This window comes from Thunnus maccoyii, chromosome 7, assembly GCF_910596095.1.
Source record: "Thunnus maccoyii chromosome 7, fThuMac1.1, whole genome shotgun sequence".
In the NCBI taxonomy this organism is placed as follows: domain Eukaryota; kingdom Metazoa; phylum Chordata; class Actinopteri; order Scombriformes; family Scombridae; genus Thunnus; species Thunnus maccoyii.
In genome coordinates this window covers 11,547,280-11,614,759 of record NC_056539.1, presented here as the reverse complement: position 1 = coordinate 11,614,759, position 67,480 = coordinate 11,547,280, and the positions used below count along the sequence as shown (strand labels likewise).

At 43.0% G+C, this 67,480-nt stretch overlaps 1 protein-coding gene across 1 annotated transcript; it reads left to right on the top strand.

Moving 5' to 3' along the window:
• The first annotated feature begins 16,121 nt into the window (after positions 1-16,121).
• midn (midnolin) lies at positions 16,122-44,768 on the top strand. Its single transcript, XM_042417587.1, has 8 exons — positions 16,122-16,684; positions 19,036-19,264; positions 20,967-21,054; positions 21,202-21,264; positions 31,516-32,067; positions 33,425-33,557; positions 33,764-34,087; positions 41,092-44,768. The coding sequence occupies exons 1-8, from the start codon at positions 16,609-16,611 to the stop codon at positions 41,352-41,354; spliced, it is 1,728 nt and encodes a 575-aa protein (XP_042273521.1). The 5' UTR covers positions 16,122-16,608; the 3' UTR covers positions 41,355-44,768.
• Positions 44,769-67,480: the final 22,712 nt, after the last annotated feature.

The following is a 67,480-nucleotide window of genomic DNA, read 5'->3' as shown; positions in this document are numbered from 1 at the left end:
TGTTGTCATATCATGCTGTAAACTAAATATTTATTACATCACATTTACATTTCAAGCGGATCATTTCAAGGTTTGACATAGTAAACTTTGCAACGGAAACAACAAGAAACCAAAACCCAGAAATCAAATTACACATGGCATGCTTTGCAAGATGACTGCTGCAAATGTGCTCCCCTTTAACCTTCACCGGCCCAGCTAATCCTTCTGTGCTGTGCGACGCTCTCTCCTTCTCCCCAGAGTGACTGACAACTCATTGTGGCTTCATAGTCACAAGCCCCTCACTGAAGCACTGTAGGAAAATATGCCAACAAGCTAGTTTCCACCTAGGACACCCAAAGCAGGCAGAAATAACTTCCCTTAACACGCACAGGCCAGCTCTGACATGGATCTGGATTCCAGTGCTGAGGCCTCATGGTGGTTGACCCTTAACAGCACTAATGGGTGGAGTAAGTTAAAACAAAAGAGCTTTTTCCTCTTTGTTTTTTTTACATATCTAAATGACAGATACAATGCTGCAAGCTACCTATTTTAGTCTTGTCTATATCTGTATAATTAGAGAATGCCCATGCAGATCCCCAATGACCCCCTGCTAGATCCCTCTTTATGCTCCACTTTCCTCCACCATCTTCCCCCTTGATTCCTCTGTCTCTTCCAACTTGGATTTTCCAGTCTAAGTCAAGTCAAGTCAAATCAATTTTATTTGTATAGCCCAATATCACAAATCACAGATTTGCCTCAGAGAGCTTTACAATCTGTACAGCAATACATAACATCCTCTATCTTTAAAACCCTCAGTTTGAATAAGGAAAAACTACCTAAATAAAAAAACCAGCATCTTGGACAGCACAGTGATGACACTGACTGCAAACAAAATGTCCACAGATATCATTATACACAGGGTCATTTACACTGCAGAAGTCCAAAATTCAACTTTACCCCATTTCACGGAGAACCCACGTAACCCTGCTCTTAATGGCTGTGTTGTAACATGTCCATGTCTTTAGCACAAGGTCAGACCAGGCCACACATCCTCTGAATGCAGCTACTGACTGATTCCACACGTGGAGGCTTGGGAGGTGGGGTTGTTCCATGACTCCAAATAGAAGGCCGATGTACTTTTCAAACAGCCCCGAGAAGGTCAGATAGATGGATTCCTGTATAGAAGCACCTCTACATACAATAGCCTAACTATTTATGGTCCCATTGTTTAACCAACATACAGCCTTCAAAGATTCAGTAAATTTGCCATTAAATTAGAGACTTCAGCTTGATATCAGGCATGAGCACAAGAAGAATTTAGTCCTAAATTTGTAATGTCCAGTTTAATATTGATTTTGACATACATTTTTGTCCAGTTTAATATTGATTTTGACATACATTTTTGAATGCAGTTTCTCTAAGAAATGTGTCTGTGTTATGTGTTACATGCACACAAAGACACTACTAAACTACAAAGACGCTACTAAACTACATTTTTAACTGTTAATGAGAAATTATGAAGAATTGTAATAAAGAGCAAGAGTAAGGCAAGAGTAATGAGTAAGAGCCTACAGCCATGCTAGTGGCTCTGTGAGGCTGTACTCAGGCCACGGCTGTGTTTTGAGCTAAATGCTAACATCAGCATGCTAACATGCTCACAATGAAAGTGCTAACATGCGGATGTTAAGCAGGTATAATGTTTACAGTGTTCAACATCTTAGTTTACCATGTTCACACACTAACATTTGCTAATTGGAATTAAACAAAATGTAGGAGAGAATGGGGTAACATGAGCCACTTTTTACATTTGATGATTTTACAGGTAAATGAAAGTTTGTTTCAAATAATAGTTACTATATATACCTCAGGTTGCTGTGTACACATGGAAATTAAAACAAGTTATCTAATTATTATGGTTTTAGAACAATGACCCATCAAAAAAAGTTAGTCCTATGGCACAACTTGCCCCAAGGTAGGGGTAAAATAAGCATGGGGATGAGGTAAATTGAGCACTCTAGGTGTAAATTGTGCCACTGTTAAAGATTGAACTGTGATCTTTGTGTGTTCGCTACAGAAAGAATGTGTGTGTAAATGTACTTTTGTGAATACAGATGGATGACAAATTAAAAAACCGGTACACGTTTGAATGCTTGACCCCTACAGTAAGGGGATCTGGTGGCTCTGTTATGCTGTGGGGGGCATTTTGCTGGCATGGTTTGGGTCCACTTGTCCCCTTAGAGGAAAGGGTCACTGAAAATCAACACAAAGTTGTTCTGAGACATCACCTTTATCCTGTTATGAAACATTTCTATCCTGATGGGAGTGGTCTCTTCCAGGATAACAATTCCCCATTTGACAGGGCACGAGGAGTCACTGAATGGTTTGATGACTATGAAAATGATGTGAATCATATGCTATGGCCTTCACAGTCACAGTCACCTATGGGAGATTTTGGACCGACGTGTCAGACAGTGCTTTCCATCACCATCATCAAAACACCAAATAAGGGAATATCTTCTGGAAGAATGGTGTTCATCCCTCCAGTAGAGTTCAGAAAATTGTAGAAGCAATGCCAAGGCACATTGAAGCTGTTCTGGCGGTGGGTGGTGGCCCAACACCTTACTAAGATACTTAACGTTGTTTTTTCTTTTAATCTGTCACCCATCTGTATGTACAGCATGTTTGTGTGTGGCTTAAACTTAACATTAGTCAACAATTAGGTATTTATTCATCAATGTTGTAACACCTGTAACAGTGATCAAACATTAACATGAACAGTGTCTGTAGTCTCTAGAATATCAGAAAATAATACTTAAATACACAGGTTACTCTGTACATATGTAACCTATTTAAACTTTTTAGGGTAAAGTGAGCCAATGACTCAACTTGCCCCAACATCACTGGCACGTTTTACCCCACAACCTCCATTTTCAAAAAACTGTTTCACACAGTGACTCAGATCCACAATTAAGCTAAGTTTATGACCTTGTTTTGTATCTTATACTGACTTAAATGAACATAATACATACAGGGGGTGGCTCATTTTACCCACTGGCTCAACTTACCCCGTTCCCTTACCCCCAATAGCTGTGAATTGGAATGGCATTCGTTTTTCAGGAATTTGGTCATTAACCAGAATAGCCTACTGGACAAATTTTGACCTGATGATGTGCTAGATGGAAAGTGAAGGTGTCTCCAAAGTCGTTGTTCAGAGGGGCAAGAACATCTTTACCAAATTTCATGACAATCCATTCTTAACTACAAATGTGAACTTCATGGTTGTGCTAGAGGAAAAGTCAAGGGATCACCAAAGTCTATAGGATACATCCCCTGGGAACCATGAATATCTGCACAAAATTTCATGACAATCCATTGCGTTGACGTTGAGATATTTCAGTCTGGACTGAAGTGGTTGAAAGTGGTGGACCAACTGACCAACACTGCCATTCCTAGAGCCACATTGCAAACATGGCTAAATATGCCCTTTCTGCAGGCCCCGAAATATAAATAAGAAGCATGTTTGAAAACATGCCATACAGTCGATGCAAAATTATATGTGTAACGGACTGCCAACAATTCTGAAGTCAAGAATCATCTTGATTGTTGTTGACATAATGGTGAGCAATAATAATAAAAGTCATTTGGTGGGTAGTTGGATTGGAGCAAGCCACCAAATGTGTACTTTCAGTGGCAAATAGTCACTTGTGAAATATGAATGATCTTAGTCATGATGTCAATAAGCAAAAAATCTTAATGGCCCTCATTAGCGATGCCTTTTCCAAAATGGTAATAATGACCATTTTCGTATCTGGGCTGAGACAGGCTTGATAATTATTTTCCAACACTTTTTCAACTGTAATACACGACAGACCTTCCACATCCACAAAGATCAGAGACCCTTGTGGTACCTTATTTTGCTGATGATTTGCTGAATTAACATAATCTACTGATTTTATCGTCTAACAAAACATTTTATTTTTGATGACACACCAGTGTATTGCTTCAACCCCCATGTGTAGTTTCAAATTACCCTTTAAACTGTTTCTAAACTTGGTACATTCCAGCCAACCCACCAAGAATGTGCCTGATTGTATACATTTTTCATCCACAATCTAACTTTCATGTGATAAACACTGGTGAATGCATGATAAACACATCCTTAACAAGCAGTCAACACCAGATACGTCAGCTGGTACAGTATAAATAGACACAACTGACTAATTAAATGTGAATTCATAGTTGGCTGACGGGCTGTATCAAGTAACATCAAACAGAAAGAACAGACATGACTAAACATAGACAAGGCCAAAGCCTGGTGGAGCGAGGTGAGGTTAGTTATCATCTGGTTTACACTTCAGCACCTCAGGCATGTTGATGAAGGTTAAGACCAGCACGATGCTGAGAGACAGGATGGAGATGACAAGCAACTGGAGTCAGTCGAATATGAGCTGATGAGTGTGTCTGTTGTCGTGACTATTCTAGGTTCTGAACAGCTATTTTTAAATGCCCCTGGCTCCAAACATCATATAGTGTCTGTTGACCAATACAGAAGGAAGTGCAGATAAAGCAAATAAAGGGGTGATGATGATTAAGTGTCTCATTGTTTAGATAATTCTCCTCTTACACATTGTTGCTATTAGTGCTATTAGTGTTATTATCTCAATGAGTAGGACTTGTACTTGGACACTTAATTCGTAACACTAACATATAGTTTCTTCTTATGGTTTAAACTACTTTAGATATGTTTTAACTAGCTAAAACCACGCTAATGTTTCTGTGAGGGTGTACTTAGGCACAGTGGTGCCTTGAGGTAAATGCTAATGTCAGCATGCTAACATGATTATGTTTAGCAGGTAAACATAGTTAGCACTAAACACAAAGTACAGCTGATGCTGATGGGAATGTCATTAGTTTTGCATTTAGTCATGAACCAAAGTACTGGACAGAATAAAAATGTTGACCTGGTGTTGGCACTTGATGAAATGTTAAGGGATCACCCAAGTTATTACGATTCATCCTGAGGAATGCCTGTACAAATTTTTGTCCCAATGCATCTGGTAGATGTTGAGATAGTTCACTGAATAAATAGAAATACTGACACTAGACATAGAGTTGGGTGATCACCAAAGTCATTGGATTCATCCTCTGTGCACCATGAAGGTCTCTGCAAAATGTCATAGTAATCCATCTAATAGATGTTAAGATATTTTAGTCCGGACTAAAGTGGTGGACTGAACAAATATGGCTTCATTGGGAGTGGCAAAGGCTATGATTATGATTATGAATGACTCTGCTGTATTTTAAAGTCTTAAAATAATAATAAGAAAATAAACAAAAAAAACCCAGTGCTTCAAAAACTATTCATAATCATGTCATGTGGTTAAAAGTCATCTTTTTGTGACATGCATGAAACATGCATTTGGCTGTTTGAATGAGACTCTCCACAAACATGAGTTGTTGTGATTTAGGGATTACTTCCTGGTTTTATGCCTATATATGATAATGGCCATTTCTGATTCAAGTGAAAGAGCAACAGGACACCCGAGCTGTGGGCGGTAGAGCTGTCACGACAGAACAAACGCTGCCTTGCTTCTGGACAGGGTTAAATTGAAGCCTCGCCTTTGATCATTGGTTATATAGATACAGAGGGTCACTGCAGCCTTCCCTGTGTGACTCACTTTTGCTTAATTCCGCCCATACACAGTAAATATTTAACTACACGTCATTGGTGACATCCTGTTTTCGGTATCCAAATGCTCCTCTTCTCTGAAATGACTGTGGCATCTCACTCGTTTCAACAGTAATGAATGTTGTTCAAGTGCAGGGAAAGTGGCTGGTCGGGGAAGGCCGTTTTCATTTGCATGTTATTATTATTATCATAGAAACCCTAAATGGAGGTTTCCCTGATTGAAACTGTCATGGAACATGTTTTAAATTTAAGGCCTACAGTGAGGGATAGCAGTGTGGTAGAGAGCAATCAGCATAAAGTACAATGAACTCTCTTTTATGGAATTGCTGCTGTTATCGAGAAGCACAAACAGAGAGATGGCAATGAGAAAGAAAAAGCGGGGGAGAAGGGGGCAGGCAAAGCCTGGAAAGTTAGAGGAGGAGGAGTGGGTGGAAAAAAGTGAGTGAAGAGGGAGAGTGGGGAAGAGGGGAGGGAGAGAAAGAGTGAGATAGCAGAGGGAAGGGGGCGGCAGAGCCAGAGGGAGACGGGAATGGATGACGTTGCCAGTGGGGACAGAAGGCTATTTTAAGAATGTGATAGGGAGAAGGCCGCTGCGCACTCCTCTGGGCTGACGTCACAGATGAGATATATCAGTGATATCAGTGATTAGATTACTGCATGTCAACTGCAGAGCAAAGGCCTGCTGTATGTAGATACTTCTGCTGCAAAGAAAACAACTGAAGAAAGTAAAGAAGTGAAAAATAGAAAGAAGAATCGAGAGAGTGTGCTCACTTCTCCTGAGAAAAGGAGTGGGGGGTAAAAGCAGAAGGAGAGATAGAAAAAAAACTAATTAAGCAAGAGTGTGAGTGCACAGACCAAGGGTGGAGAACAGAAGGACAACAGGAGAGATATAAAACAGAGGAGCACCAGCCAAGATTGAATTAGCCTGCAGCCTCAGCTACCCCTAAGCCTAGGATGGAGGAGGATTAGTGGGCAGGGATTCTGGAGTGTGTGTGGGTGTGTGTGGAAGTATTCAACCGTGTGGGAGGAGAGCAGGGCGATTTGGCAAGCTCTGAACTTGCTTGCACCAACAAAGGAAATGCCTGCATCTGGTATTCATCACTGTGTACTGTACACACACACACACACGCGCGCGCGCACACACACACACACACACACACACACACACACACACACACACACACACACACACACACATTCACTGCTGTTATCTCCTATCTGTTTTCTTTCAGTGCAAAAGTGCTGGGAGTACTGGTGCACATCATGACATGTTGCTCTTAAACTGATTTGGTGTCCCCTATGCACACGCTGACCCCAAAGAGCAAAATTTTACAACTGATACTACTCAGTGAATGAGTAAAGCCATTGCAAAAGTCATATCTTTGTTTTACCAGAAGTAATACGCAAGAAGTCCATTCTGCAGTGCCAAAACCACCTACCCAGCCACCCACACTTCTTGCCCTCTCTCACTCTCTCTCTCACTTTTCTCCAATCCCTCTCTCTCACTTGTTATGCTCTATTCTATTTTATACACTCCATGCTGACACCTAACCTTTGTCGGACCACCAGTCCCTCTGGCGCTACGCCGTGGGCTGTCAAATAGACAAATAAACAAAGAGATAGACCTAACACCCTCCCAGCTTGGCTGAGTTTCACAGCTATAAAGGTTCTTATCGTGCCCGGCTTGTGTCCTGTGGGTGGATTTCATTAGCTTATTTAGCACATTCAGCCCAGTTCCAGGCTGAGTCCTATTGTGGGCCTTTTAGTGTGAGCAGACCGGCTCTGTAAAAGGCAGCAATTATCAAGTCCACTTTGTGGGGGTGTTGAATTTACACCATTTGGATTAGGCTGTGCAGTAAGTGGTTGACAGGCCTGATTCTGGGGTTTGGCGTACAGTGCAGCACCGCTAGTGTCCTATGAGTCGTATAGCATCACGACACAAGAGACTGTGAACAAGACAAATGGTTCGCAGGACAAGCACAGAATCTGGAGAGCAGTGTGAAGTATCTTGTTACAAATGTGATAGGCTAAGCCATAACAGTACATTGTATTCTCACAGGATCCATGTGGAGGCGCAGATAACAGTGATGTGCTGATGACACATTACTATGCTACTACAATCCAATGGTCTTCATAATAAACACTACTTAAAGGAATAGTTTGACATTTTAGGGAATACACTTATTCACTTTCTTGACAAGAATTAGATGAGCAGATTGATATTGCTCTTATGTTTGGATGCTAAATGTGAGGTTACAGCCAGGACACGGTTAGCTTAGCTTAGCTTAACTTGGCATAAATACTGTAAACAGGAAAAAACAGCTAGCCTGGCTCTCTTTACTTTGGATCTCTATTACTTGGAAGATCACTAATTAACACGACAACAAGACTACGGGTAGTCACTGAGCTTGGTCAGTAACCTCCTCTAAAGCTGAGCTCAGTCTACAGGAGTTTTAAAATCCTAATTGATTTTGAAATCGGGTCACACACAAGGAGAAACTTACAAACACTAAATTTGAAAATTACAGTGCATGATGCACTATAGTATTTTATTAAGATTATCGTGCCAGAGGGAGCAATGCACCACCTCAGGTGATCCTACATGATCTCATGTGGAAGCAGATGTAAACAAAATGGAGAATGACGGTGCAACAACTTAATGCTTCGCAGTGAGAAAAAACAAAAGCAGAGGGTTAAATGCGTCTGGATGAAAAAATGGTCGGGGAGACAAGGTCAACATGGGTTGTCTGTTCTTTAGCGAGAACTGGAGGTGAGATTTTAACTGTCAGTTTTAATATCTGTCAACAGTAGCTTAGCTAACATTAGCCTAAAGCGGTGTTGACAACTATTTTCAGTGGAAAGTAACTAAAGGAGAAGAGTCTATCTGCAGTCTTGCAGACCTACACAACAAACCCACTTTACTACATGACATGTCCACTTTACTACATAACACCCCGCTGGTTGATGATTGGTCGACTGAATGTGTTGCTGCTCTGTCCCACCCACTGAACAGTCAATCCAGAGAGCCACATTAGCGCTCATTCACTGAGAAATACTGGCGACTCTCTTCAAGGAGAGGAGTTAGGTTCTATCCAAAAGTCGCTAGATATGTTGCTAGCTGCTTTTTTGAGAAAAACTCATTAAAGGGGTCCGAAAAGTCACAAAATCTAGTAACAAAGTGGCTGAATTGGCAACACTGGCCTCAAGGGCTAGAATGTTTACTGTTGCTTGGCAACACTGTCAGCTCTCTCTCATTGGCTATTGTGGTCCCACTCGGAAAGTAGTGACGTAATCATCCAGATTTCAAATCCTAAATATCAAACGTTTGAAATTATCAGGGCGATCTGTGAGCAGTTCTGGAGATTTAAGATTGGATGGATCTGTAAACCCCTCACATTACTCTGGGCTGAACATCTGTAACGACCAAGGTCCCAGACCAGATTTCTCCTCTGATTGTGGGGAGCGGTGAATTGGGGATAAATTAGCCCAAAACTTCCTGCTGTCTGAGCCTAGCTTAAAATGTCAACTTGTTGTTTTTACACTTTGGAGTTTGTAGGGATTAAACAAACAAGATATAATGTGTTAATTAGTGGGCTTTAATATTTTGTTACTTTTGGACAAAGCCGGGCTAGCTGTTTCCCCCTGCTTCCACTCTTTAATGGATAGATATAAGAGTGGTAACTGTCTTCTCATCTAGCTCTCCACAAGAAAAAATGAAATAAGTGTAATTTCCAAAATCTTGACTTCCTTTAATCAAAGAAACAGATCAGTGAATAACTAATGAAAGTGCAGCTATGCTTAAGTAAAGAGTCAGCCAACACACTTATTACATAATGTGTTCACTATGAGAGGTAATAAAATTTATGGAGTCACGCTGATTAACACACCGTAGTATAAAAACAGTCACATGCCAAGAAGTGAGAAATGACATTGTGATTACACAAAGAACGTCTCATTAACTATAGCTGCCACTTGGGAATGTGTTGACTAAGGCTAGAGTGACTAAAATGTTCTAAATGTCATATAGAAAAAAACCCAAACAAAACAGTACCCATCACTGAGCACACACACACACACAGCCATATGATGAATGTGCTATCTGTGGAGACTGAGTACAGTGAGCTTGATTGTGAAATGTTTGGATTGTGCGCAGCATGCCTTTGGGCGCTGTTCAATCTACAGAAGTTTTCGTGTTTAGTCATCCCTTTCTCAGCAGAGACTGAAAAACATAAGCTTTACAATATGTATCCAAGTTTATGCTGTGATTCATTAGTCAGTCATTTACTCCTACATGTGGAAACTATAAGGTTAAGTTCTGCTTCACAAAAAGTTTTTATGATAAAATTCAAGGGAATGTCGTGACTCACAATAATGGAAACGGGGGTCTGGTTGAAATGTCCCTGGCTTGGATGTTCAGAACTTACTGTAAACTGTGACTATATTATAGTCTGAAATGACACTTTCTTTTTTTGGCCCATGCTGTTGCACATTTTCTCTCTTTCTCAGACTGGGGCTCTGACACTCTCTCTGGCACATTGTCTACTTTAGTGTGTGAAGCCGTAGAGCTCGAGATGTGTCATCAATCATCTGTGCTGTGAGCCGGGAGGACGAGCGAGCAGCACTTCAAACAGGGCTCCTTCCGCAGGTGTGGGATCAGAGGCCCTGCCCACACTGAAAAGCCTTCCCACTCACACCCAGCTCCTCAGCCCTCTGCTCCCTGATGACTCTTTTTCACTACTACACTGTATCTTGGGTCCTTTTGAACTCCATCCCAAAATTTAACCACTTACCCACACCACATTTGACCAGGTTTCTTCAAGCCATGGGTTATGTTTGCAGTAAAATCCCCTGACACTAATTCGTATTTGTAGCAAAACATCAAGGAATATAAAGAAATCTGTATTTACAGAAAGGTAACAGAGAGGTAACGCCAGATTCAAGGTTACAAAATGTCCTGCTTGAATCTCTATTTTGTGAGACTATTCTTTATCAAATTTATCACATTGCTTTTACATATTGTGCTGCACATGGGCGGATCCTGTCTGTAACTTCACATTTCTTTGTCTGTATGATTGACACATCATACATGCAATGTGTCATTACATGAATGATAACATCATATTTGTAATGAGCAATACAGGAGGCTCTGTGATTGGTTGGTTGCTTGAACTGAAAACAATGATGTACTGTGACTGGCTTTGTCCTGTTTGTTGATTAAAGACTTGTGATTAAATTGAATGAGTAAATGATGATGGCATTGGGATGGTATCATTCGGAAGATCAGCATTGTGAAATAAGAGCAGACTTAAAAGGATATTTTGAAATACAATTTTGAAATTGATTGAAACAACAACAATCATAATGAGCTGCATCTTGAAAATGTATTGGATAATGGATTACGATTTCGTAGTTATGTGTTTGTCTGCATTCAGAAATAATTAATTTAATAGTTAATCTCACACTATATTATGTATTTCTTTAAAGGGGATCTATTATGCTTTTTGTGGTTTTCTGTTATTTAGATACTGTTATGATGTCAGATATCTATGCTAAACATTGGGCAAAGTTCCAAAACTTGAGATTAACGTGTAGAAATGCTCCCTGCCGGCTTCAACCTGCTCTGACCGCTTTGCTTGCAACATTTTTTTCCACCTTGACAACAAGCTGAAGTAGGCTCCTCTCACATCCCCATAAACCGCCGTCTGTTCTGTAGCCTTGGTTGCTGAGGTTTTTCCATGTGTTGTTTGTGTGCATCTGATTTCGGCTCGAACATGCACAGATGCATTTGAGTAGTTTCAATTTTGAGTAAAGAAGGAGAAAAAGTGGAATCCTACTACTGTAGTTTGTTGCATGGTTTGTTGATGTTGCCGAGGGGCAGCTTCCTAGAGCTGGCCAATCAAGACAGAGCGAGCTCCTCGGGTAGCCTTAGAGACAGGAGGTAAAACGGCCTGTTTCATACAGAGGCTGAACTAAGGGGCTGCGTAAAGGGTCAGTATGAGTTGAATAAGGAGTTTTTTGTACTGCAAATCATGCGAACATATTCCAGTAGAGCCCCAGATCTACTTAAATGTTTCATAGTTTGAAAATGACTCATCACAATTCAACCTCTCCCACCAATCTGCCTGTACAGACCACTCTAATAGCTGAAAGTCCATGTAATTCAGAGACTTTATCCACTTACAATAACAGGCACTTAAGCTGTAGTCAATACCATTTCAAGGACAACATGTTAATCAAATGAGAGATGTACATTATAACGGTCTGAGCCTCATTTAGTCAAAACCAAGAATAAAGTAAGCAGGGGTAAGAGCGGGTCAGTCCAAATCAATACCAACAATCCGAGAAGAACGAATAAAACATTTCAGATATTTGCATCATTCTTTGAGATTACTCCAGAATTTCGATAGGACAAAAGCCACTTGTATCCAAAGTCCAACACAGGCCTTTCAAACAGCAGTAAGCCAAGACTTATTTACTTATTGTTCTTTTTCTTCATGATCATACGTCAAATACGTGGCATTTCTGGTCAAATAATCTTTTTGGTTATCAAGATAGATAGCCTGAAATGATTTTGTACCTTGCGTCAAACATGTGGAATGTTGACTGAACTTGTGCCTCACACACTTCACCTTTGTCTGTTGTTTATGTTTGTGTGTGTTTGTATGAGTTTATGTGTCCATTTATTTTAGAGCCACCCTCACAACTCATCCTGCGGATCTGTCAGAGAGAGAGGAGACACTCCTTGTAGAATCAATTTCAAAAGTATCAATCCACGCCGTTTGTGTCAGCATGCGAGGTATGCAGGCATCCATATGTGTCAGCTTCCTGTGGTAACGCTCTGAATGTATCCTGGCAATGGTTGGCGAGGTGTGTCTGTCCCACTCACAGCCACTCGGGGTGAATCAGGAGGAAACGGTGGCAGAAGAACAAGAGCAGCAGGCTGTGTATGTCGGACATGGTTCATTTTTCTCCTGAGGCAGAGGGCGGCCCACTGGTGACTTTGATGGATAGGAATGCTGCTCACCCACACACACACACACACACACACACACGCCCACACATGTCCCACACACTCACAGTCTCTCACACAACAGCTCACGCGTTGTTGTTCGCACACGGATGTACACACACACACAATCACACACAGGCTGCTCTGTCCCACCAGATCTGATATCCAATGTGAAATGTTTATGACCCGCCCACACTGCCTTCCTCCCTTGTCAATAAACTCTTCCCAGAAGTATGTGTGATGCATTATCATGTAGATGTCTACATATGGGAGGGTTGCTCTTGCATCCTCCATCACAGGCTTACCCATGTGTATCCTACTGTGCCATGCAGCGTATAGTGAAAAACATTTGGCTTTTAGGCTGCATGATGATAAATTTATGCATTAACACAATTCTTTTACTTAATCACACTGTGATTTGTCACATTAACACAGATAGGCTAAGGGGACACACTGTACCAGCTACTGTAGATTAAAACAAATGACATACTGAAAAGAGGTCTCTACTCGAAATACCAAAAGCTATATCCTTTACTGAAGAATGAGAAACTGCAAACTGTCAAAAGACAATGTCAAGAATATGATTACACGTAGCAAGTGTTGCACCGTTGTCACAAAACATATCAAAATGTCAGCTCAACTATAGTACAAGGTCTAATTTGGGCAAACTAGGTCAGAGTGTTCTGTATGACCTGAGCTGTCTATGTCTTCTATTTGTTTATTTATTTATTTATTTCTTCTTAAAGTTACTCCAAGGAACTTTTAACTGCTTATGAAACAGTTTCATGATGCCACTATATGACCTACAGCGAGAAGATTGGCTATTTCTATGTAGTTATTCTAAATGCCTGCCGGGTCTGATTCCCCGCAAAATCAGACAAAATGATTTACGGCACGCCTATGTGCTTCCTATGGACGGCCTATGTTTACATTACAAGAAGCACTGTAGCATGAGGGAGTAGAAGGACGTTACTAGGATGAGGAGGACATTTCTTTTCGTTTGATAACGCTAAAAGTAAAGTTAGACTTGTCGGCTTCTCGACTCATTTTAAAAAAGAGGAGAGAAAAAGAGAGAATGAGCGAGCTGAGAACACGAACGAGAGGGAACGGCGGTGGTTGAGCGAGCTAGAGACTGAATGAAGAGAGCGAGCGGTAGTGTAGCAAGAACAAAGGAGTGAATCTGAGAAAACGTTATTTTCTGATTGTTTCACAGTGGTTACGTTATAAAGCACAAATAAACACACCCACGCCTCCGCACAACCCTGCAGGAAGGTGCTGCATTGCTGGATTTGGTGTGAATGCAGCATTACATGTCACCTCGGTGTATGAACAATACTCAAACAAAGTTTACTTTGCTTCACCGTCATCATATTACAATTATTAATATATTATTATATTATATAGACACAAATAGATACATTACCTCATCCCTATGCATCCTGCAAACAGCTGTGTTTAAAAAAGAAAAATAGTATTAAAAATAAGTAGCTCTTTCTTTTACTTGCTTCCAAAACAAATACCCGTGCAAGCCAAGATCTTACAACACAAGGCGGTGGTCGTCATGGGAAATACGGCCTGCATTCCGGGAAAACACTACTGCTTTTGTCCACAGGGGCTGCTAAAATCACCACAAAATGAGTAATAATAATAATAATAATAACAATGAATATAAATGTTCCTTGTAGTAACTTTAATATTTGTGCCTAAAATACTTCTTCCTGTTGTTCAACTGTATGTTTCACTGTGAAAGCCCCAATAAAAAGAGTTGCAAAACTGCACGTCTTGAGCTGTGTTGACAACCAGACCTGCTGACGCGCCACGCCAAGCCGTCTCATGGCTGAAAGAAGAACTTGACTCTCAAGCGGGTTGGGGTGACAAACATCAATGCACATTAGTTTCCTCTCTGCACCAAAGTCTCATATACACAGACCTCGTAATGCGCTCCTCCCTGCATGACAGGCGTCAAAACAAGCTACGAAGCGAGCAAATTCAAAAGCGTGGCGTTTGACTCAAACAAAGGGTTGTGTTTCATGTAAAAGGAAGGAGTTTCACCAACTCCTTTCACTTTGTTCCACTGAGTCAGCATCTCCCAGAGAGAAAGAAAGAGATGGAGACAGATAAAGAGAAAGAGGGAGCTGTTGGGGCTTGGCAAAGACAGGCACCTTTGTCTGCCTGTGGAGTCTCTGGGAGATAACGCCAATGTTTCTTTTGAACACAAACACACACACACACATATGAACACACACACACACACACAGGCCTGAGGGTGATTCAGTTCTCAGACAGTGTGATAATATGCTGGTGGGGCACAGCGTCCCCTGCACAGTAGGGAGGAGTGTGTCTCTGTAATCAGACAGACATTCTGTGCTGGTCCTGAGGCTGGAGGGAAGGACAGTTCTTGCCTCGTGCATGTTAGTGTTGTCTGAGGCAGAGTCTGTTCTTTTTTTTTTCTTTCTTTGACACATTGCACAACATATCTCTTGTCCTTGAGGTGAACCTCATTGTGATTATTATCACATATCTCAGCTAGATAGACATAATCACTGCAAAGGCATATTACAATAGGCAGCCCGAACAGACAGTATGTCTGCTTTCAAAGGTGAGAAGTAGATTTACTCAAGTACTGTACTTAAACAGGAATTTGGAGCTACTTTATACTTGTTCTGCAATAACTTTCAGAGGGAAATACTGTGTTTTTATGCCCCTACATACACCTATCACACCTATAGTTACTAAATTTTTTGAGGATTATATGATAAGCTTATCTAAATAAACAGAAATATGATGCATTTTTATAAATTAAATGACTGGGAAGTACTTAAAAGGGTTAAAATCAGTTCCCCTTTTGCCAGCTGCAACTCCAATATGCTGCTTACATATTAATGCATCAGAAATATTAAAACAATATACTTAATAATTCTTCATTATGAGTACTTTTACTGCCAATACTTTAAGTACACATAACTGCCAGTGCTTTGACAATTTGAATGCATAACTTTTGCTTGTAATGGAGTACATGTTATGACGTGGTATCTCTACTTAAGTGAGGATAAGGATCAGTAAGTAAGGATAAATAAGGATCTGAATACTTCCTCCACCACTGTCTTCATTTGAATAATACAAAAACTAACCGTGTAATAGCATATAAAGTTGTACAAAGGCAGTGCTGTGTGAAAATGGAAGTTGCTATTTTACTTAGTCTACGTTATTACAAATGCCCTTAACATTCTCTAGCATGTAGATATATTTCCTGAAACGCAGAAGGGAGTCGTGCCCATTAAGTTTTTGTTTATCGGTGTGCGATCCCTCGTTTCCAGGCAGCGTGTTTACCTTCTCTGTTGCCCGGTGACATTTTTCTCTGTGTCGTCAAAGACTAGCAACACCCCTGATATCGCCAAAGCATTAATTTCATTGACTTTTTGTTAAGGTGGCAGACCACGGACGGGTGGTTTTTTTTGTTTCTATTTACGTATCTACCGCCATTAAAAGCCTCCTCTGCTGTCCAGGCAGCCACGCCATTGACACAGTTGGATATCTTTATCTGTTACAGCTTTTGCGTAGGCACATTCTTTCCCACAGACGAGAACACGTCGGACATAGAGGCGGTTACAGCGAAGCAAAGCCACCTTAAATGACATGCTGACATAACAAGAACGCAACTCTCCACCCATATCTGAGAAGAGTCAGTTAAGAGGTGTCTCACCTTCCCGATTATTATTACTAAGAAAGACGCCTGTGTGTTGACAACACGCGGAGGCATCTTAGGACATTTCTGCAGCTCCTTATTGGTCAGGAGTGCCGAGGTCTGGTGCGTAACGTCGCGCGCAGGACACGCACGGGTCCGGTAGAGAATTTACTGAGAAAAAATCCTGTGGATATTCAAGTGTTTGGATTTATCTGAGAGTTTTATCACTGTCTGGTTACACTTTACATGCCAAAACTGGGGGAACAGACTGGAACACGACAGACTTCTGCGCGAAGCTTTAGAGTTTTCGCCACAATAATTGGTAAGTACACATTAATATTACCTTCAAGTAGTAGCTGTAACATTGAAACAGCATTTAAACGTGGTATGTTAAGATTTATTTAAAAAAAAAGTTTGACATAGGGCTATATTGTGTTGGTGGGTAAGAAATTGATTGGAGACAATTGGATCGATAAAAGCATGTTGTCAAGTGATTGGATGAATCAGCTTCCATGTAAATTCTGTGGACATGATTAACTTACTAAGGTCTGTATCGATGTCACGAGAATGTCAAGCTGTTACTGTAAATTATAATTAGTAGCTGACAGTAAGTCGTTGCTGATATTGTCTGTTTAGAAACATAATAACAACCTTATTAAATGACACTGTTATAGTGACAACCAAGAAAATAACAAGCACATTTTATGACTGAGCCTAAAAGTAAAAGAAAGAAGAGTTTTTGCCAGATGATTCTTGCTATATAGTCCGAACTGATACCATTGTTAGACACAAGTAAACTATGAATCAATTGCAGGTTTTGATCGTGAAAGTTCCCTCCTTGGCCACTGGGTGGCGACCGAGTATCTTCTTTTTTTATATTGAAGCACCTACTTGAGTTGGAGGAATGTGTAGAGCTAAATGATTCCGTGCGGGCCATAATGTATGTTTCAAATGTCTTAATCTGTCCCTTTCTGTGTGTAAGCTCCTCATGTTTCTCATCTGATCTGACGTGAATTGTTCACCTCAGATTGAAAAACATGAACTTATTGTGCAGCAACAGTTACTATTTCCACTTTTTGCATGTAGAAAAATCATATAAAGTCATTTTTCATATTCCCCTCTGCATGGCTTCTCTGTATCTTTTACCGGCACATGTTTGCATACATGCGAGTTATCCGGGATCCTTCTTCCTGAGGAGAATACCCCGGTCATTGCGTAATTTGCATACTACTCGCGAACACTTTAATGGTTTCTGCATGTTGCTGAGGTCAGGGGAAAGAGGATGGCGTCAGCACTATTAATGCCATTATAGCCCATCTGATAACTCAGATTTACCAGGGTAGAGTTTTACCACTGGTCTTTATAAGTCTTTGTAATAGCTGCATCTACACTGGCGCTGGTGATTATAACAGAAAAAAAGTGAAACCTAATCCAAAATCGAATACCTTCTCAGATTTGGTTTGATGTTTATCGTCAGTGATTCAGAAGTGAAAGACACAGTCACGCATCAAACAAGACATCACTTGTTTGATGTGTGACTGAATGCTGATGATGAATGTTATTTTGAGTCTGTGGCACAGCTAGTTCCCATTTAAAAGACCCTCAAATGTAAAGTTTTTGTTAAGAGAAATCTGAACTGGCACAGTCTTCTATCTCTGGGTCACCTAAGAGAAACAGCTGATTGTTTTCTTACCGACTTACTTCGTAAAATAAAGTAATCACCACCGAGTTAGTTAGTAATAATGAAAAGTAAACAATTAGTCATTTTATGGGGATCCTCCTCACACTCATCAGTGACCTCTAAAGGACCACGGACCTCAGTTTAAGTACCGCTGCAGCAGGCTAATGTGGAATGGACACATATTTTGTTCTATGCTGTAATTTATTATGAATGGCCTTAACTCGCTTGCCCTCCACGTGGGTGTGGATCTTGTCTTTCTATTGGCTGAGATCAGCGGCGTCCTGAAGGAGCTCTCCCGTGATTGGTTGGGCTGCTTCGGAGCTGTGGGCGTATTTTATCGATGGTGGAAGTGGGATACTTTGTGACAATGTTCATTGTCGATATTTCAGTGGAGCTGCCGTGGGTATGAGTGCGCAGCGGAGAGCCTCTCACTGTAGCTGTGTGAGGCTTTGCAGCTTACGGACCGTATGTTATCTCCTCTAAAGCTTGCACAAGCTTACAAAACAGCAAGAGGAATTTATTTTGTTTTTTGAATTAGACCTCGCCGTTTTTCTTTTAAAGGTATCCGCCTGCGTAAAAGAGCGCCCATGGCATTTTTTGCTGACAACATACTTGCGTGTCTGCTTGGCATTTACCCATCGATGTAGCATTTAGGAAGACTTTTGCTTGCTTGGGAAAGGTAACAAAGCGAGAGATCAAACAAAGAGAAAACCGAGCCTAATGTAGTTGACTTTCCTGGGGGAATATTCTCATGATATCGACCGGAGAGAAGACGGACTGGGCTTTATTCTGACTCTCGGAGAGCGAGAGAAAGGAGGCACCAAGAGCTACAGAGAGAGAGAGAGAAAGAGAGAAAGCTCTCTGAATGCTGTCTTTGATTTGCAAGCAGAACAAGGGACGGTAGCCGAAGCGACGGATCTGCTTCTCCATCCTCCTCAACCTTCTTCATCCCCCGGCTTTGCTCGTCTTGTCTCCCCCTCCTCTGACCACAGGTTATCGGATGGACCAGCATCCCAGCGCCCGGAGCTGCACCAGTCGCGGGGCTTCGTCTTGCGAGGCCGTCCCGACTGAGCCCTCCATGAACCTGTACATCCACTCCACCACCGGCACACGCTTCGAGCTCTCCCTGCCCCTGGAGGAGACCGTGGAAGGACTGAAGAGGAGGCTGTCGCAAAGACTTAAAGTACCAAAAGAGAGACTCGCACTGCTACACAAAGAAACGTGAGTAAACCTGACAATACATCTTACTGAAATGTGTTTACTGGAAGTGTTGTAGCCTTTCTAAACATACAAATATCAATTTCCTCTATTGTCTGGAAAAGGACAACCTCTGTTTGATTCTCTGTACTGTATACTGACATCATAAGCCGTAATGTCTAGGCTACTCCGCAGTTTAAAACGCGAATAAGCATAGTTTAGGTGCATTCACCCCCGGGCTGCAGTGATGTTTTAATCTATACGTTTGGATTTATGCTTGCTTGAGCTCTCAGGAGCTTCAGAGACAACCTTGGCTGCTTTGGTCATCAATACATTCAAGGAAACCACTGACCATCCGGACGCACGGTATTGGAATTACGCATAGGGGACGCACCGGTCACCGGTCACAGTATCGACGAGGCGATCTGCAGACTTGCATTGATTCATCCCTCCTTCATTATAAATACCGAAGCCTGACTGAATTGCTAATGCTGCGCGAATCAAACACGTGAATCATTGATGAGTAAAGTCACACGCACTCGGTAGCCTGTGATTTATTTACTCTGCTACAGCACAGGCATATATATTGTTCATCTTTGACCTGTTACTGTATAATGCAAAGCAGATGTATCCTGTAGTTAGATGAGTAATGTAAGTGTGGTGATTTCCTGTAGTTACATGTTAATAGCCAGTATGGCTTTTGGAAGCAGAATAACTCCTTCTTGGTTTCAGTGGATTTCTTGTTGTGAGGTGTCGGCTGGCCGGTTTCTTTAGCACCCAGGGCATGCCTCTTTAATAGCACAGCAGGGCAGCACTGCATGGATGATGAGAGTAGTTAACACCTTTATTATTTAAAACTAGCTCGAAACTATGAGCCTACAGTATTATGCAGTTCCCAAATGAATCAAGCCCAGATTAAATGAGCTAGCAATAGTGCAGGTGGTGTTAGGTGAAAAAAAGAGAGGGGGGGGGGGCGTTAGTACATGCAAACAGTCAGCATTGTTTTTCAGTCTCCATCCCCTCCCACCCATTGTAATCACCCAATAAATCACATCATCCTTTAAAACCTGAAACCCCCTTTTTTTTTTTAATCCCCTCCTGCTCCTCAGACTGTAGACCCACAGCAAGTTAGTGCTGAGGGCCTTTGTTCAGCTGCATGGGGTGAGATTTGGGTCATGCCTGTACAGCAGGTTGTCCTAAACATCCTTCACGTGCCTATAGCAGGCAAAGGTTCAAACATTTGGATGTGAGTAGTTATAATGCAATATGACCTGCAAGGAAAAAAAAAAACTCTCCAGAATTGCAAAGACAGTTGTCATAATGTTTTACGTTTCAGCTAAGAATAGACTTGAAATGTTAGTACTAGCTAATTGCCATACTGTTTAAATTTCCTTTAGCTATTGAAAAAAAATACGGTTTAGGTTTCAGTGTGGAGTTTCTGCTCCTCAGTTGTACAACTCAAAATGCCAAAAGAAAATACTACCTCCACTTAGTCAAGTGGCAGTGGTGCCAAATATCTACTGCGAGCACTTGTCAAGCTCCACTATACTTGAAATTGAAATATGACAGCCCAATCAATACTTCTCTTTCATGGAGCTTTTCACCCACGGCTCTTTTCCAAACTAGTTTTGAAGTCTGTCTGCCCCCCTGGCTGAAGGGTGTTTGTGTGTCTGAAGAGAGATATTGTCAGCACAGTCTCATTATCTTGTTCTCTCTAACCCTGCAGGCGACTAAGTTCAGGCAAACTCCAGGATCTAGGCATCTCTGATGGGAGCAAGTTAACACTTGTACCAACAGTTGAAGCAGGATTAATGGTAAGGCTCACCTGACTGTGATTTAGTTTTGTTTGGAGTTGGTAATTCTAATAAATATATTTGCATATTTTTTCATTTGATGTCATTATTGTCAGTTATTTTTTATTCATTTTTTTTAAAAACAAAATTGTTTTTCTTTCTGTGCAGTCTCAAGCATCAAGACCTGAGCAGTCCGTCATGCAAGCCTTGGAGAGCTTAACAGAAACTCAGGTAAGAGTCTGTTTCTCTGTTGACACTGAAATAATATAAATGTAACACTGTCAGTATTGTAATATGGCTACAGTGTAAGCTGAGCTTTGGACCTTTTGTTTGTGTTTGCATGGGGGGTATGGGTGGTTTTAGCTTTGGATAAGTACAGAGCCACACATGTATGCAAGAGACAGGGAAAGAGATGAGATGAGATGAGCAGGCTGCACAAGCACAAGCCTCTTTGCTTGTCTAATCTCAGCCTCTTAAACAAGCCAAGCCAAGCTAGACATCTAGTGTGAGCTGTTAGGATATAATAAGCAGCAACACCCTCCTGTATCCTAGTAACATCTGTGATAGTGTGCATGTGTGTGTGCGCGTACACAACTGCAGGAAGCCAGGGCGAACACCCCACAAAAAAAGGCTTATTTGTGAAGTACTGAGAGGACCAGCACATAACATTCACTTCCACCTCTCTGTTTATACCTTTATCTATAATCTCTCTCCACTCCTTCTGTATTTCACGCTCTAACACACACACACACACACACACACACACACACACACACACACACACACACACACACACACACACATGCACCGGCAAGTTTCCAGGAAGTGTGCTGTGGCTGCATGGAGATTGAGTCTTGTCTCACTCACTCATAAACAGAGTGCTGGATCATCAGATGACAGCCTTCTCACTCAGTATTAGCATAGGGTTCCTGGAAGCATAGCTTGCATACACAGTCAGAGTGGGGCCCACATTCTGTACTTACAGTGAAACGGCTTTATAAGGCTGTCGAAATACAGTATGCTTTTGAGTCACTGTGGCATGACTCACCAAAATGATCAATGCGAGAGTAAAGTGAAAAAGGCAAAGAGTTCTCTTCGCTGGCCGCAGAGAGAGCGCGAGCGAGAAGACAGGCGATAAGGCTGAATGCACACAGACAACAGTGTGACGTATGAAACACTCTGCAGCTGACTGACTCAGATCAACTTCCTTTTGTAGCGTTGTGTAACACTGACATGTACGTAACTGCATCAGTGATGCGCCGCTGACTGATGTCAAAACAGTACAAGATGGTGAAATTGGTCCCTAATTTACCAAGTTAAGTGTGTCAGCAATACAGTGGTTACATTCTGGTGAACTTGTCACAAAACCGATACTGTACATTCAGTAGAATTTTTATCAGAGGATGTGGGTTGTCCAGAGATAGCGGAATGCGGTCGGGTATGGCTTCATTCCCTGCTGATAATTTTATGGTGGAAATCCTGGCCTTGTCGTGTGTGTGAACTCAGCATGCGTCTCGTAGCACTGACAGTAGATGACTGCATGTGTGTAGGTGTGTGTAAGCGTCCGTTTGTGTGTGTGTCTGTTACTGGATGGGAGTGTGTATTTCAGAATTATAGTGAGCTGGAAGCAAGCCTTTACCCATCATGTGGTACGCCGCCTTTGCTGGGCAGCCATGAGTGACTGTCATTCTCATCAGAGCCAGATGATAATTCAACCGTCGACCTAGAAGAGCATATTTCTCAATCTGTGTGAATCTCTAGCTACTTCACCCCTTCATTCTTAGATTCGTTATGAGTCATATGGTTTTGTTTTTTTTTCTCCGGAATTATTTAACATATTACTGTTGCACTCATATTTGTTGCAATATTAATCATAATCCTACAGCTGGAATAAAGGGCAGAGAAAGCATGATAACAGGGTAAAAGGTCAAAATTAAAACATAAAGCTGCTTTCCTGTGTTTTTATTCACAGAAATTGATTCCACTTTATAATTCATGAAGCAGAGTGGGATGATATAGATTGTGGAGAGATTACGGATCTGAGTAAGATTAGAAAATAGGAATACAAAAGCTTTCCCTCATTTCCTTCCTCCCCCCCCCCCCCACCTCTACTCAGGGGCTATCAAAAATCAATCAATGCACTTAGCTCTTAAAAGTGTCTGACACGATAACTGATATGCCCATACACCCAAAAATAGCCTCAGGGAAATGTGGGTGGTTGTTAGCTGTGGTAGCCTGAGAAGTAGCGGGTATTAACCCCGCACGTCTTATAACCCCTCACCCCTGCACCCACCTGTATTTTGGTCATGTGAGGTCTCATTACCAGATCGGGTGTTTTGCCAAGAAGCGCGTGAATTCATGGAAGACTGGGCTGAGTGCATCGCCTTACGTCTGCTTCTTTATCAGGATCCTGGAGGAGTCCGCAACTAGCGGCTAGCTAGCCAACCAATCAGGCAGGACATGACAGCTTCCAGTGCTGTTGTAGACTTTTTGTAGAGGAAGTTAGATAGAAAATGTTTTATGGAAATGGAACCCCGGCAATTATCGGAATGGGATTTTTTTTCTTTCCTCCGTCTCCCTCTCTTGTTTCTGCTTAACAGCCCTCCCAGGGCCCTGTAATTTAAATGTGCTGTGGTTTGCAAGTCCAGCTAGCTGCCTCAGTTTGACCGTGATGGCTGGCTTCTTTAGCAAGGACAATCCTGGCTGCCTTAATTCCTCCTCTGGCATCTCACTAGACTGCATGACATCTAAGCTGTATTAAGCCACTGCCTCCTGACAGTCCATCAAAATACAGTTGCCTGCACTACTCTCTTCTCATTCTGTCCGCTAAATAGAGGTTGCGTGTACAGCTTACATATGCAGTCATGCACGGACACACACACACACACACAGACACACACACCAGCATTGAAAGGATATATTTAAGAGGATTTCTGATCCTGCTCAGAGAATGAGAAAATGTCTGATCCTAGTAGTAAAATGAATGTATACTTACTTACTATACTTGAAATGAAAGCAATATTCATTATTTCTGGGCATATGTAGGCAGTGACATCAGCTCTCCATCTATTGATCTTGGTATTTGACAGAAAGTGAAGGATTATGTGTCCCTCTCAGCACACAGGGACTATTTGCTCATTGATGCACATTGATGTTAGAATAAAAGCCAACCAGGCAGGCAGGCATCACCCTTACCATCCCCCCATTGCCCTTCCCCCATGCAGCCACCTCTTTGTTCCTGTCTTAAAGCATGAGCACCAAACCTGCCCAGCTGACAAACCCTCTAACGCACAACAATGATTGAGGGTCACTCTTTAAGTTTGGCTCTCCCCCCACAATCTCTTTTCATCCTACTTACATCTATAGGCATCAGCTATACCCAACTTACTGCAGCTACAGCGGTGCATACTGGTTTCAAAATCAATGCACGGCCCAGCTGGAGCGAGGCTCAGTGGGCTGCAGATTGACAAATTTCGCCTTGAACACTAACACAGATTGCTTTGGGAGGAGGCTGTGTTTTGCCATTCCAAATGTCCCCGCGGAATACGCTGTTACATATCTGCTCTACTTTTCCCCTGCTCCTGTCGAGAAGCACCTCTTGTCCTCATGCAGTTCTCTCTTTTCCTCCTCCACCTCCTCCTACTGGCACAGTTTTGTCATTGTGTCTAGAAGCGGACAGATGCAAACTAGTAGGATCTGACAATCTGTGGGGAGTGACCTCTGGGTCACCCTCACCTCATTTCCTCCGCTCTGACTCCCTCAGGGGGTGCTACGGTGGGCCAGACAGGTGGAAGAGAAAAAAGAAAGAGGAAGCTTTGCACAAGTCATTCTGTAACATGTCAAGTTGTGTGTGTGTGTGTGTGTGTGTGTGTGTGTGTGCAGGTTCTGTAGGTAGGAGGTAATGGGCAGGTTGAGCATGCATGCTTGGGTAACTCACAGATGAAGAGATACAGGGGAGGGTCTAAAGAAAGGAAGACAAAAGAGAATCATCCAAAAAAAGAAAATTAGCTAACTACTAGAAAAGGCAGATTTTGGAGAACGGTGTATGTTTAGGGACAATTAACTTTGTACCTGTGCATGTCTGTGTCTCTGTACATGGCTGTGTGTAAAACAGCTCAATGCAAATGGTCAATATGTTTCTTTTTCCAGTCATGCACCCTGTACCCACCTTATCTAGATGCTAGTTAATCAGCAGGATTGACACTACTGGAAATCATTATAATTGTACTGAGGATTTGGGAGTGCAAGGAATTGAAAAATGACTTAAGTCAATGTGTTGGTCAATATGAGAAGATCCTCCCCTTTTTATAGCATGCGGCTCCCTCTGTCCTTCCCACTGCCATTGAAATGATGGCTTTTTATATGCATGCAGCTTAAGAGAGGGAGTCTTTACTCTTTAGAATGTTAATTTGCTTTTTTGTTACCTAAATGAAAGCTACAGAAATTAATTTGTTGCTGAATGTGTAAATCAAATTGTGTATGGAATAAAAGACAATGCTGATCTAAAGGCCTATTCAGTCCCTGCTCATATAAATCCTGGCCTTGAAAATTGCATTAATAAGCTGATCACGCAGTATTTTTGCACCTGTGTAATCCCCTTTGTGATGCTTAAACACACAGTGGGAGGGGGATGCTGGGATGGATGGAGGGAATCAAGGTGTGTTGTGGGGCAATCAAGGGAGAGATGGATTTTGCAGGGGATTTCATTGTCCTATTGTGTATGCATCTGCCTGCATATGTGTGTGAGTGTGTGTGTGTGCATGTGCCAACATCCATTTTTAATGTCTGCGTCTTTGTGTGTGCCCTCATTCAGCGGCCAGGGGAGTCTTATTTCTCTATATTTGAGTCGTGACCGTCATTGTTTTCCATTCCCTGGCGACACGGAGCTTTTGTGATTCAAGTAGCAGGCATCGTGACTAGTGGGGCTACTGTGTGGGAGGATGGAGGCCAGGAATATCATGTCTGATAGCCACCACCAAGTCTAATGAAGTCAATTAGGCATATGCTACTGGTGAAACAAAGAGGCAGGGGTCAAAAGACCCGGGGTAATTCACAACTTACAAAAACACGCTTAAGAAAGAGCAAGTTCTTTTGAAGAAAGACAGCATTTTCTGCACCTTTGCACACACCATTTCTTAATGGGTCTCTGCTGGTCATCATTTCTCACACTCCCCCTCCTCCTCTCCTTCCTCTTCTACCATTTACCTGTACCCGCTTACTTTACCTAAAACAGATGAGATCTATTCTCTCCGCCTTCTTTTCTTGCTACGAATAATGATGTCTTTCGTAAGCATCCACAAATCAGATTAGCTGATTGCGGATGCTCCCCTCCTGTATCCCCACCAACACAGGACAGAGGGAGGATTTCTTTGCTGTTACTTAACTTGAATTGAATCTAATGCAACAGGGCCGGGGGTTGAGAGGCTCCTGTGTGCATGTGAATCGGCTCAATGTAGCTGGCCAGTTGTTGGCACAGTTGGAGTGTGAGGACTGGCTTTAGCAGGAACCTGATCATCCTGAACTTTGCCATTCTGATCTCTCTTTTCACTCAGCCGATCAAATTCAGTGATGGCCAGCTGGTCCTCTCTTGCGCCTCTCAGCCCCCTCTGTTTCTTATCAGGCAGTATTACAGGCGCCTATCTTTCTAATGGGGCCTTTGAAGAGCCCCCTGGCTGCTTTTAGGATTTGGGGCATGATGCAAGTCATTGATTTTTTTTTTCTTTCTCTCTTTTGAGAGCCTGTTATTGCATCTTTAGCTGGTGTGTGTCTGCACAAAGACTATCAATAGTGTCCTGGTGCGATCAAAACATCGAGGTCGATAGGCGGGTTAATAAGCAGGCTTTTGAACACTACCTTTCACCTAGCAGTTCGACAGGTGAGCAGCTGCATTGGAACCAGAATATGGCTGGAGGAGACTGCTTCCTCCTCTCAAGGCTTCCCTCTCTCCACCCTCCTGTCCCGCCCTCCAATCCTCTATCCTCTTTTCTCCGGCACAAAGCTGCTCAGTTGTTCATGAATGTCAGCTCAGTGCTGCCAACACGCTCTATCTTTCCCTCCCTCTCCCTCTCACCCTCCCTTAGTCTCTCAGCCTCTCTCGTCCTCCCTCACTCCTTATCTCCCTCCCTTAGTTCGCTTAGTGTGCAAAGGAAGAACGACTGCAAATGAGTTCCTTGAACCACAGGGACCCCAATAAATAAAACTGTCAGCCAGAGATGTCGAAAGAAAAAAAAGAGGGAAGGAGCCAGAGGCACACTCTCACTGAATATTTCATCACCCACCACCAACACCACCACTCTGACACCCTACCCCCATCGCCCGCATCCCCCATCCCCCCTCGCCATCCTTGCTCCCTTCCTCTTTCCTGCCATCCCCCCTTTTTTTTTTTTTCCTCCATCTTTTCTCCACCCCTCCTCCTCCTCCGGCTGCCCCTTATCATATTCTCCCCCATCACTGCATAGCAACCAAAGCTGGCTGCTAAACAAAATACCACATCCTGGAACCTGACAACTAAAACAAAATGGTTGATGCCACTGGCTCTGGGGTCAGTTGTTAAAGAGGAACGGCAATTCAGTGGAGCAGCTCTTCATAAACACCTGTATGTTGCCGAATGGACTCTGTCATGACATTGTCCGTGCAATCTCTGTTGAGGATAATCACCTATATATGTTGTTTTTAGCAAACACACACCTTGTTCTTCAGGCATGACCTCCTCCTGCCTTTGCATACCACTGCTGCTGCATCAGAAAGAGAACAATGAAGGGCTGGTTTCTCTCTCTGTCTGCCTTAACACAACCAAAGCGGGGCCCTCCACTCTCCTTGTCTTGCGTCTCTCATAACAAACCACTAGACAAAGCCGTAAGTTGCTTTTCTAAAGGCTTGGAATTTCGTGGAGTGCGCTGTGAGGAGCAAGGTGGAAAAAGAAATGGAGGAAGGAGAGGAGGGTTGCAGACTTAAAGACATGCCTAGGAGCTCTCTTTTGTTTGCCTGTGATGTTCCCGAAAGCTCTATCTGGTGTTTGTCCTGACGTCAATGTTAGCCAGCCACATTGGCTGTCTTGGCTGTGCTCCTGAGAGCAGACAGGCATGTTTGGACTGGAGCTGAGCTGCTAGCTGAGACCTTTGGGAATCATTTGCAAGCCATCTCTCCAGCACTAGAGAGCCCCTTCCCCCCTACACACCCTACACACACATTCACGCACTCTCAACATACTCCCTCCCCTTGTTTCTCTCTCTCACAGTCTCTGTCCGTCTGGAGGAGGCTTGTTGTTACACGATCACTCTCGCCAATCTAGCCTCTGGCAGGCAGGCCGCGCTGTATCATCCTCCGCCTCCTCCCTTCCCTCAGGAAACGGGCCCTATTTCAGGTGTTCCACTCCACAGCTCCCAGCTCCCAGCTACACAAGCTGTTCGCCCTCCTTTTTTCAGGGTGTTCAGGAGTGTCGGGAGAAATAGCATGTCAGCCGAAAAACGATGCGGCTCTTCATTTGGAGGAGTGGAATTCCACACCTGAAGGTTTACTTTGGCTCCCTATGTTTATCATCTGAGGGTAAAGAAAGTTGGCCGCAAAGATATGAGAGTGGCTGATCAGATTATAGTAGTTGAGATGTCCCCTGTCATTTTCCATGTCTATGTTTATGTGGGTTTGTGGCCTTTTAATTTCTTGCCTAAAGAATAGGTTGTGGTGGGTGGTGTGTGTATGTACGGAGACCCCATATGAGTCAGACGCATGGTTACAGAGGAGGAGATCTCCGCACGCATTTTTAGCTCTCATGTATGTGAGACTAGAGGGGCTTCTGTGAGCAACTTTTAAATTGACTTTATGAGTCAACGACTGAGATTCTGAGATCTGGAGTGACAAAAATCGACTGGAGGAGGGAAAAAAAACAGAAGAAGAAGAAAAAAAAAAAAAAGAAGAAGTGTGAGGGAGAAAGCTCGCTTCTCTTGCAGGCTAATTTGAAGCCCGCCATGTGGTGTTGGGAGCTCAGTAGGAGTACATGAATTTCATCTTGGTGGTTTTGAATAATCCACACTAGTCATTAAAAGGGTAATCAAGCCTCCTCTCTGCTTCTCCTGCTGTCACTCACTTTTTCTCTCTCACTTTCTCTCACATTTGCTCGCAAACACACACACACACACACCCTCTTGCACACATAGAAACAGACTTATAAAGCAAAAGCCTTGTTTAGACTTTATATAGCGTCTTGGATGATCCCATCATAGTAAAACCCTGTAAATACAACTATGTCTGCTCTCAAAATGCAGAGAAAAACTGAAGATCTCATGGGGAAGTACTGAATAGCCACTGCAATCCTACAAAATGCAAATTTTTCTGTTAAGCAGCTGTTGCACTTTCTTCACGGATAAAATCAAATGTGAGCGGGTAAGCAAAATATGATCACAAGTGGTTACTGGAGACACATTCTGATGCAAGGTGTGAACTACAATTTGTCTTGGCAGAGTCTGGATATATCTTGATACAGGATAGGAGGTCTGAACACGACCATAGACAAACAGATACTCATTTCTCAGGGGTGTTCCCCCCCCTATCTTGCTCCCTCCCTCTAACTAAACACTGGGTTGATGGTCTCCCTCAGGGCCTCTGACTTTGTATAGTGTCCGTTTGTGTGTGTGTGTGTTGTGGGTTGGCAAACTGCCGACTCATTCTCTTGACAGCTGTCACTCACAGACACAGTTAGTTTCTCCTCCCCCTCCTTTTTTTCCCCTTTTTTCTCACTCACTCCCCCTCACCCACTTTTGAGATTCTGCCCTCCCTGAGGTCTCAAACAGACACACACACACATCTTGTCTATCAAGTCACAGGCGACCTTTTGTACACAGAGTTTCTTAGAGCCATCTCATGTAGCACCTTACCCTGTTCTCCACCCCATTTCACACCCAGCCTTAGGCCTGCTGAGTTTATTGTCTTACCACAACGGGGTAATCATGGTGGGTGTGGACTGTATCAACAAGCCATTAGTGGCTGAGTTAACACTTTGGAAAGGCTGAGTTTCTGTTTTTCCTGCAGTCCTCTTTATGCTGATTTTTTTTTTTTTTTTTGCTGCTTTAGCTGTTGATTATTTACATGTTGAAATGCAGCCATTAGATCATCCCAACCCCCTCGTCCTTTCACCTGCCTCTCCTCTTCTTCCATCCTCTTTTCCAAACCATGTCAATACCAATGTGCAAAGGTCACCCTGGCAACAGAGAGGCAACGGTCGATAGAGAAATAAATAAGCAGAAGAAAAGGGAGAGAAGTGATGGAGGGCAGAGCCTGGTGATTCACAGGGTTAACTACAGGCCAACATCTCACAAGCACACTCCAAAGGCTGCAGGGTCTGGAGGGGGGGGGAGTGAGGCCTCTGCTCTCTTTTTCTGTCTTTGTATGTAAGTCTCTATCACTTTCCATCTCCTGTCCTGTCTGTGCTCTCTCCTCCCCTTATGTAGCTTTTCGGTGCTCCTTCTGTCTTCCTGTTCCCCCCCCCCCTCCCTCCCTCTCTGGGGAATGAAAGCACACAGGCAGTAGGGGTTGTTGAAACCTTTTTGGACAGAGGCGTCACTTTGTATTTGCCAGTGCTGGTTGTTTCTGTTTGTTTCTATTTGTGGAGAACCTGAGACGTCATTACTGCTGAGTCTTCAAGACCCAAAGAAGCTTTGTGACCCCTGAACGACTCGCCACTAAAAATTACACACGCTCGCACTTACTCACATGCACGGACTTCAGCAGTGAGTGGCAACACACAGCAACAGAGCCACAGGCATGCAAGAGGGGGGACAAGAGAACTTTTGTTATTTAGTGTGAATCCTCCAGCCAAGTCGTGACAACTCTGCTATCCTGTGTGCATTTGTGTGTGTGTCCATCCGGGCCACGGGTGGGTCAGTAAAGGCCTCCACACTTAGCTCCTGTTGCCGTTGCCAGAGCTCCAAAAATGGGCAGCCCTTCCAGATCCGCCGCGGACAATCGGCCATTCTGTGTTTGAGAGGCGGGTGGGGTGTATTTCCTGGACGTGGGACTGATTTTTCAGGCCCCGGGCCAGACAGAAGGGTGGCCTTTGTCTCTTAGCTGAATGACACTGCTGACTAAGAACGGGCCGAAGGGCAGTGGGAAGCAAGCGAGAGTGGGCTCTATTTGTGTGTGTTTTCCAATAGGTCTCCTCATCCAGCAGATGTAAATAGGCCAGTGTTACAGAATGGTGATTGATTGCATGATGGGCTAATGTGGTGTGTCTGTGTCTCTATTATGAGAGGGGGAGGTCAAAGCACTGTTGTGTGTATTTTAACTGCCATCCACTGTTCATTTACAAAGAAGGAAGTCAATACGTGCGGGGGAGTCTTTCTCTTTTTGGCTAAAGAATTTTGATACGTAAATCATATTTAGATCTCTTATTTAGTAAAACTTTGTCATGTGGAAAAGCTGAGTTTTAGCTTTGCTATAGAAGCATATGAATTGAATTACTCAACCTTGATCTCTATTTTCTACCTGCAGGTCAGTGACTTTCTGTCCGGCCGCTCTCCCCTCACCCTGGCACTGCGTGTAGGTGATCACATGATGTTCGTCCAGCTCCAGTTGGCGGCACAGCAGTCTGGCAGTCCCCAGCTCCAGCACAGACACCTCATCACCCGGGGCAACGCAGAGACCACAATGGGACAGCCCACAGGGCAGCCCCGTGTTCCCCACCCTCACCCGCACTCCCACCATCACCCCCATCATCCACACAGTCACCCTGGCCCCCATTTGTCCCAGCCTCACCCAGCCCCTTCTTCCCCCTCTTCACCGGGCTCCCCTTCCTTCCCCCTGCCCTCTACGCACCACCAGCCGCTCCCTCCCATGTACCAGTCGCCCTCCTCCACTCACTGTAGCCCTCCTACTCCTCCTCCTCAGCCCCACTCCCCTCGCCCGTCCCACATCCCCGGAGGTCTGTTCCGCTCCCCACCCCATCACCATCATCACCACCACCACTACCACCAACCTTCCTCAGGCCAACCCAGCCACGACATCGGCCAGGCCAGCCCTGTAGCCCCAGTCCTCTGCCCTGAGGTAAGCCTCAAAAATATTTTTAATCCATATTTTTTTTCTCCGCCCTAGCTTAGTAAGGAGCCAAGCATGCAAAAAGTCTTAAAAATCATTTAAGGTGCTATGTATAAAGATGTTAAAAGTGGTAAAATATCTTTTTTTTTTTAAACATAAAAAGCTGATGTCATTAGCTCTCATGAATGAACAACGGGGTGGGATGGGTTATGACCATTTGACCCAAGTGCCATGCACACAACTAAATCATCCTCCATTAAACTGATTAGATTAGTGGGATATCCCAGCAGCATGAAGGCAAACACGTGGTTTACTCAGGTCTGGAGATGGTTTGCATGTGATGTGTGTGTGTTCATCCAAACCACCATGCAGTTAGTCATCAATGGAGTGCAGTCTGCTTCCCAAATCCAGTGCATACAAACAGTCTCACACACACACACACACACACACACACACACAAGAAGGAAATACATAGAGCGTGAGAGGAAAGAAGAGAGCAAGAGAGGCAAATTTAATGAATCAGTGTTGGTTTTTCATCTGATGACTGATCATTAACCTCACTGTTGTCAGTCATTTATCATTAACCTTTACAGTCATTTATTTAACTTTGGGTAACTTAAAGAACAGCTGCACACACATGCACAAACACGCTTACTCGTCTCCACCGACCAAATTTGCTGTTTATACTTTCTCTACCTCCCCAAGCTCCAGCCTATGGAAAGTGAATAAGAACCAGATGTCAGTGGACTTTGTGGGAGAGATGGTTCACAACAAGAAAAACAGAAAGACAGGCCAGTTTAGGAGTGAGAAAAAGGAAATAGCTATTCCTCATCATGCTTTCACATGTGTAACACACACACACACACACACACACACACACACACACACACAGACTCACACACAAACACAGAGACCAGGGTTTCAATTTCACTTTCAGATGTCAGTTGAGTGATCCAAGTTACGCTGAGGTGAGGCAGCATGGTTGCCAGGTTTGGTCTGATGTCAGTTGAAGAAACCAGATATCTTGTCCTATAGGGCTATTGTATAACATGAAGCTCAGGTTTCCTGTTTTGTGGTGTTTCCGTATAATCATCACCCTTTACTGCATAGGTTACTTAACATGCTTCTAATAGTAGTTACACCCTGAAGTAAAGGTCACTTACAGAACACATGTAAGTTTTCTCAGTACAAGTTTAATATTCCACAGCTCACAGCACGTTACGTATGAATGTTTGTCATTCGATGCACCGTGTTTAATACAGTATGGGATGTGAACATTTTTCTTCATGCAGGTTGTACACAGGTGTTCTCATCAAACTGTCTCTTTTTTGGCTAGAAAGCTCACTTTGTGCCCATTTTCCTCCAGGCTAACTGCAGCACCAACAGCACCAACAGCCCCAACAGCGGCACCAGTCCCTCGGCACGCTCCCGCAAACCTGGCGCCATCATTGAGAGCTTCGTCAACCACGCTCCCGGAGTCTTCTCAGGGACCTTTTCAGGTGAGGGGACAATGAGCTGCTTTTAAGATTTATTGCTGCTCTAAGAAATAACTATGCTCACTGTGAGATCCAGCTGAAAGCCTCTTTTATGCAGACCCGCATGCTTCACAAAAGGAATTCAGGAAAACACTTAAGCTTTTCTATTCAAATTTATTAAACATCTCTTGTAATATTTTTTTTGTTCTCGCTCCCTCTCTCTCACACAGGCACTTTGCACCCTAACTGCCAGGACAGCAATGGGCGTCCCAGACGAGATATTGGTACCATCCTTCAGATTCTCAACGACCTCCTGAGCGCTACACGCCACTACCAGGGCATGCCCCCCTCCCTCACCCAGCTCCGCTACCAGACCCAGTGTGGTACGCCCACCTCCCCGTCCCCCTCGCCGCCTCCTTCACCCCCAGTTGCTGGCATGACGGGCCTCTCTGCCAAAACTACCTCTGTGCCCGCCGGCAGCCCTAGCAGCCCTCCGCCGACTCTTCATCCGCTGGTGCAGTGCCAGAGCCAGATCCGCATGTGCAAACCTCCTGGTGAGTGACTCTATGCTGCACTTCCTCTGCTCATGCGAGCATGTCATGAACACAAACAGAAACACACTCAAACATACACACACACACGCACAATAAGTCATTGTGCATCCCTTGAAGCCCTCATGAAGCAGATGTTCCTAGAGTTGCCACAGCTTTGGAGGAGTGTGTGTGTGTGTTTGCAATTTTACTGTGTTCTTCTCTTACGTTGCAACCTACTAAAGCATTCATTGTTATCTTTGTCTCTGTTACTACTGACAAAGCAAGAATGAAAAAGTGAGATTAAAGAACAAAAACAGTCATACAGTACATCTCTCTTGGGTTTTGAGGCAGAGGAGAAGAGGAATAGACAGGAGGAAGGGGGGGTCTTCTTAGTCATGCAATACAAGCTTCTCCAGACCTGTTCAGTCAGGCTTGTCAGGCAGCAGTGTTGGCTTTGTTTTTGCACACCAAGGAGATAGGTTTACTCCTTCAAGCCTGGGCTTGGCTATGTTTAGATTAGATTAGGCTTTGGGTGGTTTAACCTACCTCATAAAGAAGGGCTGCAGCTGGGGCATGTATGGGCTGGGGCCAGTTGGGGCTGGACAAACCTCAACATACCCATGCCCAAGGGCTGGGCTGGTGCAGGTGCTGGAGTTCAGATGATACTGTTTAGGGACCGAGTCTGGGTGTTTGAAAACCTTCTTTTCCTTGCAGAGACACAGGATGTTGAGTGTCAGACAGATGTCCAGTACAGATAACATTCAGTCAACGTTGTAAGGTTAGACTGGCTGTGCTGAGAGAAACAGCATTGTCCTTTGCTGCCTCCTTATCTCCTGTTGAGGAAATCGAGCCACTCTTTGGTGGAATAGTCTGGTTGGGAGGGTCCTGGAATACAGTGATTAATGTTTAATGTTTTCTTTTGTTTAAAAAAGCAAGAGCAGATATTTCTGTTGTCATAGTCTGGCTTTGTCCCCTGCTTTATGACCTTCTGTCGCAAGCAGAGTAGAATGCTTTAGTTGTAGCAACTGAACACAGATTGACTGGGAATGTCCAGTATTCCTCTATATCACCCTGGGTGCCCTTACATGTGTTCAGTGAACAGTTGGAATAACACAGGCTTATTTTCCTAACTCAGGGAAGACCTTTCCTTCACTGCTCCCACCTACTTACCCCCCCCCCCCTTCCCCTTCCCCTCTTCTCCCACTCTTGTCATCTCGCTCTACGTTTGCACTCAACAGCCCACGCTGCTCTTTCCCCCATTTGCTGTCCAAAAACAGCCTTGTCTGTAAAACCCATCTCTCTGTCTTCCTCCTAATCACCCCCCCCCCCCTCCTTCTCTTTCCATGTCTGTGTTGTGCATCAATACATTGTCTGTGTTCATTTGGCCCTTAAATAGATAGATTTATTCCAAAATGCAACACTGAAAAGAATTTGCTTTGTGAAGTAGATGGCAGTGAGAGGAGGAGGACGCGGAAGAGGGGGGCTGTTAAAACCACAACACTAAGCCTCCATTCATCATATGGGTGTTTATATCCTGTCCATCAGTGCACCAACTGCCCACTGATTAACCAGGGCTTCCAGTGGAGAAGCAGGAAAAAAAGAGAATGGGTGAAAGAATAGCCTGTCTAATGCCCTCTTCTGACTTTACTGCCTCAGTCCAACTTCCTGCTCACAATATTCACTTCCAGAAAGTGATGTGAATGGGTAACCTGCCCAACCAAGCACAGTTTAGCTCGCTGAGACAAAGAATGTGCTGGTCTGTTTGTGCGGACAGAGGCTGCATGCCTTCTTGTATCCCGTTCCGCATGGTGTCCCAAGGAAGCCGATGACTAAGCGCCCTCAGGCAGTCTTATCAGCCGACACCTGATGGAAGACTTACTGGACTTAACACTGCGGCTTAACTCTGCTTCACAGAAACCTGCCTTCATTCAGCTACAGGAATAACTTGCGCTTCGCATCTGCGTGAATGTGTGTGCGCAGTCAAACTCTGGTTGAGACAGCCTCTTGAAAATGTCACATAGCTTGGCCGTCTCCTGAGAGCCTTTACCCTTTCCGCTGCAAGTTCATGTGCGAAGGGGGAGAAGACGAGCGTAAATAAAAAGCTTGAACATACACACATGCACACATACTCAACCACAAATGCCTGGTTAAAGTCTGGGCGACTAGTTTCATGGCTCCGGTGTAAATTATTGCTGAGTGTGGGGATTTGTCAGCCCAGGACTCATGTTGGATTTGAACAGGAGGGCTTTAGGATGGCCTGGCAGGCTGATTGTTAGCTAAATTCCTTTACTGAGTAGGGTGGACCTCCCCAGCACCCCCTCCAGCCCTCTAGCCCCCTGCCCAGCCAAACCCATTGTGTAGGGGCCAGGGACAGGGGCTGTACACAGGGCACCAGGCTGAGCCATTGTGGGGCAGAGGAGGGGAGGGCTATGGGCTGCCTTTTAGTCCCACTCCCACTGCAGCTTCCTGGGTTCAACACAGGCATGCAGAGCAGGGGCAAAGTTAGTTTTCTAGCAACCCCTTCCTCTCTTCTTCATCCCTTCACCCCCACTTGTCCCCTTTGGATTTGTCAGGTCACGTTAGCTTCGTGCTGACTGGGATTGGGCAAGCCAAAGGACAAGTGAGGGCAAGCAAGAATGAGAGAGGCACAGAGAAATGCCCTTAACTTCACCGAGACCTGTATTTAAGCCCTGACCCGCTTGGCCGAGGCATTGCACATTATCCACTGGTAGGCTTTACTCCTTTCTCGTGTCACACACACACACACGGAGGTTTGCTGTGACACACGTGCACCGGTAACTCAATGAATGCCCCAGCGACGCAGTACAGCGTAGAGCTATCTAGCTAAGCCAGCCAAGCACATCAGGTGCCCTTTCATTGTCGACAAGGAGAGCGAGAGAGAGAGAGAGAGAATGTAAATTAAGTCTAAAAGTCATTGAAGAGCTTGTGTCCCTGCAGGGCTGTCAGTGCCCTTTCTATGGTTGTCAAAATGCTCATATTAGCTCCAATTTGATTGGTTGCTTTCATTGCTGGTCTGATTGGTTGGTTTACTGTTTTTTTTTTTTTTTTTCTGGTGTCAAACTAGATAGCTTGTTTTTTTTTTCCCATGTGGTTGGCTGAACTCCGCTCCAGAGTGCTCCCCCATGGACCTCTGCTGTTTGCCTCTGGACCTTGAGATTAAGGTCTCCAAATGCTCGACTCTGAGGGGTCAGATTTTCGGTCTGATTCGTTCTTCACGTTTCTTTACCATAATGTGCTTCATGTTCAGTGGTTACTTTGTGGTTTCCTAAAATTTCACAATATTATGGGGAAATTTCTAACCTTTGCATATGCTGACAGTTGAAACTAAATTTAGTCGGGCTGAACAATAGAACTCTCACATCAAGACCTTTAGATTGGGTGTACTACAACACTTAACTCACTGTTGTGAACACAAAAGATTTTATCATGTGATTTTGGACACTACACCTAATTATCACAAATCAAGCATATTGTCGCATATTTATTTTACCCACGCCATGACAAAGGCTACAAAAAGACCAGACTTATCAGGGCTGACTTTGCTGCAAAGTGATTTTCTTTTCTTCTGTCCTCTATTTCTCTCGCTTCCTCTCTCTTTCTGTTTTCCCCTCCATCCACCCCTCCCTCCTCTTTCCCTCTGGTTCCCTGGATGCTGAGCAAACACAATGTTCTCTCTGCAAGATCACAAGACTTATCAAGGCAAACAAACAAACAACAGCACTAAGACAACTGCAAATGAAGGCCAATCTTTATACAATCAATAAAAGGAGAAGCTCCTTTAATCTCCTTCTGCGTCCTGCACACTGCAGCCCTCCTCCCTTTTCACTACCTCCATCCTCAGCCTCTCCTCCTCCTCCTCCACCCACTCCTCCCACCCGCCTGTGTGTGCTCCCTATCTCAGTCCTTGCTGTGTTGCTGGGCTGGGCTCAAAGGCAAGGAAAACTGACTGACGCATCGATTATTCATAGATCACCCCTTCTTTCTCTCTCTCTCTGTCTATTTTTCTCTGGCTTTCTCTGCAGAGCTCGGTGTATTTACAGGGTCTGTGTCAAAGTCTACACAGAGGAGAGTTTTGGGGATGGAAAAATGTACTGCTCCGTATTGAGTTTTGGTGTGATTGGCAGGCAGGGAGTGGTAAAAAGAGAGAGGAGGAAAATGAGACTGGCGTTTCCTTCCCTCTCTGTGTGCCCTTGACCTGTCTTCTGTTTGATATCTTCCACTCTGCATTACTAAGAAAAGATCCGTTGTTGCTTCCTCATCTGTCTTTTCTGTGTCACACAGGGTTGTATATGAGGATAGTTTCTCTCTCTCTCTCTCTCTCTCTCTCTCTCTCTCTCATTCATCCCCTATATCTCTTACCCACCTCTCTCCGGGTCTTCCAAGGTTATTGTGCTCACGTCAAACCCTAGTCTCTGCAGCCAGGCTCTGGGCCAGCCTGCGTGTATCTGTGTGTGTGTGTTGTGTATAGTCTGCCCTTCTTAGCCAGCCCTAATAATAGCCCTACTGTCATAAACATAGTCTGGAGATCCCTGTGGCCAGCTGTGTCCGGCCCAGCCGCCCAGGGCTCCGGTAGTGACGCTGATGAATGGCCACACACACACATACGCATGCACACACACATAAACACACATACTAAGTTTGGTGTAGCTCCAAGCACATTCCCAGAGCGCTTGCCAAGCCAAAGGACAAGACCTCCTACTGCACCACCAAACTGCCCTTTACACTGTGGGTGTGTGTGTGAGAGTGTGTGTGTGTGTGAGTGAGTGAGTGTGTATATTCTTATATTTATTGTTGAGTTTTTTTAGTAAACGTACCTCTTTGGAAAATAGGATCTTTCTTGAGTGGACTACGCTGGTAGAATAAAGACTTTACACTGAGAAACTCCAAAGGCAAACTGTACCAGACAAACAGATTTTGTATGTAGGCAAGTGTTGGCTTTGTGCCGTTTCATTGTGTACAGCCATATTTTGACACAGCCGAGGGGCGGTTTCGCTTTTGGCTAGTCAGAGCAGGGGAATAAGGGGAAGAGGGAGGACCGGAGGGGGAACAAAGCCTCGCGGCAGCGTATATGGATGTCACATGGAGCTGAGGGAGTGGAACAATGGCTCTAATGTAGGAGAACCCCCCTTAGTACACCCCCTGTTCTCTAGAAAATGACACGCTGCCCCGCATCTGGATGCGCACACATACATTTGAATCCGGACTGAACATATTGGCAGGAAGTGGAAAAACCTCATTTGATCTGTGTGGCTATGTGTAATGTGAAGAAGTATTTTTTTTTTCTGATAACTCAGTGCCACTATTCACATCCTTTCTGTTCTCAAAAAGCAGCATTGAGGCTGCGTGACAGCAGTGTAGTTTTTTAGTATGCACTGCCAGACAGTGGTGAATATTTATAGCTGGAGAAAAGGCTCTGCACTGCTCGATCCGATAAGCAAATGAGGGAAAGAGGTAAATTAAGCCCACACAGAGTCCGGAATTCATTCCGATGGGGGGGGGGGGAGCAGAGGAGGGCACAATCGATTCGGAAAACTGCCACCTACGGCTGATCCTTTACCCTCCACCCTCTTCCTCTGTCCTTTTCTCTATCCCCCTCGCCCCTGGGGGAGGAATTCCTTAACCCACAATGCCCCCCTCGCCTCCCTCTTCCCCTTCTTCACACTGCCCCACCTTAGCTGTCTCTGGGGAGACGTGGGGTAAGAGCTGGAGGAGGGAGGAGGAGGGGGCCCTCGCTATGTGTAAGGGGTGGAAGAGGTAGGGGTCTGTGGGGGGAAGAGAGAGAGAGGGGGGGGTTGGGTCAATGAGCTGAGAGTAGGAAGCTACAGCCATAATAAAGAAAAAAAAATTGAAGAAAAAACCCAATCTCTCCCTGTCTCTCTCTCCGCTTACAATTTCCATTCGCTTGCATTTTCTATTGAAAGCCAATAGCGTTGTCCTGGGCCCGAGATGGATGGCTGCACTAGAGCTAAGGTTTAATCAATAGGTCTTTTTAATTTGCCATCGATCCACGTTAAAAGCTACTGCGGCTGTTGCTGCTGTTGCTGTGTGTGTGCATGCGTGCACTCCTGAGTGTGTGCTTGCGTGCAGCTGTGTGTGCCTATATGTGCATGGGCCTACACATTGTGTATGTATTTTTTGTGTGAATACATGATGTACTCGAATGCGGATCTGAGCGTGTCCCCGTGCGTGTGTGTGTTTGTGTGCGTGTACTGCTGTGCAGCTGAGGCAGAGATGGCCGCTGTACTTCGGTTTATTGACATTCTAGCCCATTATTTAATTATTTAATTCCCAGACAGATACTAATGGAGCTGGCTAACAGATTGTGGTTGCTTTCCCTTCCTTCCAAGCCCCTGAATATACGCATAAATGGAATTAGTCTTGACTCGGCCACTGTAGGAAAGCATTCACAGTGCGATGCAAGGCCTCTCCCTCGAGACTGGATTCTCCTATAGGCACATCAACAGCTAGAAATGCACTTAGTAGCACATCCAGTCACAGAGGCATGTCATCTGCAATTATGTGTGCAGATATCATACACAGCTATCAGAAAGTGTCGTCTCTGTCTTGTGTTGTGTATGCTTTTGGCCTTGCTATTGGCTCTCAAGGAGATTCGGGTCTAAGAAGGTCTCCCCACTCAGCGATAAGGGGATGAAATAGCACTGAGGGGGCTAATGAAGCTCAGTGGGGGAGGTTAAGCACCAAATTCCAATGTTACATTGTGCACATGGCCTGTGTGTGTATGTGTGTGTGTGTGTGTGCGTGTCAGAGCCAAGGGAATGATCTTAGCATGTCCTAGCATAATCATCAAGGCTGTGGGGCTTTATCTGCTGCCTGCTAGACACACACACACAATACATGCACACACATACACACACACACACACATACACACACATATTGATATCCTTTTCAATCTTTTAGTTAGTGTAAATTCTGTTAACTGTAAATAAACTAGTCCTCACGCAAAGAGAAACACATGCCTGACCCATCTCTTCTCCTGTCTAGGTGACCGTTTGCGGCAGACCGAGAACCGTGCAACTCGCTGCAAGGTGGAGCGTCTGCAGCTGTTGATGCAGCAGAAGCGCCTGCGCAGGAAGGCCAGGCGGGACCAGCGCGCTCCTTATCAGTGGCTGCCTAACCGCAAGGCCGGACGCAGCAACAGCAACAGCAGCATGTCCAGCGAGGGTTCCCTGGACCTGGACTTTGACGATTCAGTGTGGAAGCCCGACGTCAAGGCCGACTTGAAGTCAGAGTTCGTCATGGCCTGAACCGCCTGATCCCAGGGGGATAGATTCAAAGATGTGCAAAACATTGCTTGGGATTTACTTAGAGATATTTTAAGGGAGTGGATTGGCAGGAGGTGACTCAGAACTGTGCAAAGATGTCTTGTGCAAAGAGGAAATCAAAGTTGTCCTTGTGACTAGCATCTGTCACGTGGAAAAAAAAGGCTCCCTGCAGACTTTAATCCCATTCTGTCCTTCACAGTTGACCTCGTGAAAAAAAGCAACAATAGCAACAGAACTTTCTTTGATGCTTGGATTTGGACAGGCAGCAACTGGACTTAACTGTGTACACGACTTTTATGGTATAATTAACAGAGACCATACCTGAACTTGAGCATAGCAGAATTCAGTGGGTGGTGGTGGTGGTGGTATTTTCAGATTTGTTTTTTTAAGATTTGTTTTTTAAAAGTGCACTCTGGACAGCAATGAAGAGATCCACACTGGACTAATTAACAAGACAGGAGCACCAGAGGCCTCAGTGTTTCCTAATCACAAGAATGGCAGAACTGTCGAACTATGGATTATTCCAACGGGCATTCTTATTGATCTCAAAACTCACCAACCAGAGTCCAGTTTTTACCTGTTACGGGGTGGTTAAACTTTTTTTTTTTTCATTTTTAAACATATTATTATATTTTATAAACAAAAAAATATGTAGCATTGTTCACAAAGCATTCAGGTTTTCATATAACAGTTCAAAGTAGTTGTTGATTTGCACATTTTCTTGATTTATAACAGCTGGTCAAAGTGTGCAAGAAGGAGGTGGGGCCTGAAATAGAATAAAAAATGAATATGGAAGTATTGATATCAACCTCAGTGACATAGGGTATCGATAGGAATTATTAATGACTAAACAAAATGAATTAATATTAACAGAAAGTGCTTTAGAGGATTTTAAAATCTTTAAAATGTATATGGAAAAAAAATCTATTTTTATTTCTCTTCCTATCTGCAGTTTTCAAAAAACAGCAGCCCTCTGTGGCTTTAGTCAAGTCGTTGACTACCAACAAATACGTACATCCATTCAATCATTCATTAGCTCATTTATGAATTATAGTCGTCCAACCACAACAGATGATACGGAAAGATAATTTTCATCCAGCCCACCTCATGTCTTACAGACCTGAATGGACTTGTTGAGGGTTTGTATTAGATTGTGTACATAAATGTGACAATTGGCAAAGGTTTATGAGGGTGTGTGTATGTTTGATTTTAGTGTAAATTGATTTAGATTATCCCATGTTTTTGTCTGAGTTGTCTTCTCCCAACTAAACCCATTGTTTCTCAAATCAGCTGCATGGGTCACAACTCTTTATACCATAACGGATAAATTGTCAAATTATAAGTTGGTTCCCAGTTCTCGGCCCATTTCATGTGTATCTTTACCACAAGTCCTCATAGTAATGACTATATTTTTTTATTGGCAAAGAGGGAGAAGTGGGATCTGTATCCAGCATCATGATCTAGTGCCTCCACCAGGACATCCATTGACATATCAGGTTAGGCCTTTCACAGTTTTGCTGCTACACATGGGGACTTAAAAATTTAAAAAAGCGGGAGGGAAAAAGTGACTTTTCTTTGCATGCAGAAGTGTGAATTACACTGATCTTTTTTCTATTGATGGAAGAAAAAAAAAGAAACTGGTGCTGTGGGAATGAAGGTTAACAACATGCATGCATTTGTGAAGAAAATAAACAATGCTGCTTTTGTTGGTTAGGTTTTGTAATTTTTATTTTTCAATGTTAGAACAACAGTGTCCTGCTAAAGTATTACAACGCAAAACCAAAACAGATGAAGTTAAGTGTGGACTCACGTCTTGCTCAGCACTGAACATTCCTGTTGTGTGACAATGAAGATAATGATGATGATGGCATTGATGAGCAAAGAGCAACTGACTCTCTCTACTCCCCGAACGCTGGTTTTACCCCCCATGACTCTCAAGGACCCAGACAGCCTACAAACTGTTTAGCCACCTCCCCTCCTCCCCCCGGCCTGAATGCCAACCGAGGCTCGCGTGGACGTACTCGCAGGGAACCAACAGACCAGTGGATTTACAGTACTGTCCGTCAAACGTACTCGAGAGAAGACTGTCTCTTTATCTGTCTGTCTGTCTGATGGATCGACCACCCTACCACAATTGCACTCCCAGAGATTGCAGTGAGAGATTACCTTTTTGGTGAACCTCATCTTTTTTTTAAGTGGCCTTACCTTTCACTAAAAAAATGAGACACTTGGGGACAATGGGGGCGGGAATGTTTTTTGGTTTTTAAACTTTCTGTGTATCGTTGTCGGACTTGTTGTCATCAAGGCACCATTTTTGTCACTGAGGACACTGGGCATCTGTTGTTTAGTGCTTTTAGCTGGTGGAGTCTCTATTATGTCAAGGCTTCTGTGCCTTAAAATGTTGCCCTTGCAGTGTCAATGTCAGATTTAAGCTGAACAAGTTGTTTTCATTGATTGATACACACGACTGTAGTATTTGCAGCCATGAGAGTCGTAGATTTTAGGGGTAAAGCTTGTTTGAGTGAATCAAATACTATTCAAAAGTTGGTGTTGTTCCTCAAATATTGCCTTTGTCCCATTTCTTCATTGTGTTGCCATGCTTGTTGGTCTCCGTTGTCCGAACCTCACATCCCTCTTGACTCAGTCCTCCCACCAACAAGCTGCAAAAAGCTACAAAATCTGTGTAACTTATGTTAACTGAGGAAGTTTACACCACAGTACTTACGTGGCATGAAACAGCCCTGATTCAGAATAAGAACGGTCCTCTGAGGACTCCAGACTACATGCACTTCCTGTTTCCTTGGATACAACATTATTAAAGGACAATTTATCCCCAGCCGCTCCCAAATTTTATTTAATTTTTTTGTATATGTATGAACTATACTCTGTGTGTGCCTCACTTCTGTGTGAATCTCAAAAAGATGAAACAAAACAAAAAAGATGACAAAGCATTACAGAGAGGAAAAAAACAGTATGTTGGTGGAATTCTGATCATGTCATTTAAGTTGCCTGTTCTTTCTTGTAGCCAACTATTGAAAATAACAGGATTCAAGAATACAATTTACAATGTTCTAGCTCTAGACCGGTGTAGCACATGTGTGACTGTATTAATTTATGAAACCAAAATGGTAACTGTGAATTATGTATTTCTTTGTGCATTTTTTAAAAGTGGGGGAGAAGGTTGTTGGGACATGGCAGCAGCTGTTGCTTGTGTCCATAAAAACTTGTTTTTGGTGGAATATAATGGAAACAAACATGTTTCCGAAAAAAAAAGGGGAAAAAATGAAAAAAAATGAAAAAAATATATGAATATATTTTTTTTCTTAAGCAATACATTTCAGTGTGACTTGTGATAGAACATTTTCTTTTTTTAGGTAATAAATAAATAAAAAACAAAATGAGTACACCAGGTTGTCTCCATGAGTATTCATTACTAACACATTCAATAACATTGAATGAAAGCTGCTATTCAATCTAATATTTCATGTGAGAATCTATTTCATGAGGTAACTTGATATGAGTAGCATATGAAAAGGTTGAGAAGCTCGGAATTGCATTGATAAAATATTGCCTTACCCTCCATCAAAAGCTGATGTAATTGATGATTGGACTGGACCAATCCAGACTAACATTGGCTTGTGGGTGGATTTCTGAATGGGTCTAAAAAGCACAATCTCAGGGGTCCAAAGGGTCAGGGGGCCCCAAGCCAGAGCCTCAGTATGAAGGGACTTATTAACATTTTCATTTGGAAAATCCAAGAGCTCAGTCAAAGGTTATGATGCCTTGATCACATATTTGTAGCCATGCTAGCAGCATAGCTTTAGGGATGGCAATGTTGATCTTCAGGTCAGTCAGCTCACTTTGGTCCAGACTGAATTATCTCAACAACTATTGAATGGACAGCCATGAATTTTAGCACAGACATTCATGGTCCCTAAAAGATGAATCCTAATGATTCTAGCATCACCATCAGGGTTCTGTGTGAAATATCTAATAACTATTGAATGGATTGCCATGAAATTTGGTACACACATTCATGTCCTCCTTGAGATGAACTGTAATAACCTTGGTGATCCATTAGCTTTCAGTCAAGTGCCATCAGGTCAAAATTTCTCCATTACTTAATTTTATGACCAATGTGCAAATGTAATGATATTCCCATCAGCCTCAGTTGAACTGTTTGTTAAGTGCTACTTAGCTAATGTGGGCATGCTAACACAAGATAGTCAACATGGTAAACTGTTAGCATGGGTATAGACTCTTAGACTTGTTTGTTCCTAATTCTTATCTGAGTCATTTAATGTTGAGTATCTTTTATTCCAGTATTTATATTGGTTATATTTTTGTTCATATCTTCCTATGTAATAGAGCTGCATAGAATACTGAAGTTCATGTGCAGTTTTCGGCTGACAACAGTTAAGACTTATAGTTAACCTGCAAAATGTTACTGAAAAGACCCAGGACCTAGGGTTTGTGTGTGGGTGGAAGGAGGTTGAACAGGGGTAGGCGGGATTCAATGAGAGAGCCAACAGAAATGTTCTCCACATCTGTGAGTGCAGCCCAGCTCAAGATGAGACAGAATATGGAAGTGGAGTGACAGATTGGAGAAGGAGAGAGAGCGGTGCCTCATGTGAAGCCCGCTTCCTGACACATGTACTTACAGCAAAAGGTGTTTTGAAGCAGCACTTGTAGCTTGTGCTTTTTGTAACCAGCAAGGCTGAGAGAAGAGCTTGACTTGGAGCATCAAGAAATGTCTGAAAGAGGATTGAACATGAAAAGACAAACCTACTGCATGTTGAAGCGTTGCTCAGACAGGGCGCCAATAACACAGCATATACACTGAGAGCATGATGACAGACAGCTGCTTCTGCATTTCACAGTTTTAAGTAGATGAAATTGAGCTAACTCTTATTTACAGATAGACATTACACATCTCTTAATGATGCATGCAATAATTAAATCAAACTTATTTAATTCAGACATATTTTAATGTGTAACTAATTTGTCTATTGTTGTAAATGGATGTACTCTTAAGCAAGCTCAAATAAAAGTGTTGGATGATTTGCACTTTATTCTCTGAGATTTAACACATAATTTGCCAGTAATTACACATTAAAAAGCCATGTGCTTCACTGTACCAACTCGCCAAGCTGCCAGCCACAGAGGCCAGATGCCTCATGTTGTTTACACCTTCATTCTGATAATAGCCAAGGACTAGAAATGTGTCCCTTGGCCTTTCTCATGCCTGCCCTCCTTTCTTCTTTCTGCAGAAATGATTCTGGTAATGAAAGCCTCCTACTCAGTGGCCTTCTGAACATAAGCAAACACACCTCCTCTCTGTCCGTGATCTGTGATGAACACAGGGCCATCATACAGTATTTTGATAAGAGGAGCCTGTTGAAATGTGAATATCGATGTGAGCTCAATTCATTGATTAACTTATCAATAGCCAATGCAAATGCATTACCTTGAAATCAGAACAAAAAAGTTAATCTTCTGTCACCTTGTTATTCGCCCTGGTTTAATATTTGGTGGCTGCTTCTGTCCAAAGCGACCATGAGTATTTTTTAAAAATATGAATAGCTCTGTTGAATTTCAAAACAGATATGAATTGACATGTGAAGCTGAAAGTAAAATAATCTAAAGAGACAGATTGGGGCTGTAGAATGAAACAGTCTACTAAAACCTTTTTGTTATTCAAATAGAGCAACCTTCATTCTCATTTAATTTTGAAACACAAAAGCTTTTTTGAAGTTTGGATGCCGTTTCCTGACAGTTTCCCCCTCCCCCTTTTAAAAGAATAAGTCTGGTGTTATTCTATAGTTTTCCAAGTGATAACTAACCCAATGAAAAGGTCAAAACCAGTAATGCATAAGTCCCTCTCCCAATACTTTCTGAGCTCCCTACCCTGTCTGTGGCACTCAAGCCCATTAATTCAACTGTATAGTGTATGTAAATATTTAAACACATGCAACTAATATAGAGCTTCAGTTCTAGAAAAGGCTTGATAGTTTCATAAACCAGATGAACACCGCAGGTTTTATCAAACATTACCCACATGACTGGAACCTATTTTCACATGTGGATTAATGCACATACTCAGTATTTACAGCAGCAGAACAGTGTTTGTGGGCCATTTATAGTAGTGTTTGGACAACAGTAGAGCTTTACGGCACAGAGGAATGAGCTTCATCAAGCTTCGGTTACACAGACAACACTTCATTGTTGATTTTGGTCTTTTCATGGGATTTGTTGACAGTAATAGAAATACAGAATATGGTTAGACATATCCTTTCAGTGTGGATGGGGTGTTTTTTAGTTTCTCTCGATTTATACAATTTGAGAACTGAAAACAGAATATAACAAAAGGAAAGAGTCAAACTAAGAAATGCCAGTATGTTGCTTTGATGAGAAGGTTATCCCTCCATCTGTCAGTTAGCTGAGACTCAAACAAAACAAACCACAAGTGAGAATGTTAACGCATATAATGCATATAGCAGGTGGACCTAACAGACTCCACTTTCTGTTGCTGTTCTTTTTAACTGTTTACAGTTTTACATCTTACTGGATATATAACATGAGCAAGAAGTACAACAGAACACTGATAAAACTCTCATGGCTTCCAGTCATACTGCAACTATCAAGGGCCTCTTCTGAGAAGTCACTGCATATTTTTGACTACATCTGACTGTCAGTCTCTGCCTCCACACTTATCTGCTGCTTTCTGCAAGCTTGCTGTCTGTCTAGAGACAGAAAAGAACAGTGAGAGAGAGAGAGGCAGACAGACAGTGAGAAGAGAGAGGCTCAGCTGCCACCGCAAACTGAAACCCTGTGGCTCTGGGATCGAGAGGAGTTCCGCAAAGTTGGGGTTTCACACGTGTTCTGTGATCTAAGATAAGATACGCTCAGCTGTATCCTCTCTTCACTTAAAAAAAATAAACACATGCGCGTGCACACACACATACACGCATAGACAGACATAACGGAAAATATTCCAGGATGTCACACAGCAAGTAAGTGAACATTTGATGCCCTCTTGTCATAATGAAAGTTCATAGCTTATACAAGTATGTGTACTTATCTGTGTGTGTGTGTATGTCTGTGTCTGTGTGTGTACGGGCTTCATGTGTCACATACATCTTGGTTCAAAACCACTGAAAGATAAGTAAGGTATTTTTTGAAAGAAATAGAAAAAAATGGACTTAATGTAAAAATCGTAGCCCTCAAAATCACAGTCCCACAGATTGCAGAGACAGATTACCTTTTAAAGTTTTCTGTTTGACTTTACCCTTGCTAATATACAAAACACTCAAGGATGTAGGAATGTAGGAATGTATTTTATAAGCCTCTAGACTCTTATCTGAATACTCCCGACAGCATATGCAGTGCTTTTAGCTGCTTTATGTCAGTGTTGTGTTTTTTTTTTTGCCTTACAATGTGTTTAAGTAAATAATGAACTAAGTGCTGCACAAAACAACAAGAGTCACAGTCATGACGGGTGTAAATTGTAAGGCAAAAAATTGATTTGAATTTTCAAATCTTGCTGTTCTCAAAACTCCATTTTTTTGTCTCTTAAGTCCGTGCTTCATCATTTTACATATGAACAACAGACAACCTTTTTGCGCTGATGAAAGCCCCATCTGCACAGCAGAGTAATGAAGCGAAATGCACTTAAGATGCATTTTCTTCAGGTCAGGGCAAAAACATCAGAGCTTGGCCTCACAGTCTCCTCCTCTGTGAGACTCGAGGCAGTTCGCATGGTCAGCAGGGACCTTGTTGTCTTTTGTCTATTTTTGTTTGTTCCCTGCACAGTTGAAAGAGAAGAATGGCTTTCTGTTTGAAACGTTACCTGATGGATATTTATGCAGCTGTGAGGCTGTGAAGAGAACCTTTGATATCTTTTTTTCAGGCTGCACACACACACACACACATACACACACACACACACACACACACACACACACACATACACATAATTCTTGTGTGAAATCCTGAACTAGCCATTATTGGGCCACTGCAGGACAAGTGAATACACATATGCACACATTACACTCAAAGGTGTTCAGCTGTCTATCCCCATCAGTGTGGAGTTGACCTCGGAGCTTGACCCTACGACACAAGGGGAAATGGCACAGAGGTCATGGTTAAAATAAACCCTGCAAACTGGGTAAACAGGATGTGTACACCCGCCCAGACATATGGCACTCACTAATCAAACACCACTGAGCTGGGAGAAAAAGAAGTGGAAATCATCTCTGTGGAGGCTACAAGCACACAGTATTAGTACAAACGTACTGTAATATAAATGGATCAAGCTGCTTAGCAACAAAACCAGTTCCTGGAGCTCATGGAGAATGTTCTCTCTTCAAATGTACTGTAATTTATTTTAAGACCAGACAAATACTTGTGTGAGGGAATTATAAATGTCAAGGTGTTCCATACAGAGAGACATACAGAGAGTGGAGTTTCCTGTCACCAATCATAGACAGTCATGATGCACTAATAATGAGGCAGTTTGTCATTTACATGTTGGAGGTTGTGTGCTTTAAGCCACATGGGTGAGAATCTTGAGTTTTTTATTTTTAGTCATGGGCGCATGCAAATACATGTGTAATATGGTTTAATGTAAGAAATGGTTTTATCTGGGGATGCAAGTTAAGGTTAGCCTGTAATCAGACTGAATTATCACTTGTTTAACTTAATTCATTCATATTTCTTGTTGCATTTTTCTGACGATCAAACGATATGCTGCTTAAACTGTTTTTATATTTGCAAGTCGACTTACATTAACCTGTAAAGCATTTCTGTCATAATTTTCCTGTTTTTTTTCATGGTTGTAGCTAACTATGTAGGAAGATGATATCCTCATTCTTAGTTCTGGTTACTAAGCTCTGTTGGTTGATTGTTTCTCCAACGGGGGAAACAACTATCAATGGAAAATACACTAGATGTATTTGAACTGCTGAATTAACTGGAGATGTGGGCCTTGAACGTCTGGAATCAAGCTCAATAAAGGTTTGAACATAGAAATTCATGCAAATACAACTATAACAATATAAAGCTGGAGCTTCAAGGCATCTCACGAACCATTTTTCGGAGCACCTGAAGGACTTCTTGAGATGTTGTTAAAGCAGTTTAAGGAATTCGAAACAATTAATAACAACCAGACAAACTCCATCTGCTGAGGAAGCTCATGATATGATCTAAAGCTCCAGAACAGTTTTGTTGATACTAGCTTTTTTTGTGTGTTTTCTAGAAACTGAAATTCATTGTAAGGGCGCTAAAAAAGCATTTTAGGATAAAAGAATATAACAGGTTCATTGCATTTACTGTTGAGTATAAAATTGTGGCTCACTAATTTTATGATTTTGTAGCAGTGCCCTCAAAATTTTCGAGTGTATCAAGCATTCACGTGCAGGTTAACAATCAAGGCCCACTTTGAGTGTTGCTGTTATTTACAGATTTAGCACTCGGGATGACTCCAGCAACTGTCATATGTCAAATGCTCTTTTTGTTGGTGTCCTCTCTCTCTCTCTTCTTTCTTCCGAGAAGAAGATGAGGTACCTTTCAGCAGTTGCTCCAGTGACCTTTAGCAGCTGTGGGGGTGAAATTGGTTGAGCTTCCTTCAACCCCATCCTACTTCTCTCACTCTTTCCATCTCCTTATCTCGTGTAAGAATACAAAGCACTGAATGACAGAATTGCCATGTCACAAATTCAAAATCTTTGTTTTCTCTCCAAATCAGCATGTGGTGAGTTTCACACAGCTTTACATAAAAGGACTGTAGCCTGAATTACATTGAAGCAGTACAGTAGCAGTGACCTATGTCCCATAAATCAAAAGCATGTTATTTTCTGTTAATCTTCCTCTGTGTAGCGCATGACACAAGCGCATTGCACACTAGATCTCAGTAGAAAAGAGCCCTGACAACACAAACATTAATCCTGTCTAATATATAATTACAGTACAGCCTGGTATGGCAGAAAACAGCAACCCAGTGCTGTTAATACTGAACTGGCTGGCACAGTCCAGCATTAAGTACAAACTTGGTCTCATCTATAATATGGCACAGTTTGGAGCCTCCAGAGCCTTACCTACAGTATAGTTAGGCTTGCTGCCTAATTAGGCCTCTGTCTGAGTTAATTGTGAGAGTTACTGTTGCTGCTGACCATACTTCCTGTACAAATGATGTGATTGCTCACGCTAAGCACTCAATGATAAGGGCAGGCCAGCGGTTTGGATGACCTCCAACCAGTATTCACACTGGCCAGAGCAACCAGGGCATGAGGGCATTAGGGAAGAGTGGAGGGAGAGATAAGCGTAGGCCTACATTCTCGCATCTTCCTCCTTGCCATCCACGCTCACCTGCTCGATTCCTCTCGACCCACTTATTCAGCTACCCTTCCATCTATCCACCCTTGGCCCCCATTAGTGAATGTGGCGTTCTGAGTTATGGAACGGCTTTACAGTGTGCTGAAACAGCTGAGGTCATGGATACAGACAGAGTGCACGTTGCCTTGTGTCCTGAATGTAAATGAGTTGGCCTTTCTCCAGCCTGGGAGCTGAGCTGAGCTGTGCGTGATCTTGTCGGCCCCTCCCTTCTAGACGCCAGGCAGGGCAGGGATCCCGCTAATCAGCCCAAAGTATGTGGGACAGTAGTCAGCGTTTGGGAAAGGACAGATCCTTCTGAGAAAGGCCAAGGTTCCAGTTCCTGTTAAACACTAAACAAGAACACTTTCTGACAGCCATCTCTCTTTCAGTCAGGCCCTAGGCCTATCCGTCCCCCCCCCCCCTTCTCCTCTTTCTTGTTGCCTTGCAGAGAGCATGTAGCGAGGAAACACCGGCTGTATGCGTGGGTTTAACATAGTTTCCACTGAGAAAAGGTGAATTTCAAACCTCCACCAAAAGAGAGACAGAGTCAACAGCAAGATCGACAGGAAAAAATGGTAAGAGAAAGAAATCTGATAATGGTTGTTTGTTGGACTGTGTCTGGAAAAATAGTTTGCTCTCATGCTGGGGATTGGGGTGTATAAAAGCTCTAGCATAATTTACATTAAGATCAAATAACAGACTCAAGCCTAACCTAAACTGCTTTATGCTTTATCCTTTGCTCCTTAGTCCCTTGAAATCCCACATCAAGTAGCATTCACATTAAGTGGAGATTACTGTAAGTGGAGATAATTGTGTGTAAATGGGTGCAGTTTTGAATGCGTGATTGGGAGCTTGGCACAGGGCTGTGTGTGTGTGTGTGTGTGTGTGTGTGTGTGTGTGTGTGTGTGTGTGTGTGTGTGTGTGTGTGTGTGTGCACAGACGCTTGTGCATGCATGTGTGTACCGGCTGTGTGTGTTTGTGTATATGTGTGTGTGGATACTGTTAATGGTGTTTATTTGACTTTGGGGGAAGCCCTGTGCCCATTGTTCATAAAACCCCATATATGGCAATGTAAACACAGAGCTTCGTAACTCCTCTGGAGCGTGCACACAAAAATGAATGAACACAGGAAGACCCACTCTGGCAGGAAGTGGCAGCTGCTATGGTAACAAACTGAAACCCGAAGCAGTGGGGAGAGACTCGCCTTTCTCGCTGTCTTGACGTCATTTCTAGTACGCTACGACTAAAAGGCAGCAGCTGCAGAGCACACAGAGAAAACAAAGATACAGGGAACTTTCAAATGCTTATAGAAAAATGACGAGAGACTCAACAAAAATACTGCCAGCATTGTCTTTTCAAGAGAACCGTTGTACTGGAAAATCCCCATATGTTCACTACTATCAAGGACAATGATTTTAAAGCAGCATTGACAAAAAATAATAGCATATTATCAAAAGTGTGACTGATGAATGTGCAAATGTTCCCTGCATTAATGCCAAATTAGCAATATGGTCACAACACATCTCTAAACTCTGGCACTGGTGCTTGTACAGCTTGGTGGTGTGTGTGTGTACGTGTTTGTAATTTTATTGTTTACACAACCACCATTGTTCTGGCTGAGAATGCAGGCCAGCAAGATGCCAACAGAACTTCACCAAAATGATGGAGTGAATACGGGAACGATTTTTAAAATGATGTTGTGTGGCTTCAAAGGACAAAATACGACAGAACAAAGCAATTATCACCACCAGCTGGAAGGGTGTTGAAGATGGTGCAGAGCGGGGAACGGAGGAGGACTGCAGGCAGGCATGCATGCATGCATTAGGGACGAAGCAAAAAAGAAAAAGAAAAAAAAAAAAAAGCCAGAAGCACACATGTCATTCTGTCACATTTTTAGGTCATGGCTCAAATAGAGTATGTCATAGCTCTTGATGCCCGCAGGGCTGAAACAACTATCTCTGCAGAAAAACATTTTCAAGATTATTTATAGCAATAATTACCTAGAAAGTAGCTTTTCTTTCTTTTGACTAAATATGTTTTGCTTCTATTACTCACTGGCTGACCCATTTACAGTCATTGTTGCTGTAAAAAGACAAATAATTCAATAAAGAAGGCCTATATTTTTTTCACAAAACTGGAATATCTCAATCTAACAACCTGGCCACTCACTATTCACGCAGGTAATTTGTTGCCAGTCAAAGAGTAAAGCGTCCTGGGCCAAGAAAACTACTCCCTCATGGCCTGGCTCATCTTTCCCCTCGCCTTTCTCCCCCTTGCTGCCTAATTAAAAACTCTGCATCCACACAGATTTATCCAGCTCCGTCTCTACAACAGTCCCTCACTCATTAGCTGCAGCTTTATCCTTTGTAATTAGCTGTTGCTTCTCAATGCTGCTGGTGTATATTAGAATAGAGGTTTAAAGAAAGGTGGGGGTCAGATTTTGTTCGGCCCTTAAGGCTAAATCCATAGATGACAAACCTCTTTTGAATGGGGGAAGAGGAGGGGAGGGATGTGGGGGTTGATACAAGTGTGTGTGTTGGTGGTGGAAGGGGGCTTATACGTAGTGAATAAGGCACGTGCAAGAGAATAGGGGGCTTAGAGGAGGTGTATGTGCATGCAGATAGGGGAGGGTTGGGGTAAAAACCCTGAGCCCACAACCACACTGACCCTGTGTGGTGGGATTGGAGGTTCGGTTTCAGCTCCACACAAACACACACACACACACACACACACACACATACACACACTTACTGACAAACATTTGCCCCGCTGTGTTTTTGGCCCTATAATCATCTAGACAGATTTGTTCCCCACCTTCTCAACCCTCATCATCCCTCTTTTTCCTGCAGCAGTCTGAAAGGCGAGGGACAGGTGCTGGTGCCTCCTGGGTTTTAAGCTCCTCAGAAATGGTCTTCCACTCATTAGGCCCTTGCACACCTCACAAACACACACACACACACACACACACACACACACACACACAGGGATGGAAACCCAGGATTGTTATTCCATGTCTGTCAGTGGTTATGATTTATGATCATAAATCTCTCAGAAGAGCCATACGTTGAAACATCTGTGACTGTGGTAGTAAGTAGGATTCTGGGGTGTCAGCAGTTGTGTTGCCAAATCGTGCTTTCGTTGGAATCATTTTACTCAATCTGTTAGGTTACAGGGAATCAAAAAGCAGGGCTTTGTAAGTTTGGAGCATTTATGTTTAAATGTCAGGATCAGTAAACCAAATACAAGCATCAACTTGACTGGCAGAACAACAACATGAAGAAAGCAATATTCATATTCATATTCATACTTATGTAAATAAATCAAATATAGATAAATATAATCAAACTTAGGGACACAAAATGTTTGGCATATTCACTGGTTGCAGATTCAATGTATCAGCAAACATATCACCTACAGAATATGATTATGCACTACTAATTTGCTTTGCCAAATATGTTTAGGAGGAAATGGGCCTAGATTACATACAATTACAATGACAATGTTTTCTTTCCCCATCCAGGAAGTATGTTCTCTCACAGTGCACAGAATAAATAAGGAGGAGATACTAAATCCAAAATTAAATCATTATTTAAACGTCAGTGGAAACATGTTGAATATTTAGCCCAAATTACCATCTTTCGCTATAATCAGAACCATGTGTAGCTAAACCAAACAAGATGTGGATCACAGGACGCAAACCACAGAATCTGGTTTCAAAACCTTGTGCTTTGTAATAGGTTAGGTATTATAAAAGTCTACAATGACTTTTTTTGTATTTAACCAAGACCATGATCTTTCCCTAACCTCAACCAAGTGCTGTAAGTTACCTTAATATAACCATAAAAACATGCTTAAGCTGCCAAGAGAAGATTGCAGGGAAAACAAATAAAATACAGAGACGTACCATAGATACTTTCTGTATGAACATTTTGTGTTGCTAATGCATGTTAGTTGTATATGAATGTAAGTTTTAGTGGACAGTGTTGCTATTTGAGCTTAGAGTTTTAAAAATGCATATTCAGGTAAAATATCAACACTGTCCTTTTTATTCATCGGGTAATTAGGTAGTTTATGGGTCAGAGATGTTTGATAACAAAGGAGCCATGAGTGACACATCACCAGCCCTCCAGTAGATACCACTGAGTGTGATCCAATTGTCCATGGTGGGATCAGTAGATCATCCGGGACCCTCCTGCTATGCTGCCCTCCTCCTCCCTCCCCCAAAACAGTGTGGGGCCTCTGGTACAACAGGGGGGCGATGATCAATAGGGATTTTGTGTGTTTGATTGTCTGTGTGTATATGTGTGTCTGTGGTGGTCGTTTGGTGTCTGTTTCCCCCGTCTCTGTGTGTTTCCATCTGTGTGTGTGTTTAAGTGATGCGGGGAGGGGTGAGGGGTTGGGAGGGGGTGAGGTGTCTTTTAGTTCACTGCTATGGTTGTGACTGATAGGGTGGCGGGCCCCAGCGTGTGGGGGCCCAGGGGACCGGGTCTGTATTGGCGTACTTTGTAGAGAGGCTTTCTGTTCCCCCATCGATCCCAACATGTCAATTAGACAGACTCAAATAAATGTGCCCTCAACCTCAGCAGGCCGGCCGTATGCAGAGCCTCCCATGTAAACGACACCCACACATCAGCCCTCATGTCACCGGAGCCGAGGCGATACCAAAGGGCCTTCTGGGTTAGAATTGACCGAAAGCTTTTCCGCTGCACAGATTGTTTTTCACTTTGACCCCGGCCTTTGCTTGCAAGCAGCCAGACAATGTGTGTGACACTGCAGACATCATGTAGGTGAATTACCTTTTATGGCTCTGAGTTTCCCTTTGGTTTCTCTGAAAACCCACTGCCATTTACATAAAAATGAAAGCAGTGCGCCCCAAGCTTGTTTTTAGTTTTTAGAAGAAAAAAAAGATAATTTGCTGAAACCTGGGTTGCTTGCTCTTGTGAAAATAACTTTTGATTATGTCTCAGAAAAAGGTGGTTTTTCTGCTGCAAAATCGAGAGTTATTTTAACCATTATCAACATAAATTACTTATTATCACAAAGACCAAGGAGAAAAGCCTTTATCAGAATAGTTCCTCATGATTGATTAGACTATCCTCAAGCACAAACATTAAGATGAGTTCAAGTTCATTCATACAATATTGGTAACATCATCATTGAGCAAACTCTGTCACACGTTGGTTATTTATTGTACTATTCACATTTAAAACATGCTTAAAATTGCTCCAGTCTGTTTGAACACACATGTATGGATACACACAGACACAAATAGACATTTGAAGAGCTGAGAAGAGACTATAAAATTGACCATGTCCAAACAAGCCTGCCATTATATAGACAGATTGGGGTTGAAGCCTCTCAAAGATAATGAGAGGGAGAAGTGAGTGACCCCCTGACTAGAGGTGATAAACCGATACTACCTCTGTCTCTTCCCCTCACTACATTGCCCCTCCTGCTCCATATTCACTCCTCTCCATCACCCTTCTAAACCCAACTCTTCACGCCTCCTTCCCCCTGAGCAGACACCCCTCTGAGAGGACCCCCCCCCTGCCCTCCTTCCACCCTTCCACCCCCTCCTCCTCTCTACCCTCCGTACTGATCAGTAGGATTTACTGTGCACTCGTCCACAGTTCTCAGCCGGTCACACACGCCCTCTGGGTCGATCCAGGTCGAATTCAATTTGTAAGATATTATGTATTGATCCCTATGCTCCGTCATGTGCCCCCCCCTACCCGCTCCCCCCACACAGCCCTGGCAGGCGCTCATTGACCCACATGCACGATTCATTGGATCATCATCATCATCACAGAAGTGTGACAGTCTGAGCCAGTATTAGGGTCGGTGGCCTTAGGCCCTTAGTGGCGACCCTCCGTTACATCTGCTGCCCAAGACCTTCTACACAACACCGATACTGTAAAGTAGGAATGAGCTTCTGATGAAGGTGCTTGCGTTGAAAAAATACAATAAAAAAAAAACTTGTGACAGTTTTGTTGATGCTCAAGAGCACTCTTTTATGAAAATTTGTCCAAGTGTAATGTTTGTGTAATTTTCTTGGCCTTTGGCAAATGTCAAAAACATATTTTGAGAAACTGATAACAGGTATATTTAGCCTCTTTTCTACCTGTTTATATAACTCTTGCATGCTATTAAGGAGAAGAGATAACCATACCTCCCAGTGCTTCCACTAACCATCACATGCTGCCATTTAGCTTAGCCAACAGGCTCTAAATCTTTCAGATCAATAGTTGCTCCCTAGTCTCTCCATCAAACCCACAAGTAAATAATTCAAATGAGATAGTTAAGCCCCTTGGAATATAAATTGCGGGGGAAAAAAATCCTCATTGTGATTTGGACATGCGATTTACGGGTATAATATTCACTGCAGTGAACTGGGGGGACAGGAGGGGGCCGTCTATAAATTTGCAGGTTAAATCAATGGCTGCTTTGACTGGATAAATTGAGATCTGAAAGGCTTTTATGACTTTCTTATTACATTAACATCAAATATGCAGGAGGCTCCAGATCACTTTCCCATTAAGCAGATCGCAATATTACAGTGTTCTCAAAACAAACCGCGTTCAACCCATTGCCTAAACATACACATGTCAGCGTAGAAAAAAACCTCAACCCCGGATTTGACCAAACGGGTTATGGTGCACCAGAAATGAGTGACACATAAACAGATGAGCAGAGGTCTTGCATGGCTGTCATAGATAAGAGAAATAAGGTCACATGCTAACAGGGGAGAAAGCGCTATGCCAAGGTGAGCAATGGCTATGACATTTCACAAACTAGGCTAATTCCCCAGAAAATTTATAAAGGGCACGTTGCACATTATTGCATCACGATGGTGATCATGTTCAAAGCATATCAGAGTCACTCTTTTCTTACATGCAGCCATTTTTTTTCTGTGCCCAGTAATGTGCTTTGTCAAAAAGATGTAAGCTGCCACAACAAACACATACCTAAATTACCGCGCCTCACGCTGTGCATTCTAAAACAAAGCTCTAAAAGTGGATATCCGCAGAAATTACTGAATGGAACAGAGCAAAAATCTTTAAAGAACAAATGCAATTTAAATTCTTATCTCTGCCAGCCACAGACGCTGCACAGAAATCCTTTGTCTCAAACGGAGGACATGAGGGACCGTGCATGCACATGTGTACTTAAGTGTGAAGCAAAGCATCCATGCGTGTATGTGTGTGTATTTTTGTGTGTGTATGAGAGAAAAAGGCACGAGGCCGTTTGCAAGTCCCCGTGGGGTGAGTGTAGGATGGCACTGTAGTTTCCTCGTGAGCGTGTGGGATTCCCTCTGTTTACCCCTCCACTTCCTGTCACAGCAAGGAAACACGAGCCTGCTCTGCTTTGTGACTCACATCATGACCTTCAGCCAAACCGTCATCACATGACAGTTTTAGAAGTGCCCGAGGGGAAATTAAAATGCTCTAAGAATAAAAACGTGCATGCTGACAGTGCGTTTTTATGTCTCGGTCAGAATACAATAAGTCTTTTGCCAAGGCCCTTTAACAATAACACATTACTTTGGGGTAAATTTAGCTACTGCAAAAAAAAAAAAAAGAAAAAAAAAAAGAAAAAAATTTTAACACTAATCTCACATAGCCACTAGTCTATAAAAACCACAGTCAGGAAATGTGAAAAAAACACAAGTTTCCACTTAGTTAAGCTATAGTGCTAGGCTGTATTACAGTGGTGTGAACCCACATGCTCAGTTAACAGATGAAAAACACTAATTCAAGCTGGAACATATTGACAATGACCACACAAAATCATCAGTGCCCTACTAACGGCTCACTACAACTTAATAACACCTGTAACACAGTACAACTAGACTTGAAAATGTTAACATTCTCATCAATAATTGCAATACATGCCTGATTTTACTTTAAAGGAAGAGTTCTATATTTTGGGAAATACACCTGAGAAAATCAATACCACTTTCATGCCTATACAGTAAATATGGCTGCTGCCAGCAGCTGCTTAGCTTAGCTTAGCATAAGAACTGGAAACAAGGGGACAAAGCTAACCTGGCTCAGTCTGAAGTGAGTTCGTAACAAAATTTCCCTACAAGTACCTCTAAAGCCACAAGTCTCTGCTGGTTGCCTGGCAACCTCACTTGATAAGTTATTGCTCCTGGAAAGAAACCGTAAAACCGAAACTCTCCATGAAAACCACAACTTGTCATTTTTACACTTTGTACGAACTTAAGTAATGAGATATAACATGTTAATCAGTGAGCTTAGAGGTGCTGGTAGGTGGATTTGTGTATTATCTACTGCTTTAATTTTTCCTACAATCATAGTCAATATAATGACAGGATGACATTCAAATTCATGGCCATTTGTGTAATGTTATCCCCTTTAACGGTTACATTTATGGGCTCTAAAAAAGTTCTTCACTTTCAGCTGGAACTCCTCCAACCCCATATAACCGTCTAGCCTCAATCAGCTACACCTACCTCAGTGAACAAGTGTGTAGAATGTGTTGGAGCAGCCAGCTGTAAGCCTGAAAAACTTCTCTCTACTTGCACTAATGCCTTTTATTGAAGCAAAAAGGTGTAGGAATGAAGAAATCTCTATCGGTAAAAAATGAAACCTGAAATTAATCTTCTGTTAGCTGGAAAGAACATTTTTATGAGTAATTTGAAGTTTAGAAAATTATGAATAAAGTTCACTGGAACCTCACTGAATAACATTTAGTGAGCGCAGTGACTTACTTACAAAGGTTACTGCTACAGGCAACTCAGACGTATGCAGCTCATTAAGGACCTAATGAAAAACTTCTCTGTCCAATATCATCATTTGTAGATTCCTAACCCTCTGGCAAGCATTAAAACATAATTTCTTTCTTATTTCTTGTTATTCTCTTCAAAAAATATATTATTACTCCTAGGGAGGGGTAATTTGTTACACTTCTTGTAATATTACTTTTTCATTATACCCCCAATTGTGGCAATTTAATGCTCACTTAGCCTTCATTGAAAACTGGGATAATTCAGTGGCCTCTCTGCTGTCTGATCAGGGTAACAGAAATGACAGTGATGATTTTCATCATTTAATCAAAGCAGTGACAATAGACCTAAAGGTTTATGTTTCTGTAACCTCTGAAGGTGGCATGTATGGTGCAAAATACTTTACAAAGTTTAAAGTTTTTCGCCAATATTTTCACCAATATCAAGATAGTAATTTTTGACAGTAGACATTGCTGTAATAACAAGAATACAGCCACACTTTTGTCTCTATGAGGCTATACATATACACAGTGTGCTTTGAGCTATCATCAGCATGCTAATATGCTCAGTTACAATGCAAACATACTGATGTTTAGCAGGTAATATTTACCAGGGTCACCATTTTAGTTTAGCCTGTGAGCATGCTAACAATGATGATGAAAAGATTGACCAAAGTGACAGACCAACCATCCGACTGACGAACAAATCAACACTGATGCTAATGTGGCTACTAAAAATAATCAAATTTATTCATATAACATCTTAAATAAGTAACAAATGCCAGAAATTGGAAAGCTGTCCATCTTCTTTGGACAGGAGAACACCTTTTCTATTTTTGGAAATGACTAAGGCATCAAACTTATTTTCCATTTTATCTTTATTCCCTTTTCCTTCTTTTGAATCCAATGAAAACAACTCAGCAAAGCCCTTGAACTGTGTCACAATGTATAAGCACTGACTGAGTGATGACTGACTGTTGTTTTTCTTTCTGAGTTGACTGTATTGGAAGTGTGCTTCCTTCCTTCCTCCCCTCCAGATTTCAGCTCTGTCTGAGTTTGGTGTCATGGGCCAACAGTCAGAGACGGGGCCGGCGGTGAGCCTGGACTACATCAAACACACACCAGACGCTGCAGCCGGAAGACAGGCAGGAACCGTGAAGCTCTGCTCGGCTCTGTCACTGTCTATCATCAAGAAAAACTGACCTAGAATGGGCAGTGCTGCATGGACGGGGGTGATAGACAGGTGGGGAGGGATGTAAGCTGACATTCAGTCTGTTTTTTGTCAGTGTGTTCATCTGTTCAGCCTTTTCTGAACTTTGTTTTCAGGGGAGAGAAAATGAGAATATCAGAGATGATGTCAAGTGGCAACATTCATCTGCAATCCTTTCTTTTGGTGCAGGGCAATTACAACATACAGCACATGCCAATTTTCTGAAGGAAAAAGGTTATTTTCAGAGGATGAAGACAGACTTTCCACTTGACCTGTGTATAATCAAAGAGCATAACAATGAAACCAGGTTCTCTGTGGTTTCCCCCCTGCAGCTTTTTGGCATTTTGAAGAGCTGTCTTTTGACTTAATGACTTGTGAATGAAGAGAGAGAGGTAACTTGTGTGTGAATACTGCATGCATCCATCCAGCCATCTATCATTTTGTTGAGGATTTATATGTTTCTATGGAGAATAATTCAGCAGGTTTTGTCCATATGTAAAGAAAAGTAAAAAAACAGGCAAGAAAGTAAAGCATATAACAAGTTTTTATTAATGTTACTGCATCATCAAATCTACAGATGTGCTTGCAAAATAGCTATTTTGAAGGACAATTCTTTTTGAAATATTGACTGATGAATTGGAAACTGCATTTGCTCACAAATTGCATAACATCTCAGAATGAAATCCTAACATGTCAGACCTGAACAAGACCAGACAGGACTGAAACCAAACTGAGCTAAACTAAGCTGATGCAAGACCAGAGGAAACTAGCCCAGACTGGACCAGATCAGAGCCGTCAGATGTCCATCAGTCTGCACAGGTCATCTCAGCCAGTCTGGGAAGTATTGATCTCTCTGATTGATCTAAGGCTCTGTCCATCTGCCTGATGCAGACCTTAATGCCACAGAGTACACATGAGGAAGAGGCGGGCAGGATGGAAAAGAAGAACGAAGGGAAGATAAACAGATAAGAGCACAGATAGGATGATACATCAGGAACTGTAGAGGCAGAGTAGGAGGGGATAGAGAGAGTCTAGCCGGTCTAGTCTGGACAGCTGGTGTTGATAACTAATCTGCCCAATGCTGGCGCTTTTTGTAAAACATGAAACCCAGCAACCTGATAGCATGAATTAATAAATGAACAATTTCTTCTACAACAGGGCCCCCTGTTCCATCGGGGTTTCTTTACACAGACACAATAGACGCTTAGAGGGGCCCACAGGGGTGTTCATTCCCTCAAGTACTACACAGACCGCTGGATGACTGAGAACCACTTGATCAAATAATGACACCGAGAGCTGATATCCTCATTCGTGTAGCTGTCGGGGTAATACACAGTGTGGGATCTGTGAATAGCGTTTGGGAGGGACACGACTGCCGCTTCCTTGTTTCTTTTTCAGTTATTTAGAGAAGGCCTAATAAGCAGTGTGGGTGGTGAATGAGGAACCATTAGCTCAATAGCTGAATGAAATGAAGCTCAGCCTCCTCTCGCTTTGCTTTTCACCCCTGGCAATGGGAACACCTGCACCGAGAGAGAGACTGGGTGGGAGGGGCAGGGGAAAAAGAGTGTCAGGGTTAAGAGGTGGGAAGGCTTAGGTGAGGGGGGTTGTTGAAGTGCAGGAAGACAGAAAGAGAGGAAGAAAGACTCTCATGTGCTGAATACTCCACACAGATCAGTTATAAAGGAATAGTTTGACATTTTGGGGAATTATGCTCATTCGGTGTCTTGCTGAGAGTTATGTGAGAAGATCTTCGCAATTGACAGCTGCAATAGATGAAATTGATGACGAAAGGTAAAAAGAATGAGACCCAAGCATTGTGGCTGCTGAGTGAGCCTGTCAAAAGGCTGATGTATGGCGGGGCAGATGCAGCAAGGGGGTGTGCTGAGGCGGGGGAGGTGGGGGTGGTTGTAGGCTTGGCTGAGGTAAGCTGGCAGGCGGGGCGCAGAGGAGAGGGAAAAGAACAGAGAGAGAGAGAAGAGGAGCAGGCATGCGAGCTATGTGATGATTATCAGAAAACACAGGGGCCGTCTGTTCTCCGCCCTGCATGCCCGGGTTGGGAGGCACAAGGCTGGGAAGGGGTGGGAGGGGGGTGGGGGTGGGGGTGGGGGCACAGGGTTTGTTCCCTGAGCAGGTGTGCAGGGCGGGGAAACACAGGAAGGAGGGGCAGAGAGAGGGAAATGGAAACCAAGTAGGAGAAAAGAAAAATTGGAGAAAGACAGAGGTGAGTATTGATAAAAAAGACTGAAAGATAGACATATTGTCTTGATGACATCATAGCTGCGAGCGATACAGTGCTGAGATGAGAACAGAGGTCAAAATGGGTGGAGGAGAACGGCACGCAGGCTTGCTGGAAGGTATTCTGGTCATTAGCGTCTCTCGTACGGCTCAATAAAGAGCTCAGACACTGGAAGACTGTATGCCTTCCAGCATTCGTCTGTATGGTTAGATGTCAATATAGAAACAGCAGTGTATCAGAGGAATCAGAGGGATCAATGGAGAGGAGAGGTGAGTGTAACTGGATCACTGTGACCCTCAGCTGACCCTCCATCACCAGGACACACTGACACACTGTGTCACCTTTCCCCCAGACGCACACTTGCACCTCAGATACACATGCAGACACACAATTGACCTCTCACCTCATTGGTTTATTGTCACACTGGCTCATACAACTCTTTTCATATTTATTTTTGATTGCATGACACGATGTGCATACAGCAGACGAGAAAAGAAACATCTGCTTTTACACTTGTTTTCAAACTGAAAATTGTCAGGGTAGTTAGTGGAAGCTGTTGTTCTACTTTTGTACATTCTTTCCTCTAAAATCAAAACTGCTAGTGCAGTGCCTGTTCAAAACATGCCTGTTTGGAATGGGCCGATTGCTTATTATTGCTTGAGAACTGCATATGTATGTATCAATAACGAAAATGTAAATTAAAATGATAATGAATTAATAAATTAAATGGTTTAAATCCAGACAGAAACTTTATCAGTTAGACTAAACAGAGGTTAACTCGCAGAGGCAGTTTACGGCCTTCCATTGGTTGATTCTGCTGCCAATCAAATGTGTCTGCACTCCTATTGGCTAGTTTTAAGGCCTCCACCTCTGTTTTTTCTCCTGTGAATGCTCCTTCTTCTCTCTTGGGCAGTTTAACAGTGTGGGGCGGGTGCCTTTGTCCCGCTCAGCAAGTCGGAGCCCAGAAGATGTTAGTGTTTATATCAGAAAGCCCCCACTGCACTCAGACACAGAGCTGAGTGGCTCGCTGTTCACTTGTTTATTCAAAGCTTATTAATATTAAACGTGTCGTGTGTCCAAATTGCACCAAATTTGACACTTTACATCCTTGGGTCCCGAGCAATATACCTGCTGAGTGTGAAGTCGATTGGATGAATGGTTCTCGAGATATGCAAAGGACACATATACAGACACACATACAGACACACAGACAGACAGAGATTCCTTGCTTTTTAGTTAGATGAACTGCAGTGCCTGTTCAAAACGTGTCTGAGGCATCCATCAAGTTGCGTTCACAGTACACAGTTCAATAGTAGAGTTTAAGTCTCTTAAACTTTTTCCAAGTCATTATCACCATGGATTTAATCCCACCTCTGACCTCAATGTGAGTTGCAATGGCATAGTGGCGCTGTCCGTATTTACGCTCGTTGACTCCAAGGGCAGAAGAAGAAGCAAATCAACTTTCTCATCCAAGCTCATCCAAACAACTTCACACTCGACACTGCACTTGCAGGACAAACATATGTATATACAGACTGACAGACAGGGATTCCTAGCTTTATATAGAGAGTTGAATGAGAAGGTTCAAATGTGTGACATGAAGACCAAATATACCCATGATGTCTCATATGTGTATTTTAGTAAAGCTAAAAATATGCCTCTCTTGTACTTCTCTTTCTGAGAATGTTCTAAAGCTTTGAAAGGGCAAATAATTGGCTTGTGACTCTGCAGCGCAACATAATTAAGCACAGATAAATCAGCAGAGACCAGCACAGGCCCTGCCTGTGTATACACACACGCACATACACAGCCACTGTTGCCTTGTCAGTCACTGCTGCTGCTGCTTCTGGTAAAGAGCACAAGCTGTGGGAGTGCAGGGACATTTCTCGCTAAGGGAAGTGGTGGGTTCTGTGGTCTCGCTTTAGCCCTTCGTGTTGAGAAATGGCCAAATGCTGCTTTCATTTTGAGCTGAGAGGCTAGCAATTACACTCTGTGGGTCATGTGACCGAGATGCATGGCTTTTTACTGCACCACTGAGGCCTTCCAAGGCTGATATGCCAAGAATGAAAAATAAAGAGTCGACCCCTCCCCCTCAACCCCTCCACCACTCTGACCCTCTGCTTGCACACACTCAAATAAACAGAAACACACACACACACACACACACACGCGTGTGCACACAATCAGTATCTTGCCCTTTGAATGGCTTCCAGCTCCATATGTGCATGCTGCTCATCTTTGCATTTATCAGTCTCACAGTATAATGAATACCTTGCACTGGAATGAATGGATTCGCCAATAAAGCTCCAAATGTTCTCAGGCTAACATGGCCTCAGCCCGTAATGCTCTTATTGTTCTCTGTTGTATTTGCTCCATTGAAATATAGATCAATATCCAGAGACAATAGATGACCAGCAGCATCAGATGAAAACAACGAACACTCATTTAATTGGGGGAGAGTTGTCATTAATCTACACCGGTATGTGTGTTTCTTTTGCATGTGTGCACCTTCTATTGTCTGTGCCCCCTCTCACTTTATTTCAAAGTGCTAGATTTTCCCCCCTTTCCCTCCCATCGACAGGCAGCGCATCTTTTTCTGGTCAAGGAGGATGTTGATGAATTGCTGCGAGGCGAGCCGGAGAAGAACAATTAAGATTCCATCAGGATAAAGGTAAAGGTAAATTATTTACATTAACAAGAGGGCTCAGCTCACCCAAACATTCCTCCACAAATGGACAAAAAAAAATGCCCCCAACTCTGAAAGGGGAGAAGCCAGCTTCCGTAAATTGTTTGTGCTTTTAATTAATGAGACAGGCAGATGTTTGTGTATGTGTGTGTGTGTGATTATGTGTTAGGTGTGTGAAGGCGGAGCGAGAGTACTGAGGGGAGGTAAAAGGGGAATGAAGCAGTGGATGCTAGAGGAAAGGTTTGCTCATTAAAATGGCCGTGATGCAGTTACTTTTTTCTTACTTTGTTGGATTTTACTCTTCAACTTGTGCTGGAACACTTCCACTTTAGGTTACACTGTTTCCTCTTTATATATATAAAATGAATGAAATGATGATTTTCAAAACAGGAGTGCAGATTTTAAGATAAGATGTTTCTCTAACCTAGTTCCCTAATCTTTATTTAATTTAAACAAAGTTAAAGGTTAAATTCCTACTTTGTAAAGCAAGAGTTTCAACTTGTTTGCAAAGTTCTGCTTTTCTAAGTATAGTTATTTTCAGAATATTTTATATACTGGATTGGATGAATATTGGAACTTCTGAATTGTACACCATTAGACAAATGTAATTTTCTCAATTGAAACCAGTAATAACAGATTTTTGGGACTCTGGCACTGACATATCATCATCACCTTTTAATTTGATCGGGTAATCTCATTAGAAAACAGTTGCTTAGTTACATATCCAGCAGACAAGGAGCGACACATTCATTTGGAGTTTCTGGCCATCTTCACTCTCCATTTAGCTGTGCTTTGGTCTCCACCAACTTCTGATAAAAACATCTGTTTTTTAGGTGTTAATGCTCCACTATGTTCTA

What these genes read in the sequence shown, in the direction of transcription:
- midn (XM_042417587.1), top strand. Translation starts at nt 16,609, where the DNA reads ATGCCAAAACTGGGGGAACAGACTGGAACACGACAGACTTCTGCGCGA. An exon ending in AGTTTTCGCCACAATAATTG is followed by an intron (nt 16,685 to 19,035) that starts GTAAGTACACAT and finishes CTCTGACCACAG; the next exon opens with GTTATCGGATGGACCAGCAT. An exon ending in CCCCAGTCCTCTGCCCTGAG is followed by an intron (nt 32,068 to 33,424) that starts GTAAGCCTCAAA and finishes ATTTTCCTCCAG; the next exon opens with GCTAACTGCAGCACCAACAG.